Below are 72,089 nucleotides of genomic sequence, written 5' to 3' on the forward strand. Positions count from 1 at the left end.
CAAATTAGATCCCTTCTTGAATTTAAGAAAATATAAATCATGAACATTCGCTGAAATCTTCTCCAGCCATTTTCCTTCCCATTGTTTCAACAGTGAATGTAGTAATTGGAAAGGATACTCTGTTTTTTTTCCTATGTGGTTTCCTACAACTATATTTTCCCATTCATTTATACAGTTTCCTCTAATTCAGTAGGCAATTTAAATTCAAATAGATAATTCAGTACCTCCACTTTTGTCTGTGTATTGCCCAAGTAGATCTTCCCTTTATAAGCATGATCTTCTGACTTTTTTGCATTTTTGTTCTTCCAAACTTCATTAGTTTTCCATGTCGAGTTGCTCTTGATAGTATAAGACATAGATTTGGGAGCCTTCATCAGCTCCTTCATTGTAGCAACTGGCCAATGAACAATTTCTTCATATTGTTCTTTTTTCAGCAGATTCCAGTCTTGAAGATAGTGGATGTTGAGTTGAATTGTAATTTGATGTGATTTCTCATTATTGATGACAATTTTTCCCCTTTTGGCATGTATAAGGAGCTTTATAATCTGATTCTTGAGCCCAAACAAATTAGCTCGTTCATTATAGTGTATCTTCCAAGCTCTCTTTAATTATCCCTGATTTTCCTACATTATTTTTAATTGGAATTTTCCCAGTAGCAGTTGAAACAGATTGCTTACTGATGTTAGTATTATGTTGTTCTTTGATAACTCATCATCAATTCTTTCAATTTTTTGACAATTGCTTCCTTAATTCCTTCCAGCACAAAATTCCTAACTTATTTAGATTTATTATTTTTGTTCATCCCTTCCACATAATGACAGAAACAAAATATAATTGCAAAACCCTAAGAGATGATCACAGATAAACCGTAATCGAGGGAAAAATTCCAGTAACGCTTACAAATGAACAAGAAACCCTAGACTAGAGAAAATTATTGAACGACACAAGAAAATACTGTGTCGCCCGTACTGATCGTGTCGTGCCTTCTGTGCTTATCGTGTCGCCCGTGTCGATCGTGTCGTGCCGCTTATGCTGATCGTGCTTCTTATGATTAGGTGATTTCGGTGACGATTTGATGACTTACTGCGTACAAAAATATCGTGTCGCCCGTGCTGATCGTGTCTTTCTTCCTGTGTCGATTGTGCCGATAAATTTATATATTTATATATGTATCCTCTCTGTATTGGATTTATTTTTAGTATTATCTTCGCTCAGTTCGGTTATGGTGAATTTTTCTTGACACCGTTTATATTTTTTGTGATAATGTTTTTAATATAGTTTAATTTATTAAAAAATTATATTATTATGAAAAAGAAAATTTAAAACTATTATGAATTATAAAAGATAAATAAATATATAGGTGAAGTTTCTTTTTATTTCTTAGTATTCTATAGTGAAAAACAACTATTACGAGAAAAAAATGTTCTAAATGAGGCAATTTTGATAGAAACAAATTATAATTTGATATCATTATTAAAGACCAACACAACCATCAATCCATTTTCTCAAAGATAATAAGGTAACAAACTATTACTCATAACAACTACATAACTACTCATTAAAAAAGAGGATTGAGACATTAGTTATAATGAATAATTTGTTGAGGTGTTTCTTGTCATTGCGGACGGGTTTTTAAATTACGGGTAAATGGGTCAGAGTTTTCTTTTATGAAAACGGTTTAGAGTATAAATACTTTTTTGGGTATTTTTCTCATAACATAGTAAGGTTGAGAGAGAGTGAACACATCTAGGGTTTTCTAGTTTCCTTCTTGTTCTTTAGTTGATCCAGGGAGAAAGATTGGGGGAGATTTTGATTATGGAGTAGTCCAATCATTCCTAGTATAATAACTTCTTTCATTTGAGAGCATGGCATGTAAGTTTCTACTATTGACATTTCTTTGATTTAGTGAAACATATCCCTCCTGTGGACGTAGGTCAATTTTGACTGAACCACGTATATTGTGTTGTCGTTTATTTTGTGATATTTCAGTTCTTGGTTATTATTCGTCATAGACGATTTGGAAACTGATTTGTTACAAGTTTGATTTCTAAGAAGATCAGTAGTTTTACTGTTGCAAAACTCAATAGTGGTATCAGAGCAGTTTTGATTGGTTATCTGTTTTAACATTAAAGCAGAGTGCTCTACTGGTTACTTGATGAAATTTAAAGAGGAGATCAACCGGTTTCTTTGCTAGAGTTTTTGTCAGTTGTTAAGGCAGTAAAAATAGGGAAATCTAGACCTGATATGGTGAGTCTGAATGGTACAAACTACATGCAATGGAAATTGATGATTAGTGATCTGCTAGTTTTAGATGATTTGAATGAAGCAATTGAAAATGAGGGTGTTAGACCTGAGACTACAAAAGAGACTGATTGGAAAAAGATAGATAGAAAGGTTTGTAGCTTTATTCGTTCCTGGGTTAGTGTAAATGTTGTGCACCATGTTGAGGATGAGACTACATCGTATGGTGTGTGGAGCAAACTTGAAGCTCTCTATGCTGGGAGGTCAGCATGAAATAAAGAAGCACCGGTACGAAGGCTGGTGAATCTGAAGTACATTGATAATAAATCAATTGCTGAGCACTTGAATGAATTTCAAAATATTTTGAATCAGCTGAGTAGTATGAAGATAAACTTTTATGATGTGGTGCAAGAACTTTTAGTCCTTGGATATTTTCCTACAAGTTGGGAGAAATTTATTATCACTCTCAGCAACTCAGCACTAAATGGTAAAGCCAACATGGCATTTGTCACTAGTTCTTTACTTGATGAGGAGAATCGATAGGGGGATAAACCCTCTAAGTTTGATATGTTGGTGACTGATAGAGGAAGATCAAAGGATAATAGAAATGGTTCGAGTAGGGGCAAGTTTAGAAGCAAGTATAAAGCTCCAAAGAAGGATGGTGTTTGCCATTACTATGGCAAAATGGATCATTGGAAAAACGAGTGCTAAAAATTTAAAAATGATAAAGCTGTTAGGATTTGTATCTCCCAAATCCGACCTGCTTGAAACGATCTATAAAAAACTCAAGAAAAAAGAACACAAGAAGACACAGATTTATAGTGGTTCACTCAAAATGATCTACGTCCACTTCAGCCGCCACCAGATTTCACTATGAATAAAAAGAAAGAATACAGAGGTTTTTCCTCACACTTTATCTCTCTATAATTATGTCTAACTTCTGTAAACTCTTAATAATCACATATTTATAGGGTAAACATTCAGGTAATAAACCTAAATAATTGTTGGTCAGGCTCAAGCCCAAAACTAAATACAAATCCAATAAACTCTAATTAAGAATGTAGAATTTATTATAAGTGTAGGCTCCATAACTCAACAATCTCCCACTTGGAGACTAACTTCATCATCTCTCGATCGGTAGAGGCTTTCCATCCGGAGTCTTAACGAAGAAGACCAACTTATGTTGCACACAACTTCAGTTTTCATTTGTCACAGCTTTTGTCAACATATCAGCTGGATTCTCACTCCCGGGAATCTTCTCAAGAGCTAATACTCTATCTTCTAAAGTTGACCGGATGAAATGATAACGAACATGTATATGCTTCGTCCTACCATGATAAAAATGATTCTTTGCCAAATGAATGGAACTCTGACTGTTGCATCGCAACACACTTCCCTCGTAGTCTTGATCCAATTCTCGTAAAAAGGGTTGTAACAACATCATCTCCTTAGAAGCCTCTGTCACAACAACATACTCTGCCTCACAGCTAGAAAGAGCAACAATCTTCTGCAATTTTGAAACCCAATTGATTGCAATACCTCTCAGAGTATAAATGTACCCTATTGTTCTCTTCCTACTATCAACATCACTACCATTGTCAGCATCAACATATCCTTCCAAACTCATATTAGACTTTCGAAAACACAAAGCGAGACATGTACTTCCTCTTAAGTATCATAGTATCCACTTTACTGCATCCCAATGTTGTCTACCCGGGTTGCTCATGAAACTGCTAACAACTCTCATTGCATGTGCTATGTCTGGTCTTGTGCAAACTATCGCATACATAATACAACCAATGGCAGAGGCATACAGAACAGTGACCATTTAATTTTTCTCCTCCTCTGTTGAAGGCGACTGATCTTTAGATAGTCTGAAGTGACTACCTAAGGGGGTAGTAACTGGTTTTGCATCATACAAGTTAAACCTCCTAAGAACTTTCTTCACATATTCTTCTTATGAAATCTTGAGAACTTCTTCATCCCTGAAAATTCTCATCCCAAGGATTTATTTTGCATCACCCAAATCCTTCATTGCAAACTTTTCAGACAACTCTTTCTTGAGCTTGTTAATCTCATAAAAACTTGTTTTAGCAATCAACATGTCATCAATGTAGAGGAGTAGAATAATGTACAATTTATCAAACCTCTTGATATAGCATCAATGATCAACTTCACACTTTAGAAAATTGTTACTTTTCATGAAGCTATCGAACTTCTTGTACCATTGCTTTGGAGCCTGTTTCAAACAATACAAACTCTTATGAAGCTTACACACAAGCTCATCTTTTCCTTTGATTTCAAATCCTTCTGTTTGTCGCATATAAATCTCTTCATCTAAATCACCATGAAGAAAAACAGTTTTGACATCCATTTGTTGAAGATGAATGTCTTCTTTCACAACCAAACTCAAAATTGTTCTTATTAACATGATTGTTAATGTGGGGAATGAAGTTACTACCAATTTAAACACGCATATTTTATCACAATAGTTCTGGACTGCATTGAACGGGGTACTTCAACCAATCTGGCCTGGTCATCAAAGCGAGAGTAAACTATCAGCTATGGTAAAAATACTTAACATGAAATCCGAGAACAATTGGTCCGAGTGCGCTATAAATCAAATCTGGACTACATTAGGTCAATATTACCAGAAAATAATTATATGCCGGTTAGTTTTAGGTTGATCGGATTCAAAAGTCATGATTGTTATGTTTTTTAGAAAGGTTATTGCCAATTGCATTCAGGAAAATATTACATAAATTCGTTTGGGGAACCTTGACTGATTTAAGTAATTTCATGCATGACCTTAATTGTTCAGCTTTGATCCAAGACAAAGTGGATAACTTATAAGGTCAAATTCCTGTAATTTCATCCTTTTTTGATTCAATGGAACATCTTTTGATACATTTACCATATGAAGCAAAATAGGAGGTCTAGTACAATATAAATGGATGTATCCCTTTGAGAGGTATGTAAATACATATTTTGTATTATCTTTGTACAAAATAATTAAAGATACTTCATAATTTGTACCCTTTTCAATTTAGGTTTCTAAAGAGTTTGAAGAATAATGTGAAAAACAATACTATAATTGAAACATCCATATGCAATGCCTATATTCTTGAAGAAATATCAACATTTGCTTCGTATTATTTAAATCGAATGTAATTTGCAAGCAAAGACAACCTTGAAGGAACACGGAAGGGTCATTGAACAAAAATCAATAACCAATTTCGATTTTTAATTACCTAGGACGTGGAAGTGGTGGTTCAAAGAGATTCATGACCAGCAAAGAAACATTAGTTGCTCACGCATATGTCCTACTAAATTGTCCGGAGGTGGATCCATATTATAAGTATTGAACGATCATATCATAATTCTTTATTTTGAATTTGAGAACTTATTGTATTTCATTATTTAAGGACTTTTGTGGTATGAATGTTGAAGTAGATCCTTATGAAACGGATTGTCAATTCTCATCATGGTTCTGGTCAAACGTGATTTCATTTTCATTATGACTAAAGATGTCAAGTCTCACTATGGTTCCGATCTAAACATTATAATAATTCACTTTGAAGGTTTTACAAGAACAAAGAAGGGATCAACTTGACAAAGAATTAACGTATTTCATATCATTTGGTCCAAAAACTCTAACAACTAGATATTCAACGTACTTTATTAATGAATATGTTTAGAGAGCTAGTGATTTTTGATTTAATGAATCAATCATAAATAGTGTTATTTGCGTTCATGCAAATTATTCTAATTACATTGGACTTTTGGAGGAGATTATTGAATTAGAATACATTGGTCCATGTTTACATGTGGTTCTATTTAAATATTTGTGGTTTGAACCTATTAGAGGCACTAAAGTTAATGAAACATATAGATTGATTGAAGTGAACATGAGACAGATATACTAAGTATGACCCATTTGTTCTTGCTCAACAAGATATACAAGTTCACTATTCAAACTATCCAACCACAACGAATGATCATGATTCTGGATGGATGGTCGTTTGCAAAACAAAAGCAAGAGGAAAGATAGAGGAAATATGGACAAATTAAGTGGTGTATCAACAAGAGTATCCTACCATAGAATTATATATTCCCCTCATATTCCCTTATATGATGTGAACGATTTGAGTGATCCCAATGTTATTCATGGTGAGTTAGATGGATTTGATGAAACTGAATTGATTCAAAGTGCTTCGAAGGAAAGTGATCATCTACAAACTGATTTGAATAATAGTAAATAGAAGTGATTAAGATTTAAAAGGGGAAGAACAATCAGGAGATGACATATTTTGATTTTGTAGTTTGAAATGTGATGCAGCGTGCGTGGCTAGGATGAATCTTTATCAAGATTCGTTGATTCTTACGAATACCGAAAGTCGATAGATATTGAGGAAACCTCGTTTTCTGATTAAATAATCTTTTCCTAACAAAGTGTTTTAAGATCCTTTAAATACTCAAACCCTAGCTTGCAAAAGAAATAAACAACTTTTAATAAATTGCAAAAAACACCCGAAACTAATAAAAAATGCGATTTTGAGCCCCTAAACGTTTCCGCTCGAAAAACACTAGGCAATCGTCGAAATCTGACACTTGCGAGATATTTTCGGATGCTGCAACTTTCGCATAAACGCCTCTTCGACTCGCACCGCATCATTCCCCCCAGGGTAGAAAAGATTCGTCCTCGAATCTGGAACCGCATCATCCTCATCAGAAGAAGACTCACCCACAAAAGGAACAAGATGATTCACATTGAACACATCAGAGGTACGCACATGGCTGGGAAGGCGTAAACGATAAGCATTGGGGTTGATCTTCTCCACAATCTCAACAGGACCAATCTTCTTAGCAGCAAGCTTGCTATATTCATGAGCTGGAAAACGATCCTTAGTCAGAATAGCCCACACAAAGTCACCAACTTCAAAATCAACAGCACGCCTTCTCGAATCAGCCTTCTCCTTGTACTTGGCAGTAGCAGCAACCAAGCGGTCATGAGTGGTCTGATGAACCTAAGCCAACTGACCAACAAAATCCGCAGCAGTGGAATGAGGACGCACCTTGCTGGGCAGCGCTAACAAATCAAGAGGAGCACGCGGAGACAGCCCGTAAATCACATGGAAAGGACTGAAACCAGTGGAGCGATTAACAGCATGATTGTGAGCAAACTCGGCCTGAGGCAGCTTCAGATCCCAAGCCTTAGGATGATCCCCAATTAAACTGCGCAGAAGGTTCCCCAAAGACCTATTAACAACTTCAGTTTGACCATCAGTTTGCGGGTGATAGGCACTGCTAAAATTCAGCTGAGTATTAACCAAACGCCAAAGACTCCTCCAAAAGTGACTCACAAAGCGAGTGTCTCGATCAGAAACTATGGAGGCAGGAAGTCCATGAAGGCGATACACATCCCTGAAATAAAGCTGTGCAACAGCCACAGCATCAGAGGTTTTCTTGCAGGGAATGAAATGAACCATCTTCGAGAATCGGTCAACCACCACAAAAATCGAATCAGAACCACGCTGGGTACGTGGCAGCCCAAGGACAAAATCCAGTTTGCTAAACACAGAAGCACCACCCAACTGATCCAACAAGTCATCCAACCGGGGAATAGGAAACCGATAACGCACTGTAATCTTGTTGATAGCACGACTATCAATGCACATACGCCAAGACCCATCCTTTTTTGGGGTAAGAAGGGCCGGGACAGCACAGGGACTAAGGCTCTCTCGAATGTGTCCCTTAGCCAGCAAGTCCTCCACCTGTCTACGCAACTCGTCATGTTCTTTGAGACTCATGCGGTAATGAGGACGGTTGGGTAGGGCAGCACCTGGAACCAAGTCAATGTGATGCTGGATATCACGCAAATGAGGCAAGGCACAAGGCAGATTCTCAGGAAAAACATCTGCAAACTCCTGTAACAGCGGCTGCACTGGAATAGGAACCTCAGAACTAGCACCACAGGTAATCAGCGAACAAAATAGAGCAAACACCATGCCAGATTCAACCATGGCGGTCTGAAAAGGACCCTGAGACAACAAGGTGGCAGGGGGGACGCATGATGAGTGGGGGCAGCACCCTTCTTGGGCTGATTTGGCATCAACACAATCTTGACTCAGCCAGGACAGGCGATAAGGCTTGGGGTGAGGTTCAGTGGACAGACCCAGCTTCGAAACTGCAACCTCAGAAATCACATTCTCACAACTCCCAGCATCAATGATGAAGGTGCAAACTTTGCCACCGATGGTACAAGTGGAATGGAACAGATTATTGCGTAACCACTCGTTGTCAGGAGCACGAGGGGTTAAACATGATCGACGAATCACCAAAAGGGGGCCAACATCACCAGAAACATACTCCTCCGCTGCCTCATCATCATAAACATCATACACTGGGGCTGAATCTGAAGGAAGAGCAGAGTCAGGATCATCCACCTCAGTAAAAAGACCACGATTGGTGGACTTTGGGTTGCGACACTCTGCTTGGCGATGGCCAACTTCACCACAATTGAAACAACGCAAGCCACCGGGACGTCCCTGCGGGGGGGCTGTAGTGCCGCGAGGGGGGGCTGGGGTGGGATGGGCCGACTGGGAAGAAGAACCAATGCCACTAGTGGGGACAACCTGTTTTCCAAAGCTACCCGAACCGCGCCTGGCTAGCTGTTTCTCAGCCTGTGAAGCACGCTGATGTGCCTCAGAAACAGTCAAGGGATCAAACATATTCAAAATATCCTGCAACTGGAGGCGAAGGCCACCAATATAGCGAGAAACCAACTGGAGAGGGGACTCAGATAGGTCAACACGAGCCACAAAGGTGTAAAACTCAGTGGAATAGTCATCCACGGAACGAGAACCCTGACGAAGATTCTGGAACCGCTGGTACAGGTTACGTTCGTAATTATATGGTAGAAACGCAGCCCTAATATGCTTCCTGAATTTGTCCCAATTCGTGAGCTTTGCCTTACCATGACGAACACGTGTCTGTTTCAACTGCTGCCACCATGCTTGTGCACGACCATGTAAGCGGATCGTAACAAGGGGTACACGACGATCTGCAGGAACTTCCTTGAAATCCAGAATCTCTTCAACCTGAGAAAGCCAATCAATAAACTCTTCCGGTGATAGACTACCATCGAACTTAGGGATGTCCACCCTGAAAGCCTGCTCCCAGCGATGATTGGGGCGTTCAGGGGATCGATTCCGAAGACCACCGAGAGGGTTTTCATCTGTCATCGTAACATCATCTTCAGGGTGGTGCATGTGCATAGATGCATCCATCCGTTGCGTCAACCATTCAACCTGCCGCCTCAAATCGTCGTTATCACGGCGAAACTCAGCGTTTTCACGTCGCAACTCAGCAAGGTCACCATCATCAGCACCAGGGGTAGGGTTGCGCGGCTGTCTTCGGGGCGGCATACCTCAGGGTCGACTGGAAACTGATACCAACTGATGCAGCGTGCGTGGCTAGGATGAATCTTTATCAAGATTCGTTGATTCTTACGAATACCGAAAGTCGATAGATATTGAGGAAACCTCGTTTTCTGATTAAATAATCTTTTCCTAACAAAGTGTTTTAAGATCCTTTAAATACTCAAACCCTAGCTTGCAAAAGAAATAAACAACTTTTAATAAATTGCAAAAAAACACCCGAAACTAATAAAAAATGCGATTTTGAGCCCCTAAACGTTTCCGCTCGAAAAACACTAGGCAATCGTCGAAATCTGACACTTGCGAGATATTTTCGGATGCTGCAACTTTCGCATAAACGCCTCTTCGACTCGCACCGCATCAAAATGTTATTGCTCACTTAATTACAGATAATTTTTCTTAATATATTTTGTTAAATTATGCAATATTCTAACTATATGAAATGAAAATAAGTCTTTGAACCTCGCATGTTTTATTGCTCGTGAATAAAAAGAATAATTACTAAAAATTACATTGGATCTGCATTAAAAACGGCATTGGTTTTCAATATGCAGTTGAGCGCTAAATGAAGATTAATGCATTGATAGTTTCTATCTAAATATGAATTTGTTACCCGAGAGTTGAAAAATAATGACCAAATATGTCATTGGATCTGCATTAAAACGTCATTGACCTTCAATATATATTATTGTTGTACATATTATATATAGTTCAGCACTATATTCCAGTTTAATGCATACGTTGTTGTAGAACTCTTTAGTTCAAAATTAATTCACGATATGTATTGTTTAATGCAAAAATTATTGTAGTTACCTTCAGTCGAAATTTTTTAATATACCGCGTAAATATTTTATTTGCGCCAAAACTATCCCCAAACGACAAACACTCCCTCTCGATTTTATCATTTCTCCCATTTCATTCTCTCTCCAAACTTGCTTTTCCCTCGTTCCTAAACCCTAGCCTCCCAAAATCCTAGACAAACCCCGCCACCTCTCATCGCCACCCACAACGCTGATTCTCTAATACCCCGCTAGATGTTGCAGTATTTGTTAAATACACTTTTAATAAATAGATGCAAATTTTATTGCTTCATTTTCATTATTTGTTATATTGACTATTGAAAAGCATATTACACTTCATAATTTTATACGTTATTACTGTTTATGTTGAATATATATTTTTATTATTAAATAAACTCATTTTAATAGAATTTCTATTGCAAAACATTAAATTTATTAATAAAAGATATATTATAAATCTTATCAAAAAAATATATATTAACGATGGTTAGTTACAGTTTTAGAAAAAAAGTGAATTTTATGCAATAAATTGGATTTAGTGGAAATTATGTTAAAACAGTTAATGTAAACACCAATGCAAATTTGCAACCAGCGATTTGCAATGTTTAGCGGTATTTAGCGATTTGCAATGTTTAGAGGTATTTGCAAATGTGGTTGAAATTCCAAAATAATGTTAAAACAAATGTTAAAGACCGTTTTTAATGCATAGATTGTTGCGGGCCATCGGTTACAAATGAGCAGTTTTTTTTAGTTACCTTAATTGGATTTGATTCAATTAAGAAATAAGCTTTGATAGAAAAAAAAAACAATATTCAAAACAAAAAGTAAAATACTTAGAGATCATAATTCCTTAATATCAAGCTTCATTATTAGTGAAATATTGAAAAGAATCAAACTATCCAACTCTTTTCACCTTTCATTTTTTATTTTTTATTTTCGTTACATATATTCTTCAACATAAACGTTGTATCATTGACATGTTGAAGAAAATCCCGGACCTCCATATAAGATAAATGTTTGTAACGAGGATCCCGGCCTGTTTTTTGTAAGTGTTAAGTCATAGCATGCTGGTTTCGATATTGTTTTTACCAAGTATCCTGGATCTCTTGGAATTAAACCATGATCAAGCACTTTTAAGGAACGAATGTAACATGATTTACCATAGCCTTTATTTGGGAATTCACCACTACCCATTTGAGTAGTTGTGTGGTGGCCATAATTTCTTTGATTCACAATCTCCCCACCCCATTGGACAAGATTAGCCTTGTTTCTTAAGTCGGTAAAGATAACCGTAGGCCAATACCCTAATATAATACCCTGCACTTGAAGCCACCATTTATCTCCTTCCTACAATAAATTTCATATTTTACTCTACACACATGCTAAAAGTTCGAAGAAGTTTGAAATCATGGGTCATACCTTGAATACGTTAATTGATATCACCCTTAATGCACCATGTATCGAAACTCGTGATATTGGCAAGTCTAATGAATATTTTCTATTTGTTTGGACGAAACCTTGGCAATTAAGATTGTAGCAACCTTTGGTTTTATACCCATCGCTCTAATTTCAAACAATAGAAAAGTCAGCAATTGTAAATTTGAGATTGAATTTAAATTAAATGAACTACACACTTCATTTAGTACTTGAGCTTTCTTATATTATATAAAAATAAATTAATATAATGTTGATAGAAGTAAGTAACTTACCGTCCAATATATGAAGAGTCTTGTTTTTCTATCATTGTAAATTGGACTGACCTTGAATATATTTGAAAAATTAAGGAAAGATAAAGTCAAAATCTACATTTATTTGCTTAATAAAACTTCACAAATCACATTTATTTCTTACCATCCATCCCACTTCAATGCTGTTCATGTTTTTGTAAAAATCTTGTTGATCATAACTTGTAATAATCCACATTTGAGATAAGCTTATCTCGTTATTTTCTATCCTAGGGTTCCATAAATTAAATACCCCACTGGCTCCATAGTAAGATGATCCGTGATCACTTACTATAGCATACTTGAAAAAAGAAAGAAGAATAAACATTATTAAAATTAGGGTTGAAACAAAGCAAAAGCCAATCCAATTCAAACTCAACTAAATAAAAACTTAACTTATTAATTTTGACCTTCTAAAAGTTTAAGTTGAGTTGGGTTCTATATATACATACCTCGTGTCCGTTATCTTGGTTAAGACTTTGATTAATTTGGTGCCGCATAATGAAAGAAGACTTCTTCGGGTAAAAATTGTCGGAGCTTTTATTTCTTCTTATAGGGATGGTGCCTTCGGGACATTCCCCATTTTTGTGCCAATCTTGAAGCATATCTAATGTTAAATTTGAATCCAATTTCTTTGCAAAAGGATAGTAACTAGGTTCCATCTATCATAGTCACACAATTAATTTCAAATGACTAATTACTAAACATTTAATCAATTATATTTAAATTTGTTGATTATATATGACAAACATAAACTACCTGTAAATCTTTGATTAGAGGATGGTCAAATGCTGGTTGTTTATAAATATCAACACAGTCAATTGTTTCATCATCAATCTGCAAATAAAATTTTGATCAATTATCAGAAAAAGTTATATATATATATATATATATATATATATATATTGAATTGATTATGCAAATTAAATCATATCTAACCTTTATTGTTTTTATAGTCCCTTTTGACTTCAAATCCAATGATCCTTCGGTTGAGTTGTGGCTAGAAACATGATATATGAATTGAAATGCAACAAATAGAACTGATAACATTGGCCACTTACTTTCATTTTTCTTAAAAGCCATTAGAAAATTGTCTGCAAAGTACTAATTCTTTGAGTTTAAAGTTATATATATTTTGTAACTCCTTTTGTTGATAAACATTAAGTACATTAAGTATCTTCTTAATTAATATAACTCCTTTAATTAATAAAAATTAATTCCTTATAAAAATAAAATCAAATAAGAAAATGTATATATATGTTAAGACCACATTTATTACTTATTCTAAATTAATTAAGTATACTGTCTAAAAAGATTTCTTTATGGATTATATCAATTAAATAGTTACTTAATATTTTCTTTATATATCAGAAATCTTTACTAGTATATTATAACAGAGATTCAGGGTATATTCTACACTAATTAATGTCAATAAATAAACTAGCAGGTTACTTAACAAAATATTATTTATATATAAATATTTTAAATAAAAATAATATTTGAATTAGCTTTAATTTTATTAAATTAAATCCAAATTTAATGTTTATTTATAATTTTAAATTCATTATATAAAGTTTGAAAAAAATTAAAATTTATTTTTAACAAACAATTTTTTGTTTTTTTATTTCAGTCTTTTTAATTAATAATATATTAAATATATATATATATATTGATATTTTTATTTTTATATTTTTCGTCATTTCTAAAATATTATTTCAAGTATATAATGTCTTATTTTATTTTTTATAATAATAATAATAATAATCGATCACTTTAAAAACTTAAACTATTTAGTTAAATATATTTTTTATAATTTTATATATATATATAAAGATAAGAATTCCCTAGAAGAAACTAAAACCATTTTTTAAATGTAAGATCAAATCTCAATTTAAGACATTTTTGTAGTGATAATATATTATTTTTAGTCCATATTTATTACTTGTTCTAAATTAATTAAATTTAATTCTATTCTTACTTTCTAAAAATATTTCTTTATTAATGATATCAATTAAAAAGTAATGTAATATTTTCCTTTGAAATTCAAAAATAAAAAATGTTCCTAATTCAGACACTAAATATATTTTTTATATATTAGAAATCTTTAATAATATATTATACATATGAGGGAATCCATGTCTATATATACTACACAAATTGATGTCACTAAATAAATTATGGAAAACTTCATCTTTATAAATTTGCAAAATAATTCATATATATACACACAAGGTAAACATTAATTGACAGACATATATATATATATTGAGATCAAATTATTATTTGTTGCAAATTGACTAAATATTTGTCTATATTTACTTTCCAAAATATACAAATTAACTACATATTTTTTTAGAAGTTCTAATAAATAATAAAAAATGTTCCTATTTGAGACACTAAAAATTTTCTTCGTTAGATATTAAAAATATTTATTAATAAATAAGATATAATTCCCATTAGAGAATCAATATAATAATTATTTCTAATTAATAAATGGGACAACTTCAAATAGAATATTTGAAACGGAATTAGAATTTACCGTTTACTGAAATAATTAGAAATAAAAACATTGTAACCAGATAGTTCATTTACGTTTTACTTTTATTTAGAATGATACGACTTCAAAATCATTTTAGGTATGTCTAGAATAATCTCTTAAAATCGCGGATTTTTCCTGTTATTGGAAAATTTTAATAAAATGATGCTGAGTCATTTTTCCAAAATAAATAAATAAATAAATGTGACAACTTTGTCTTCTAAATATATTTAAGAGTTCTTATTAACGTTTTGCTGTTTTTTTAAAGGATAAAGGATGAGTATTTCTTTATGTATATTATAAGTTGATTATTTTATTGTAAAAATAATTACAAAATAAATCTGGATTAAATAATTACGTACATGATCAATATTTATTATGTAATTAGTTTTCATAATAAAAATAATCAACCTTATGATCAAAATCAAGAAATCCTCATCCTTTATCTTATTTTACATTTGATAGATTAATTAGTTAATACACTATAATTGTTAATCATAATTCTGGGGTCAAACTTATTAATATTGTAAGGTAGTTGCATATAACTTTTAAATTTAATTTTCTTAAACAATCTTTTTTTTTGTAAAGAGTTTTGTATTCATGATAGAACAAATTAATGATATTATAATTTTATTTTATTTTTAAAATTTTTGTTATAAAAGGTCCATTCAAAGATATTTATAGAATGTATAAACTCAATAAAAATGAATGAATATTGATTGTCAATATGCAGGTAGTCAAAAATATATTTAAGGGCTCGATTCTCTTATGGTATTTATTGATAAATAAGACAATAATTATGAGTTAGAATATGAAGAAAGAGGGGACAATGGTGATAATTATGGTGATAATTATATGAAAAACTTTATAAATGACTTTATATCCGAATTGTGTCGATGTTTGAATTTACGGTAATACTAGTGAAAGATGTTAAAAAAAAAAATTATACTTTAAAATATGTTTTCTTGTTGAATAATTCGAGAGAACCTTTGTATTAAACATAAAAAAAAAAAACTTTCAAATTGACAATGCTACTAAGATATGAATGTTCGAACAACTTTTAGAAATTAATTTTTGTTTTTAATTCAGAAAGTGATCTCACCCATAGTTAAAATTTAACTTCAATTTAAAACGTTATAAATTAAAATATATGTGATATTTGGTCTCTAAATCTTAAAGTACACCGACTTCAGTAAATTCAACTTCTCTATTAAGTTTAAGTTTTAGACAAACATTAGCCTTTATACTCACTAATCATTTACCATTATACAAGAGTGACACTAGCTAATTACAACAAGATTAGTCAAAAGAATCTTAAAATTTTAAAAACAATATCGAAAAAGTAGAAGGTCAAAAGTCGGAAGGAAAAATATAATATTGAACAAATTCTATAAAGGCCTAACGGGAGCATCAAGATCTGTGTTGAGGTCGACTCAATCGGGTTTTGAGTGATTTATAAACCATTGCTTCCCTTTGAGATTTATCAATGGATTATTTTTAATTTTTTTCTGATTTTATTATTGGTTCAAAATTTATGACAAATCTTATTATAGCTTATAAGGTTCTTGTTTTTGTTTGATTGTTTTCATCATAATTTCACAAAAAATATAAATTGATGAAAAAGTATCATAATTAAAAAATAAAAGTAAATGTTTTCCAACATAAGCCAATATTATTAAGAATATATATATATATATTAGATTTGAATAAATCGGATTATATTTATATATATTTCATGAAGATTGATATATCTTTATATTAGATTATATAATGTTATCATGAGATTAAAGATTGATGCGAAAGAGAAGTTATATATCTTTATATTAGATTGAATAATATATAATATATAATATATATTATAAATTAAAGAGAATTAAGGAATAATGTTTAAGGTTATATATATATAAATATATATATATATATATAAATCAATATATAATAAAATTTTAATTATATCCTTTATTTTAGGATTAAAAGATTAAGGTTAATGATTATTAATAAATTAATTAATAATTGAATTTAGGTCATAAAAATATTTAAAATTTGTTCAAATAAATCTTGAAGATTTATTAATTAATTTAATTAATATGAGATATTATAAATTTTAAATTCAAGAAGTAAGATTTAGCCTAAATATAATTTTATTTTTTATAATAAAATAAATTATATATTTTTTTGGAAAACCATATATTATTGATTTGGTTATACAATAATATAACATTTAAATTCAAATTAATGATATTATTGTTCATTATTTGGATTGTATTGATTGATACAAATAATCACCAAAGTGACAATGTTTGTTGAAATTAATTGAAGACAATTTTGAATGGTAATATTGTGTAATTCATGTGATTATATTATTTAGCCCAAAGGTTGACAGAATTGCATTAATACTTGTGATGATAAATATGTAATAATTATATAGTTTTATTTATGTGAATGATTAATCAATCCAAAGATAGATTGATTATTTGACATTTCTTATTATTAATGTTTGATCATTACACCAAAATACTATTAGCAATTAATATTACTGTCCAAAGACTTGATATTAATGTTGCATTAAGTATTTTTAGATGGGATAAATCATTATTTGAATTTAGTTGTTACTTAAGTTTATAAATGTGAGAAACTATTTTATTGAATATTCTAAGTGATTAAGTGCAATAATTTTTATTATGTCAAGTTAAAGATAGTTTTTTTTAGACGAGCCCGCAATATTTTTTTTTTTGAGGATATTGAGTTTGAGGGGAGAAATGATTTTGTCTTAAAAATGATTTAGATCAATAATTCCTATTGTGGAATATTTGATTTATATCTCAAGTGTTTTTGACATTGATAAAAATTTTATTGATATTGATGATAATGTTCAAAAATTAAGAGTAACAAGACAATATTGATTAAATTCATTAAGTACAAACTCAACAACCTCAAAATCAAGTGTCTTTATGACAATCTAGTTTAATTTATTTACTTTTAAGGACAATTTATGGTACTCATTGCATATTTTGATATGAAGCTTCACCATAATAGATGTTAAGGGGTTTTTCAATAGAGACATTGAAAAACGATTTGGTGCAATGAGAAAATTTTGTGTCGAGAGACCGAATTAATATAGTTTGCAAATTAAAGAAATTCATCTATAGACTTAAAGAAGCATCTCGTTAGTGATACCATAAATTCTACAAAATAACAATTATCTCTTTTGGTTTTGAGGTGAATTTAATTGATTATTTGTGTATCACAAGTTCAGTGGGAGTAAACGTCTATATATGGTTTTATATATGGGTGACATTTTGTTTGTTACAAATTTTGTTTGACATTAAGTAGCTAATACTCACGAGATATTTGAAAAGAACTAAGAATTAAATGCTCACATATAGAAAGTCGGAAAGTCTTGAGATCATTGAGTATTCTGACTTAGATCTTACGGGATGCCAAAACAGTATGAAATCTATTTCGGGTTATATTTTTCTCTAGTTGGTTTTGTCGTTTCTTGAAAAAGTGTCAAACAAACACTTAAGGCATCATCCAATATTGTAGCGGAATTTGTGACATGTTACTAGGCATCAACTTATGTGATATTGACATCAAGTTTATTGATATGAAAGAAATGATACAAAGTGGATAAATTTCTATAAAATATTTATGTACAAACTCTATGGTTATGAACCTCTTGGCAATAGGTTTATCATCTAATGTCTTTCATGAGGATATTGCTCGTATGTGTGTCGTAGAGATCAACGATCTCTAACTTCTGTGGGAGTTTGTAATTTTGACATCTTCCAGTTTAATTATTTTATAGATATTTATTAAGTTTTTATTCTAATTAGAAATTAAGTATTATTCAGTTCATTACACTTTGTATAATTATGTTTAAAGTATGATCTCACTAAAGTCAAGTAGGACCTGTTGAAAATTGACTTGAAAAGGTCACCTTGCATTGAATTTTCATTCCTCACATTCATGATATGATTTGTCAATTAATTGTATTGATTTATGTAATCATTGTTGGGTCTAGTTGTGCTTAAATACAACGACGAGCTCTTTGGTCCTATATTGATATAATTAATTGATAAAATTGTTTATACAACATATGATTGAATTGACATTAAACTTCAGGCGCATTATGGTTGATACATTTATTTTTGTACATACGTGACCCAGTGGGAGATTGTTAGAATTTTTAGGGTCATTAGTATAATAAATAATTGTGCAAATGTCATATTTAATATAAACCAAAATAATGTGATCTAATGTGATTAAGTTTATGACTTATTGCTGTATTTGTCATGAATATAAAGTGAGGATACCTAAGTGACATTTCTAATTTTATGAAGAGGCTAAATTAGAAATGACATAACTATATTAACTAACTTATTGTTGGTTATATGTAACGGTAATGGTCCCCATTTGATGTACGTCAATTCTCCTTTGTGTCCCCCATCAAAAGAGAGAGAAACATATTGACTTACTCATCAAATGGAAAAACCATTCCACATAAGGAAAGTTAAAGGAAAGAGAGATCAAAGAATCATTCAATCCATGAAGATTCATGATTTATCAAATTAAAGTACGCTTCCACCATTTAGATTTTAATTTCTCACACATTAAATTAGGATTTAATTAGAATAATTGTAACACCCACCCCATTCGACAAGATTAACATTGTTCTTTAAATCTGTAAATATACTTACAGGCCAATACCCTATTATTGAACCTTGCAGTTGCAGCCACCATTTATCTCCTGTTTTGTCCTACAATAATTTGATATCCTCATTATTAACCATTTTATACTACACCCATAATCTAAAAATATGATTGTTACAAATTCGATGATGTATGATCATCGATCATACCTTGAATATATTAATTGATAGCTGCATCGATTGTCCACCATATATGGACATCCGTGATAAGGGCATGCCAAAGGAAAACTATCTATTCGTTTGGATAAAACCTTTGCAATTAAGATCATAGCAACCAGTTGTTTTGTATCCATTTCTCTAATTCAAAACAATAAAGAATTCAACAATCAATTGTAAATTTGAGATTGAATTTAAAGTGAACTATTTTTCTCCTAATCACTCTTCTTCTCCAGTACTTAGCTCAATAGTATTATATAAAATATTAATTCAAATAAATTAATATAGTGTTTATAAGTAAGGAATCTTACCATTCTTCAAAAGAATTTTCATCCATTTTCGTTCATATGGCATAACCTTCAATAACATAATTCATTGTTTAAGTTATCAACAATAGTAGTAACTGTCATTGTTCAAGTTATCAACAATAGTAGTAACTGTATTTTTACATGTTTAAGTAATGTATAATGTTTCAATTTTTTGAATTTAAGTAACAACTATTTCTCCTTTAGTCATCTTCCACGAACTGTTTCCACAACTAATTGTGACATTTGTAATCAAGTTGTGTAACAGAAATCAGATTGCGCATTAAACCTATAATGCGTCTCACCTTATTAATTTTTCGAATAAAATCGTTTGTCATCTTCAATTTGATGTTTCTCATGCCAACAATATTTAGTGGCTCACCATCTACGAGAAAAACTTTCTCATAGTTTCCAATCACATACTTCTCCATTAAATCTTTATCGGAAGTGGTGTGGAAAAATGCTCTCGACTCCAAAATCCATGAGTCTATCGGGCAATCAACTGATTGAAGCAACACATCAATGATAGTTTTGTAACTGTGTTTGGCTGCATCATTTTTATAATCATGATTCTTCTTAGGTGTTTTACAGTTCCTTTTTAAGTGACCATCACTAGTAAAAATGTAATATTTAAAGACGGTTTTAACCGCCATTAAAAGATAGTTTTCCGTAGTTAAAGCCTATTAACTGCAGTTTAAATACCGTAGTCAACCGCCGTTAAAAGTTCCGCCGTTAAAAAAAAATAATCAATAAGGGCGGGAAAAATACTGCAGTTAATAGTTTACAACGGTAATAAACCGCAGTTAATAGTCTCTAACTGCGGTTTTAAAAACCGTAGTTAAAGATATGTTTGTCAATAAGACTTTTAACTGCAGTTTTTATATACCGTAGTTAAAAATAAGACTATTAACTATAGTTTTATATACTGCAGTTAAAAGTAAGATATTAATTGCGGTTTTATATACCGTAGTTACATGTAAGGTATTAACTACGATTTTATATACCGCCGTTAAATTTTGCCACTAATAACACATTTTTTACTAGTGCATGTTTACCATTCCAGCAATCAAATGTTCACACACTCTTGGACTGACTCCTCCCATTACTCGATATAGATTTACTCTTACCTCGATTGAAATTTTTATCATTATTATCTCTCCAATATTTTCAACATTCAGTGCAGAATATTTAAACATTTTCCAAAAAATTAAATTTACGAACCTATTTAGCCAAAATAGGATCTCTAACTTCAATAAATCTCAATTTAAAATTTCCAATAGTGTTACGAAACCTCATAAATTCTCAACTATTTGGTAGATATGCTAACAAAATCAAGGCACTAACTCTATCACAAAATCAATCTCAACATATAGCAACTGATTCATTATTGTATTAAATTTGTTCAAATGAGTAGTGAGTATCATTAATCATTCTTAAGTTAAAAATCATTTTCATTAAATGTACATTGTTGTTAGCATATAGTTTCTCATACATATCAGAGAGAGTTTTCATCAGACGCATTATATTTTTCTTTTATTTTATGGTGTGAGCAATAGTCTTGCTATGGTCAATCGAGCAACTCTCAAAACATGTCTATCAAATAGTTTTCATTAGACTTTATCCATCATTTCTGGTTTCTCACTCAAAGGAACATTAAGCTTTTTTCGTAGATGTAATCTTCAATCTGCATCCTCTAGAACGCATAATTTATTCCATCGAATCTTCTAATTCCATGTCATATAATGTTCTCGTCTTCCATCATTTTAAATGATCTGGTCTATCCTAGAAGCTCTAATACCAATTGTTAGGATTTGGATCCCCCAAATCTGACTTACTTGAAATGATATATAAAAATGCAAGAAAAAAATAATACAAGAAGACACAAATTTTTAGTTTCCTCAAATTGAGGTACGTCCACTTCAGTCGCCACCTAATTTCACTATGAAGAAGAAGGAATAAATAGTTTTGCATCACACTATTTATCTCTCTAAAATTATATCTCCTCCTGTTAAACTCTTTACAATAACATATTTATAGAGTAATTATTTAGGGAATAAAACATAAATAACTCTTGGTCAAGTTCAAATCCAAACTCAAACTTAATAAATTCTAATTAACTTTTTAATGTTTATTATAATTGTTGGCTCTACAACTCAACAAAAGTTTATGGGAAAGTAAATTATTTTTCAAGAGTATTAGTTTGTTTATAGGCTTATTATCATTGTACATAAACTTACTATCCATCCTGCCTTGACAATACAGAAGTTTGGACCATGTTTTGATACAACCCACATTTGAGATGAGCTTAATTCATCTTCCTCCGCATTTTGGGATTCCACCCTAGAAAGCTCTACATGTCCCCATGGTAAACTCTTTCTTTAGTCTTAACTTGGACAAACTAAAGCGACACAAATCAAATTATTTCAATTAACTAAATGGGTTCATTTAGATCTAGATAAAATATTTCTGTAAAAAAAAAATACATAAAGATGTTTTTATTATTGTAGCAAAATATATTTTGTAATTACACATAACAGACTATTAATAGGCAATTAAGAATTAGTTGTTAGACACAAACCTTTCAGCTTCCTATCTATTGAGCTTATCTATGAGTTGACTAATAAATATAAACTCATATATTACATATTTCTAACACTCCCCCTCAAGTTAGGAGTAAAGAGATTGATTACTCCTAACTTGTCGATGATGCTATCAAAATTTCTTTTATTTAGAGCCTTCGTGAAAATATTAGCAAGTTGATCTTTGCTAGGTACAAAAGGGGTTTCAATCTCACCCGATTGAACCTTCTCACGAATAAAGTGATAATCAACTTCAATGTGCTTGGTGCGCTCATGCAATATTGTATTTGATACAATATATCTAGCAGCATTATTGTTGTAATACATTTTTATGGTTTTGAGCTCAACTCCCAAGTCTTTAAGAATATATTTAATCCAAATGAGTTCTCCGATAGTAGCCGCCATAGCACAATATTCAGCTTCGACGCTTGAACGGGAAACAATATTTTGCTTCTTACTTCTCCACGTAACTAGATTTCCTCCAACAAATGTACAAAAGCCAGTAGTGAACTTTCTATCAAAGTTGCCTACCCAATCAACATCAGTATAACCAATGACGTCAATGCGGTTGTTTCGCTTCATCCATATGCCTACTCTAGGAGTAGGCTTTAAAATAATGTAGAATCTTATAAACAGCAGAAAGGTGTGAAGTTCTTGGAGCATGCATGAATTGACTTACATTGCTAACTGCAAAGGTTATATCGGGACGAGTAACTGTTAAGTAGATAAGTTTACCTATAAGTCTTTGATACATACGAATGTCATGAAGAGGTGTACCTTCTTCAATGTTTAATTTAGCAGTTGTTTCAATGGGAGTCTTTGCGGGTTTTGCAGCAAGCTTACCAGTTTCTTTTAATAAGTCCAAGACATATTTTCTTTGAGAAAGAACAAACCTTTTTAGAATGAGCAATTTCTGTCCCAAGGAAATACTTGAGAGTTCCAAGGTCTTTAATAACAAACTGCTCCTGTAGATACTTTTTAACCTTGAGGATATCACTTGAGTTATTACCTATTACTATAATATCATCCACATACACAAGTACAATAATAGTAGTATTGACAGTAGTTTTAATAAAAAGAGAAGAATCAACAGAGCTTTTTCGAAAGTTTTGATGAACAAGGGCGCTACTAAGTTTAGAATACCATGCCCTTGGAGATTGTTTGAGTCCATAAATAGATTTATTCAACTTAAAAATAAATTTTGAGTTAAGATTTTCATTATATCCTTGTGGGATAAACATATATATACTCTTCTTGCCGATCACCTTGAAGAAAAGCATATTTTACATCCATTTGATGTAAATCCCAATTTTAATTTGCAGCAATAGATAATATCCTTACCGTGTTCATTTTTGCTACGGGTGCAAAGGTTTCCTCATAGTCTAATCCATAAGTTTGGGTGTATCCTTTGGCAACAAGTCGGGATTTATATCTTTCAATTTTTCCTAAGCTATCATACTTGATTTTGTATATTCATTTACAACTAACCACTTTCTTACCTTTAGGAAGAGGGACAAGTGTCTATGTATTATTCTTTTCTAGAGGCTCTAATTCGTTATGCATTGCAACACACCAAGTAGGGTTGGACATGGCTTCTTGAAATGTTTTGGGCTCTATTTTATCAACAGATGTGATAAAAGTATGATATTCATTAGAGACATTTTCATATGATAAGTATTTTTGAATATGATACATTACCAAATAAAGATGATAATCTTTAAGTTTTTTCGATGTTTGAACAACTCTTGAGGACCTTCGAACATTGTCATCCCTTGTAGTTGTTTCTAAAATGTCTCCGGAGATAGATCCATTGTTATTTTCTCCCCTTGAAGGTGTACTTAATGTCTCATGAATAGTGTCTGAAATGTCACTTTGAGTTTTATAGTCATTATTTGTAACTGAATCATTGTGACTTTCTTTTTGTGGGATATCACATGGTGTCCCTTTTTCTGCCTCTTTATTTTGAGAAGTATTTGAATTTCTATCAGAAAATATATTTCTGCAAGAACAATTCATATCCATGGGCAATACATGATCTTTCTATCCAAACTCATTGATATCATCACTATTATCCTCCTTATTTTTTTAGTAAAATTCATCTTCATTAAAGATGACATTACGAGAAATATAGAGTTTTTTAGAAATATGATCATAACATTTATATCCCTTTTGGGTAGTAGAATAATCAAGAAAAATAGCTTTAACTGATTGAGTACTTAATGTATCAGTATGGTTTATATGCACATTACATACACAACCAAAGACGCGTAGATGATTAAGATCACTTTTCTTGTTTATTAATTTTTCTAAAGGACTCAAATTACTAAGAACGCTGCTAAGAATATGATTAATGAGGTGAGTAGAAGTAAGTAAAGCATCGGACCAAAATCTTTTTGGAACATTAGATTGAAATAATATAGAGCGAGTAACCTCAAGAAGATGACAATTTTTCCTTTCCGTTGTACCATTTTGGGTTGGGGTATGAACACAAGAGGTTTGATGCATTATACCTTTTGTTTTGAGAAAAGAGGAAAAAAATTTATTGACATATTCAGTACCGTTGTCAGTTCTAAATAATTTTATTGAAGCTTGAAATTGGTTTTCAATAAAAGAAACGAACTCTAAAAATTTTGAAAATACTTCTAATTTATCGTGTAGTAAAAAAATCCATGTGCCTCTTGAAAAATTATCTATGAATGAAACATAATATTTAAAATTATTATAAGAAGTAGTAGGTGCTTGACCCCAAACATCATAATGAATTAACTCAAAATGAGCTTTAGATATACTATTTGAATTGTGAAATGAAATTCAGGCTTGTTTAGCAAAATGACATACATCGCAGTCTAAAAAATCAAACTTCGATTGAAATAATTTTCTAAGTACATACTTTGATGGATGTCCTAAACGACGATGCCATAGAAAATCATAATTATTCTTGAAATGTAAAGCATAACTAGAAAGTTTAATATTGTAAAGGTTATTTTCAAGTCTTCTTCTACCAATCGTGATCCCGATCGACATTTCTTGAAAAACAACATCAACGTTAGAAAAATGCGCAAAAAGGAATTGAAATTAGAAGAATGCGCAAAACTACATGGGTCCACTTGATTAGTGGACTTCTCTTGTCGGGTTTTCATGAAATTAGAGAATTGGAGAAAGAGCTTTAAGTTGTCTGGATCCACATCATGTATTTTATTATGATTAGGCTTTGGAGTATTCATTTCTGCTTGGGTCTGCTTGTTTAAAGGGAGAGCCCAATCTGAGGAACTCTCCACCTTAAAGACGTTAGAGGCCTTGTCTTCATTTGACCCAACCAAATTCCAGTCTCTCACTATACTGCATTTCCCATTTCCATGGGTGAGAAATCCTTTTTGACCATTTCCGGTGGTCATTGCTGGTCCTCTCCAAATCGATGAAAAGGAGAAAAAAAGATTCAGATAGCCACTAGGGCTTGGAGAAAATAGAAGAAATAATTTGAGAATAATAAATGAGACAGTGATAAAGAGAATCTGAGTCTCGAGAGATTATATTGTCATTCTTCGCCAATCCGATGAAGAAAGTGGAAAACAAAAGATTTAGAGAGCCACTTGGGCTTGGTGAAAATAGAAGATTTAAGGTCGGAGTTTCAAGAGATTAGATTGAGTTGGATCAATCGTGCTCTGATACCATGTAAAAAAAGAAAATACAGAAAGATCTTTTTATTATTGTAGCAAAATATATTTTTTGTATTTACACATAAGAGACTATTAATAGGCAATTAAGAATTAACCGTTAAACACAAACTTTTCAGCTTCTTATTTATTAAGCTTGTTACGAATTGACTAATAAATATAAACTCGTATATTACATATTTTTAACATTTTCGATAAAACTTTAAATCCTATATGGATCTAAAAGTTGGATTCGTATATGTTTATATATACATTTTGAAAATCATTGTTAGTATAATGTTTGAGTGATTTTGATAGAAGGACAAAATGATTTTTGTTTTTTATTCTATCTTCTTATGGGAACCTTTTCTTATGGACCTCCTCTATTTTTACGCCTTTGAAAAATTGAGTCTCGTGTGTGTTTGTCATTTTCAAACCTTTCTGGTACGAGCTTGGCTCCATCTTACAATGAACACATGATTGTTATTAACATAGTATAGGGATAGAAAAATGATTTTGTATTTTTATAATTTATTTAAAATCGATTAATTTCAGAACAAGAATACCCGCAATGTTTTGAGAAGAGTAATTAAAATTCTACTAATATAAACATAATAAAGAATAAAAGATAACTCATCAAGTGGTTTAATTTGCTAAAGAGACTTGCTTAAAGATTAAAATATATCTTAGATTTGATTCAATTAAGAAATAAGCTTTGATAGAAAAAAAAAATATATATTCAAAACAAAAAGTAAAAACCTTAGAGCATCATAATTCCAAAATATCAAGGTCTCCACTATTAGTGAAATAATGAAAAGGATCAAACTATCCAGCTCTTTTCACATTTCATTTTTTATTTTTTATTTTCGTTACATACATTCTTCAACATAAACGTTGTATCATTGACATGTTGAAGAAAATCCCGGACCTCCATACAAGATAAATGTTTGAAGCGAGGATCCCGGCCTGTTTTTTGTAAATGTTAAGTCATAGCATGCTGGTTTCGATATTGTTTTTACCAAGTATCCTGGATCTCTTGGAATTAAACCATGATCAAGAACTTTTAAGGAACGAATGTAACATGATTTACCAAAGCCTTTATTTGGGAATTCACCACTACCCATTTGAGTAGTTGTGTGGTGGCCATAATTTCTTTGATTCACAATCTCCCCACCCCATTGGACAAGATTAGCATTGTTTCTTAAGTCGGTAAAGATAACCGTAGGCCAATACCCTAATATAATACCCTGCACTTGAAGCCACCATTTATCTCCGTCCTACAATAAATTTCATATTTTACACAAAACCCATGCTAAAAGTTCGAAGAAGTTTGAAATCACGGGTCATACCTTGAATACGTTAATTGATATCTCCCTCAATTTTCCACCATGTATCGAAATTCGTGATATTGGCAAGTCTAATGAATATTTTCTATTTGTTTGGACGAATCCTTGGCAATTAAGATTGTAGCAACCTTTGGTTTTATACCCATCGCTCTAATTTAAAACAATAGAAAAGTCAGCAATCGTAAATTTGAGCTTGAATTTAAATTAAATGAACTACACACTTCATTTAGTACTTGAGCTTTCTTATATTATATAAAAATAAATTAATATAATGTTGATAGAAGTAAGTAACTTACCGTCCAATATATGAAGAGTCTTGTTTTTCTATCATTGTAAATTGGACTGACCTTGAATATATATGAAAAATTAAGGAAAGATAAAGTCAAACTCTACATTTATTTGTTTAATAAAACTTCACAAATCACATTTATTTCTTACCATCCATCCCACTTCAATGCTGTTCATGTTTTTGTAAAAATCTTGTTGATCATAACTTGTAATAATCCACATTTGAGATAAGCTTATCTCGTTATTTTCTATCCTAGGGTTCCATAAATTAAATACCCCACTGGCTCCATAGTAAGAAGATCCTTGATCACTTACTATAGCATACTTGAAAAAAGAAAGAAGAATAAACATTATTAAAATTAGGGTTGAAACAAAGCAAAAGCCAATCCAATTCAAACTCAACTAAATAAAAACTTAACTTATTAATTTTGACCTTCTAAAAGTTTAAGTTGAGTTGGGTTCTATATATACATAATACATACCTCGTGTCCGTTATCTTGGTTAAGACTTTGATTAATTTGGTGCCGCGTAATGAAAGAAGACTTCTTTGGGTAAATATTGTCGGAGCTTTTATTTCTTCTTATAGGGATGGTGCCTTGGGGACATTCCCCATTTTTGTGCCAATCTTGAAGCATATCTAATGTTAAATTTGAATCCAATTTCTTTCCAAAAGGATAGTAACTAGGTTCCATCTATCATTGTCACACAATTAATTTCAAATGACTAATTACAAAACATTTAATCAATTATATCTAAATTTGTTGATTATATACTACAAACATAAACTACCTGTAAATCTTTGATTAGGGGATGGTCAAATGCTGGTTGTTTATAAATATCAACACAGTCAATTGTTTCATCATCATCAATCTGCAAATAACATTTCCATCAATTATCAGAAAAAGTTATATATATATATATATATATATATATATATATATATATATATAAATATATTGAATTGATTATGCAAATTAAATCATATCTAACCTTTATTGTTTTTATAGTCCCTTTTGGCTTCAAATCCAATGATCCTTCGGTTGAGTTGTGGCTAGAAACATGATATATGAATTGAAATGCAACAAATAGAACTGATAACATTGGCCACTTACTTTCATTTTTCTTTAAAGCCATTCGAAAATTGTTTGAAAAGAACTAATTCTTTTAGTGAAAGTTATATATGGTAGGAAAAAATCTATCATCCGAGTAGCAATGGTTAATTATTTTTTAAAAATTTAATATTTATTGATTAAATATTTATTTTTTCTCTCTTCTTTTTTTTATTAATTAATTAATATATGTTTTTTTTCTTTTCTTTTGTCTATTTTTTTATTAATTAATTAATTTATTTATTTCTTTTTATTATTTTGCTTTTATTATTTTATTAGTTTTTATTATTTTTTTCTTTAATTTTGTTTCTTTTTATATCAACTTAAATTATTTTAAAATTAGGTGGAGACTAATACATGAATATTGTAATGTATAAAGTAGTTCAATGTTTTAATACTCTAATATTTTTATATTTTACTTAAGTATTTTTATTAAATAATTACTTGAACAATCTATTTTCAAGAAATTTTATTTGTAGTGCAAACTATTTTTCACAAGTTGAACACATATTATGTATTAGTCATATTTATAAAAATTAGAGTAAAAATCAAAGGTGATGACAAATGAATATATTGTTCTATAAACTAACTAATTAAATAGTATAGTAAATATTTAACTAATTTATACATCACAATATTCAAGTATTAATCTCTAAAAGAGATTAAATAATTTTAAAATAATCTAGGTTGATACAGTAAGAAACAATGTAGTAGAAAAAATAAAAATAAAAATAAAATAATCAAAAAACAAAAGAAGATAGTAAAAGGAGATAAATGAATTTATTAATTATTTAGTAAAAAACAAAGAATAAACAAAAGAAAATAGTAAAAAGAGATAAATCGATTAATTAATTAATATAAAAAAAAAAGAAAAAAAAATATTAAATTATTAAATATTATTTTAAAAAAAATAAACATATTTAATAATAGAGATTAAATGAGCTAATTTTTAATAGTATTTGATTTAAATGATCTTTTATTAGTTCATAAATTTAACTAAGTTAAGTTAGTATAGATCTACATATTACATATCTATAAATATAGATGAGCATATTGTAACTCTTTTTTGTTGATAAATATTAAGTACTTAATTAATATAACTTTTTTAATTAATAAAAATTAATTTCTTATAAAAATAAAATCAAATAAGAAAATGTATATATGTTAACACCACATTTATTACTTATTCTAAATTAATTAAGTATAATTCTATTTCTAAAAGATTTCTTTACGGATGATATCAATTAAATAGTTACCTAACATTTTCTTTTATATATCAGAAATCTTTATTAATATATTATTCCTATTAGAGATTATTGTATATTCTATACTAAATAAACTAGTATTCATTCCGTTCTGTGTACAGATAAAAATATAAACAAAATATTATATATATATATATATATATATATATATATATATATATATATATATATATATATATAATATTTTAAATAAAAATAATATTTGAACTGTTTTTAATTTGTATTAAATTCAATTCAAATTTAATGTTTATTTATAATTTTAAATTCATTATATAAAGTTTAAAAAATATCTAAAATATAATTTTAATAAACATTTTTTTATTTCAGTCTTTTTAATTAATAAAATATAATATATTTGATTTTTTTTTTTAAATTTGCATCAATTCTAAAATATTATTTCAAGTATATAATTTCGAGAAATGATTAGGTGAGAGAATTTGGTGAGGGAATGACTTGGCATAATCTTATAAGCTGAAAAAATCAAATAATTTCTCTCTTTTCTCTCTTTCCTCCCACTTTTACATTTTCCAACAATGAATGTGATGTTAGTCATTCCCTCACCAAATTCCCTCTCTCTATCACTCCTTTATAATTTCTTATTTTGATTTTATAATAATAATAATAATAATATATCACTTTCAAAACTTAACATTTAGTTAAATTTATAATTTTAATACTAAAAAAATGCATAAGTCCTCCATTTACCAATGTTCTTGCACCCACATAATAAAGGATTTGGTCTTAATTATGAAATGTTAACACTTTAACTACTAAACCAACTTATGATTGTTGAAATAATTTTATAATTTTGTATATAAGACACATTGAGTACATATTTTAAAATTATTGTAAATTTTTTGTTGTTGGTTTTATCTTGTTTTTTATGTTTTCCATGTGTATCACAACATTCCCAACCTTCAATATATATAACATTTTTAATTTTATTTTAACCATTTCAAGTTTATGAGCGGGTCAACCCACGATCCGACCAAAGTATATACATTTACTTTCACATATATATCCAAATTAACCACAGCTCTCGATCCGGCATATATGTGAGAGTAAATGGATACTTAGATCGGAATGTGTGTTGACCCGTCCATAAACTTAAAATGGTTAAAAATAAAATTAAAAATTTTATATTTATGTTTCAAACTTGCAACCTAAAAAAACAAGTATAACCCTTTAACCAACTAAGCTAACAACACTTTATATTTCAAATTCAATACCAAATTTGATGAACGCTGAACATTTTAATAATATAATTTCAACTTTGTAATTAATTAATCTAAATATAATGAGGCTTAATTTTAAAGGTGTTCAGATTGTCGAATCAAGAGTTGTGGTTAATTTAGATGTATATGTGAGAGTAAATGGATATTTGGGTCGGATTGTGGGTTGACCCGCCCCATAAACTTAAAACGGTTAAAAATAAAATAAAATAAATTATATATGTATGCTTTAAACTTGCAACATAACAAAATATGTACAACTCTTTAACCAAGTGTGATTGGGATGTGATTTATATAGGGATAATAGGTCGGTATCAATTGAAAGTGGTTAAACAAATATAAATCAAATATTTGATTAACCAAAGTGTGAGGTCACGATGCTATATTAAAAAATATGAATCAAATATTTGATTGACAAAGTGAAAGTGTAAGGTCACGAGATGAGAGGTTCATTCGGAAAAAATATGTGAGAAGATAAATTGTTTTACCGAATTGAATAAAATGTGGAATGAGAGCGTTCTATTTTTTATTATAATATATTATTCGTGATTTATTAAGAATTTTAAACATTGAACACACATTATTAAGGTTATCTAAATTTATTTTGTTTTTATTTTTATCTGTTTACATTAGGTCACTTGTGTAAATGTGAACACTTTAACCATTAGGCCACTTGTGATTTTTGAATTTAATTTAAAATTTTATGTATATATAAATATTTAATCCTTGTTAATTAATATAATAGATAAAATATATAATGAATAAAAGAAAATTAATTAATTAATTATATAAATAATAAATATACATAGAATAATATGAAAAAAAAAATTTATATAAAATTAATGATAAAATATATTATATATAGATTTTAAGAGTGAGAAACTTAATATTAATTTGTAATCCTTATTAATTAATAATAGATAAAATATATAATAAATAAAAGAAAATTAATTAATTAATTATATATATAAATAATAAATATGCATAAAAGGATAATATGAAAAAAGTATTTATATAAAATTAATGATAAAATATACTATATATAGATTTTAGGAGTGAGAAACGCTTAATATTAATTTTTAAATAAATTAATAATTTAATAATTTTTATTTTATTAAAAAATATATAAACTTTTGTGTAAGAAAATATGAAATATATATATATATATGGGAAAATAAATAATTATTAGTGTTACAAAACTTAAATTAATTAGTAAAGATATATTATAAATATGAGAGATATTATAAATATAAGAGAGAAATGAATATAAAAGAGAAATTTATAATTTTATTTTAAGTTTAATAAATCATTTAAACGTTATTATATATTATATATAATATTATTATGTATATTATAAATATATATATATATAATATTAAATATAAGTTTATATAAAATTATTGAAGAAAAATAATATATAATTAAGAAAGAAAATTAGTAAAATAAAATAAAAATTAATAAGAAAAAGATAAATTAATAATTATGGTATGAGATATAAATTAGTAATTATGAATATGAATTATGATAATAGAGAGAAATTATTATAAAATATAATAAGAATGTATGAGGTGTGGTGAGACCTACATTTTATTTATTAAGTATCATTAAATATATATATATATATATATATATATAAATAATCAAACAATATCAACTCTTTTCACCTCTCATCTTCTATTTTTTTATTTATTTCGTAGTTCATCTACATGTTGGCGAAAATCCTGGACCTCCATAGAAGATATGTGTTTCAAATGATGATCCCTTGTTCTTCGTAAGTGTTAAGTCATAGCAGGTAGGTTTCGATAATTTTTTTATCAAGTATCCTGGATCTCTCGGAATAAAACCAGCATCGAGAACTTTTAAGTTACTAATGAAACATGATTTACCAAATCCTTTATTTGGGAATTCACCACTACCCATTTGAGTAGTCGTATGGTGACCATTTTTTCTTTGATTCACGATCTCCCCACCCCAATCGACAATATTAGCATTGTTCTTTAAATCCGTAAATATATTTACCGGCCAGTACCCTATTATTGAACCTTGCAGTTGCAACCACCATTTATTTCCTGTTTTGTCCTACAATAATTTCATATCCTCATTATTAACCATTTTATACGACACCCATATTCTAAAAATATGATTGTTACAAATTCGAAAATGCATGAAATCATCGATCATACCTTGAATATATTAATTGATAGCTGCATCGATTGTCCACCATATATGGACATTGGTGATAAGGGCATGCCAAAGGAAAACTTTCTATTTGTTTGGACAAAACCCTTGCAATTAAGATCATAGCAACCAGTTGTTTTGTATGCATCTCTCTAATTTAAAACAATAGAAAATTCAACAATTAATTGTAAATTTCATTGAGTCCTTGAGCTTTCTTATATTATATAAAAATAAATTAATATAATGTTGATAGAAGTAAGGAACTTACCGTCCAATATATGAAGATTCTTGTATGCTTATCATGGTAATTAATTGGATTGACCTTGAATATATATGAAAAAGGAAAGATAAGTCACAAACTACATTTATTGGTTTAATAAAACTTCACAAATTACATCACATATACATTCTTACCATCCATCCAACTTCAATAGTATTGAGATTTTTGTAATAGTCTTTATAACTTGTGACAACCCATATTTGGGACAAGCTAAACTCGTTATCTTCTGTCTTAGGATTCCATACATTAAATATTCCACTGGCTCCGTGGTAAGAAGATCCTCCGTTACTTACTACAGCATACTGGAAGAAGAAATAATTAAAATATTTATTAGAAACTCAACCTAAATACAAACTATAATGATTTGAATAAAGTATATCCATTAAAAATAAGCGGTTCCAGTAAAAGTTTGTTTCACGGATACAAAATTAAGTTATATATATAACGCAAATTTAACTATCAATTAAAAAATTGCATTAAAAGTTAAGTTGAGTTCTACATATACATACCTCATGTTTCATTCCATTCAAATGACTTTGATTGATTTGTCGCCGCATGATGGAAGAAGGTTTTTTGGGGTAAAGATGATCAAAATTTGTATTTCTTCTTATGGGTATTGTAGCTTCTGGACAATCTCCATTTTTGTGCCAATCTTGAAGCATTTCTATTGTCAAATTTGAATTGAAATTGTTTCCAAAAGGATAGTCACTAGGTTCCATCTATCATAGACTCATAGTAACACAATATATAAACAAAACTAATTTGAAAAGACTAAATTATAAGTCGTCACTGTATAAGAGAAATATAAAATACCTGTAAATCATTGATTAGAGAATTGACAAGTGATGGTTGTTTTTGTATTTCAACACAGTCGATTATTTCACCATTATCCGTCTGCGAATAAAATTAAGATCAATTGTTAGAAAAAAAAAATTAGACATATATATATAATATATATGTTGAATTGTTATTCAAATCATAACTAACCTCTATTGTTTTGATAATCCCTTCTTGCTTCAAGTCCCGTGATCCTTTGGTTGCCTCCTGGCTAGAAACATGATATATGAATTGAAATACTATCAAGAGAACTAATAACCAATTACTTTCATGTTTCTTAAAAGCCATTAAAAAAATTATCCTGTAATATTGAACTACTATTTCTTTAGTGAAATAGTATATATATATATATATATATATATATATATATATATATATATATATATATATATATATATATATATATATATATATATATATATATATATATATATATATATATATATATATATATATATATATATATATATATATATATATATATATATATATATATATATATATATGGTATATGGATCTAGATTCAGATGTTAAATGTTCAGACCAAATTTATTATATACTTTTTCTAAATTAACTAATTATTTCTATTTTCACATTCTAAAAAAGATTAACTAAATATTTTCCTTGAAATTTTAAATGAAAAATGTTCATATTTTGGTAACTAAATATTTTCTTTGAAACTTTAAAGTAAAAAATAAATATAATTTCTTTATATATTAAATATCTTTATTAGTTTATTATTCTCTATTCATAATATATATATATATATGATTTTTTTTAACATAAGAAGTTAGATTACATATGTTGAAATCTTATTATATTGGTTGTAGATTTCACTAGTAACGACAACAGAAATTGTTGACAACAGTTGTAACATCACTCATCGTTGCTAAAAACGTCATCCCTAAGAGTTATTGAGTATCAACGACGGCGCAGTGCCGTCGCTGCTAGTTAATAATATCAGCAACGGCAGATTCCCATTCGTCGTCACTAATATTGTTAACTATTAGTTACGGAAAATCTTCATTCGCCGTCGCTGATATTGTTAATTACCATTGACGACATATCTCCATTCGTTGTCGCTAATAGTTAACAATATCAGCAACGATTGATCCTCATTCGCCGTCATTGATAATACTTGCTTTCTTGGGATTTTGGCACATTTTTGACCGAGAGAAACATGTTTCATATCTTGTTCAATTACGATTAACAAAAAGATCATTTTTAAATAAAACCAATTCGTATTAATACAAAAATCTCAAATCATATTAATACAAAAATGTCAATCAATGTATATACTACTACTGATCTAGAGGGGCATCCTAGACATAATCATAGCGATCTACGCCTATAGAACATCTTATTTTGTAGAATCTCTTCCATCACATGTTTAGATGACTCGCGCATCTGCTCCACCTGATCCCGCAATGTCCTATTCTCCTCGCACAATGCTTGTGTCTCTTCACGGTGTGATACCCGTGAATACTTGCTGACACTCGAGAAAAAGCATCACGTTGAACCACTCGGAATGTCGTTGGATGTACTATAGATCCCACCCCGATCACCCTCCAATGTCCTTGTACTCTAAAAGCAGCCTCAAACATTTCAAAAAATGTCATCTCAGGGTTTTCTAGAAGTCGCTCGCGCATAAGAGCCTACAACCCTTTACAACACTATTAGAAATTTTAAACTTAGACATGCAAACTAAAACGATAGAAAGAATTAGAACTTACCACTTTATCCTGAACTTCCGGAAAAAACACGGGAGTTAGATCCTCGGCAGTTCCACTCTTTCTATGAGTCTCTAGAAAGAGATCTGCATAACTAGGGGTGTCCAGTAGCCCTCTCCTATATTAATAACATAGATAGTAAGTTAGATATTATAAAATTTTAATAATCTAATTAAAGTGCTAAAATATATATACCATACGTCGCTCCACTTGTGTAAATGGTATGTTGTCGGCGTTGTGGGTGTATTTGACATTGGCTCTGTTGCAGACATTGGTTGCACTCTTCATCTATAATTATAAGTTAGTTGTTAGTTGTTAGTTAATAGTCGATTAAACGTATAATGAATTAAAAATGACTATTATACCTTAAATTCATTTGTGAAGTAGTGATGGTTCAGCAGAAAATTCCAATCTAAGTGGTTAAATTCACTAAGAGGGTTTACTCGGATTAGCTAGTCGTTTCTCCGATGCGGCATGATGCAATCATTGTGGTTCTTTCATCTCCACCTATCCAGGGCCGACCCCAAGAGTTGGGAGGCCCCATGCAAATTCAAATTTTGTGGCTCCATAAAATTAAAATAAGTTTAATAATTGTATATTTTATAAAAAAAAATATTAAATATACAAATTAAATATATAACAATATTAACTAACTAGTGTAAAAAAAATTCAAAATGTATATAAAAAATATTAATATTAATATATGTCAATTAACTAGTATTAGATTCAACAAAAATACTCCTTACATTTTTTGAGGCAAAATTTTCAATTAAGTCATTATGCTCAAACTTTCTAAACACTCTTTTTCGGATGATATCATAACTAATACATTTATCATATATTGTGGTGTATGATGTCTCTATAATGAAAAAAATATAATAAATATTTTAAAATAAGGAGAGATTATGGAGATAAACATAAGAATAAGAACAAATAAAAAAAATTAATTTAAGAGCATTAAAATATAACCTCAAAGATTATTTTCACAATTATGGATTTATGATAAAAAAAATTAAATTATTAAAGATAGAAAACTTCTAAAATATAAACAATATAATTATGGTTAATGATATAAAAGGGCAACAATAAGAATAAATAAAAATTAGCCTAATATTAAGGATAAAAAATAATAAAATATTTACTAGAGAGAAAAAATTAATATATTATTATATTAGATATAATATGGAGAGAGAGAAAATTATTATATTATATATAATAGAGAGAGAAATAAGTCATATATATATTATACAATTATTGTATGGAGAGAAAAGAAATATATTATTATATATAATATGGGGAGAAAAAATTAACATATTATAAGGAAATAAATATAAAATAAATAAATAAATATAAAAGATTATAATATTATATGTGTAAAATATATATTTTATAATATATAATTAATAATAGAAAAAACAATATTATAAACTAAAAATTTGGGAAATTTGGGGCCCTATGGATTGCCCTCTGGTCAGGCTTGCACCTATCACATATTTACTTCACATGTGACATCGATCTAGCTCGGTAGGTGTCAATGAGATGGGACACGACCTCGAATGAATCCTAAAAAATAACATGTTTTAGGATTATAAAATCTTCTAATTATAGGATAACACGTTAAATATTATCAAACTCACGGTGATCGACTGTCATATATGATTTAATTAGGCATGTGATAAATCATATCAATGTACTAGACAATATGGCACCACCATCGGATCCCTAATAATGGTGCTAATATGCCTAGATTAGTAGGTGGTGTCATCACAATTTGGTTTTCCATCCACTTCTCTAAACTCTAATCGCATCTTCTCTCAGTTGGTAGTTTCCTAATAGTAGTATTTTTATTCTTCCCCAGTCATTTCCTCCTCAATAAAGACCTTGCAGAATAACAATGAAACAAAATTTGTTAAAATTTATATAATCATTTAAATATCACGTATAAATTGTAATTAACTACTTCTCTTGGTCTCCTTTGTGTTGGCTTCTACGTACTCCTTGGGAATGGTGGAATATGGATCCTCTAGTCCCTAATTGTTCGGAAGTGATCCCATAAAGGCTAGAGGATCATCGTATAGTACATCATCGTTACGAGCTTGAAGCTTATATATTTGTCTTGATAGGTCTCATAGTGTACCCATCCCTTAGGTGCCATGATATCTGTTACAAAAATAAAGTTAAAATTTAATAGAGATGATCATATTCTATTTGACCCAATTAACCTTGGATGCTCGAATAATGGAGATTTATCTTTGTGACAATTTTCCATCAAGGTCTAGATATCATATACATAGCGTAAAAAACCTACTTGACTTTCCATTACAAACGGATCATGAATCCGAGTTCTCAATGCCATATTCACATTTAAATTTACAAACTCATGCTTATCTACTTTTATACCACGGTCCTTGGAATGTACATCGAATCTTCTATACTTGAAAAGATGTACTTAGTTACCACTAAAATACTGAACTTCTATGGTATTTGTGAGTACTCTATAGTAATTTATCATATCGGCTTCATTATTGCCAATTACTAAGACAACACTATTTTGCGTGGTTAACCCTTTGTCATGCTTCTCGGTGTTAAACTTGTACACATTTATTTTATAAGAGTTATACTTTTTAGCATAAATTGTTGGGCCACTCCCAAGAATCTTTAGACTCAAAATTTGATCAGATTCATAATTCAATTACCCCACTTTCGTCTTGAAAAACTTATGTGAAGTTTATCGCGTTCAAGATTAGAAATATTGAGTCTCGCTGCGTAGGTCAACTCTTGCGTAAATTCGCTGTATATAATGAAATTAATTGTAATTACTTAATTACAAAATTCACACTTAGTCATAATTAGCTTTTGAACTCTTACTTATAATATTGTTCGGCTTCGAGATAATTTTTCAAAATATATACGTGAGCACGCTCTCGATCACCCGGTTTTATGTGTAAAGTGTTTCAAACGATAAATCTTCTATTGTCAAGAATATAGTTAAAGTTGGTTGTTTCAATGTCTCTATTGACTTGCGATCTTCTAAATATTGAGCACATAAACTTATACACTGGTGTAAAAGGTAACTCTCACTAATTGACCCTTCCGAAAAGTTTTCGTTCCAAAGGTATTTTTTCAAGGTACTCGTATATTTTTTAATTGGATACATCCATCGATATTGGACAAGCCCCCTAGAAAAGCCTCAAAGATCAAGTGCACAGATAAATATACCATTATATCACAGAATGAAGGTGGAAATATCTTTTTCAATTTACAAATGATCAAAATAATGTCATCATATAACTCTTCCAATTCATCTCGGTTTAAGGATTTTTGGCACTAGAACATAACACATATCATCCGGAAGTATAACACGTGTGGCAAGTGGAATCAAATACTGTAATAGGATGTGAAAATTGTGGCTCTTCAATCCAGAAAGTTTCTTATCATTTACGTGTACACACCTTCCAATATTGGAGTAGAACCCTTCAGGCATTTTTACATCTTTAAGAAATAGACATAATCGTTTCTTCTAGTTCGAGGAAAGTGCGTATGTGGCTGTCGGACATTGAAGAAGATTATCGACCTTAACGGGATGCAATGAATGATTTATGTTCAATAATTCCAAATCTTTACGAGCTTTGAGTCCATCCTTCGTTTTTTAAATCCATTATAGTGTCCAACACGCTATCACAAATGTTTTTCTCAATATGCATCACATCCAAATTATGCCTCAACAACATTTTCCAGTATGGTAGTTCGAAAATATGCTAAGTTTATTCCAATGATCACCCTAAGATTGATTGGAAATCTTACTCTTTTTGGGATGGTATATTCAAACAGATGTCTTTCAAATATCTTGTCTGCAATAATATTTCGATTCTAGATAAAAGATCAGGTATCGGTCTTAACTTAGTATTACCGTCAAAAAAATTATTTCCCCATGCCAACAATATTAGATGGAAGAAACCGTTGATGACTCATATAGCACTCTTTCTAGTAGTGTACCAATTTGAGTGAAGTTGTATTCTTATTACAACACGGACATCTAAGTTTTCCATTCGTACTCTATCTAGATAAATTTGCATATGTCATAAAATTATTAATTGTCCATTACATAGTTGTCTACATATTGAAATATTCTTTACGGCTCGCGTCGTATGTCATCACGCTAGTAGGCCACAACTCCTTTAACTCGTCAATCAATGGCTAGAGAAATACGTCAATCGAATCCCTAAGACTTTTTGACTTGGGGATTAACATTGAAAGAATAAAATTAACTTTATCCATACAAATTTTAGGAGGAACGTGGTAAGGGATAATAATAAAAAGCCAAATGCTATAAGATGTATTTCCATTTACAAAGGGTTGGAACCCATCACTTTCGAGAGAAAGTCTTATATTCTGAGGCTCGGAAGAAAAGTCTTTAAACTTTTAATCAAAGTCATCTGAGGAGCGGTTTTGGAGCACATGTACAACCTTTGTAACCTCGGTGCAAGTGAGAAATACCGTAACACCTTATTTGGAATTAACTTCTCATTCACATGTTTCCGAAGAGTAACACTTGATTGGTTGATCTTCCATCTAGACATACCACAAACTTTACACTCTTCCAAAATCTTCATATTTTATGGAAAAGCATACAATCATTCTTACAAGCATCAATTATATCATACGTTAACCTGATGCCTGTAATAAATTTCTTAAACTCATAGTATAAACTAGGCAACTCATAATTATCTAGTAATATTTCATCTTTGAGCAACTTTAACAACAAGTCAAATGACGTGTTGGTCCATTGACCAAAATTTTTTATGTGAATTAATTGAAGTAAGGTTGAGGCTTTTGAAATTCGGGATCTTCGTAAAATGGAAGTTTCGAATCATCCAACAACTGGTAGAATGCCTTAGAATCGTCCATAGGGCATTCATTATTTGAGACGTCAACGGTTTGATACAAATCATTGATAATATCTTCCATAAATTGATTATCTTAATTAATTTCTACATTCATTTCAACATTAACTTCATTCTCTCCTACACTTGATTTTCATTTGTAATGTCTTCTAATTCATCATCATCATCATGAGTACCTACATTAATATTGTCCCTTTCATTTGAATATCTCGTTTCCCCATGAATATACCAAAAATTTTAATTTTGACGGATCCCATATACAATTAGACAATCTATGACTATTGTTCTAGTCTCATAAGTTTGATTTATACACTTCACACACGGACAAACAATCAAATCTCTATTAGGAGACTTAATCGCAAAGTCTATAAAAATTTCAACTTCTTGAATATAATTTGGATCATTTTGGCGTAGAATCATCCAACTTTTATCGGGGATCTCCATTTTAACTAGAAATTAACAACAAGTAATGAAATTAACATCTACCTATTTAACTATCAATATATAACCAATTAATCAATATACTAACAAATTAATGAAGTCAATACCTATTATACATATCAACTAACACCAAAACACAATGGAAAACCTAACATATTAATTCAAAGTAAGTCATTTCTCTAAAATATGCAACCTTAATAATCCAAGTAAATCATTTCACTAAAACATGCAACCTTAATAATTCAAATAAATCATTTCTCTATAATATAAAACCCTAATAATAAAGAACTTAGGCAAATTTTAGAATTTACCAAATGGAGAATGCCAACAAAGAGTAAATCTCGAATACTTGATTTCGACCAGTAAAACTGAAAATAAAAAATAACGAATTGAAGTAAACAACAAAATAAGAAAAATAATCAAAACAAATTTCGATTTCATTACTTATGGATGGAGCGAGCGGTGGAGCGGAGGGAAGAAAGAAAGGAAAAGAGAGAAGAAAAAAAAGGAAACTCATTGGGTTAATTAAAGACTATTAGTGATGGTATTGTTGTGTGTCGTCGTTGAAATGATTATCAGTGATGGCACATGACAATGTTGTCACTGATATTATTTCTTATCAGCTACCACAATAGCTTAGTATCATCATTGATAATCGTTCTAAGATGCGAAAAAAAACTTGAATATCAGCAACAACAAACGAGAATGTTATCGATGATATTATTTCTTATCAGCGACAACAATAGCATAATGTCATCACTGATAATCTATATTTTTTGCAACAACATTTATAAAGAAAACCTTCGCTGATAAAAAAAATATCAGCGGCGGCGGTGTTGCTGATAAAAAATTATCAGCGACGGTTCATTGATCGTCGTCAATGATAAAAATATCAGCGACGAAAAATCAACGTTGTCGCTGATATTGGTCGCTAATGACCCTTTTTCACTAGTGAATGACTATACATGAATGACTATACATGTCTATATTTATTTTTTATAAATTAAAAATTAACTAAATATTTATTTAAAAATTATAAAGTAAAAAAAATGTTCTTATTTGAGATATTAAAGATTACATTTTAAATATTAAAAATCTTTATTAATAAATAAGATATTATTTTTATTAAATAATCAATATATATACACATAAAGTAAAATTGATATTAAAAATTCAAATAATAAGTATTGCCTATAATATATTTGTGCAATATAATAAAATGTATATATATATACAAAACTAATTTTCTACACGGTGATTTGGATAAAGAGATTTAAATGCGACTACCAAAAAGTTTTAATATAAAAAAAAAAAGTTTGTGTAAGCTTTAAAAGAGTCTGTATTGTTTGAAACAGGCTTCAAGACAATGATACAAAAATGATAGCTTCATAAAAAGTAACAATGTTATAAGGTCATAAACTGATAACTTGTATAATAATAAAAGATTTGATAAATCATATATTATTCTACTTTCTACATTGATGATAGGTTGATTGTTGGACAAGTTTTTATGAGATTAACAAGTTAATAAAAGAGTGATTTAAGAAGTTTGCAATGAATGATTTGGGTGTTGTAAACAAATCATTGGGATGAGGATCTTTAAGGATAAACAAATTCTCAAACTTCATAAGAAGAATATATATGAAGAAAGTTCTCAACAGATTCAACTTGTACAATACCAAACTATTTACTACTCTCTTAACTAGTCACTTTAGACTATCTAAAGATCAATCACCTTCAACGGTGAATGAAAAAATTACATGGCTAATGTTCTGTATGCATCTACTATTGTTTGTATTATATATGCGATGATTTTCACACGACCAGACATTGCACATGTAGTGGAAGTTGTTATCAGATTTATGAGCAACTTGGGTAGACATCATTAAAAAGTAGTAAATTGGATACTACAATACTTATGAGAAAGTATGAGTCTCGCTTTTTGTTTTCGAAAGTTTAACATGGGTTTGAAAGGATACGTTGATTTTGAAAATGGTGATTATATTGATAGTAGGAAGAGCACAACAAAGTACATCTATAATGTACTACAATTAATTGGGTATCAAAATTGCATAAGATTGTTGTTTTTTCTAGTTGTGAGGTAGAGTATGTTAGATTATGTTAAATAAAGAAAAATTAAAACTAATTAAAAGATAAATAATTAGTTAAGAAAAAATGTCTTAATAAACTTAGGTGAATAAGTTTAATTCATTACGACATAATTTTAATGACGTGGTCTTAACAAAACTAAGTTGTGTAAATTGTCTATGCGCAAGTACAGTTCAAGAAATTTATGTCTTCAGATGTATTCTGAAACAAGCACGAGCAGATGTCTAACTTCATCAAACGTGAAGTCTAAAGAAGTGCGCAGTAGACGTCTAACTTCATCAGACATGAAGTATGAAGAAGTGCGCAAGCAGACGTCTAACTTCATCGGACACAAAATCTAAAGAAGTGCGTAAGCAGACGTCTAATTTCATTAGATGTGAAGTCTGAAGAAGTGCGCGAGCAGGCGTCTAACTTCATCAGACATGTAGTCTGAAGAAGTGCGCGAATAGACGTCTAACTTCATTAGATGTGTAGTCTGAAGAAGTGCACGAACAGACGCCTAACTTCATCATACGTGTAGTTTGAAGAAGTGCACGAACAGACGTCTAACTTCATCAGACGCTCTAGTCTCAAGAAGTGTAAGTAGATGCCTTACTTCAGCAATCGTCTGAAAAAGTGTCTGCTTATCTACTCAGCTCATCAGCTTAGCAATCAACAGTGCTCGTTATCACCCATCTTTTAAGACAGCTTAACATGCTATAACTATTTATCTGCCACATATTCAAATATTCCGTCAGCCCACGTCTTGTATTGTCCCGTACACCATGTTCCAGCGAATACTCTCTAGTACAATCTGTTACGCCACGATCCAAAGAATATATTATTATGTACGATATTTTACACCTGGCGTACGTCCAACGGAAAGTTGACACGTATCCAAGAGGAAGATTCGACTATTTCCAATCTCCCTATAAATAGAAAGTAGAGTACAACGGCGAATCCCTCTCTCCGTCTCTTGACTCTTCCGCATTATGAATTATGAACTGTTAAGTGTTGTGAGCATTAAGTCTACTCTGTAATTCACCTATTGTTCTTTCTGTGTGAAATTTCAGTGTTATAAGTTGAATAGGGTTTGTCTGTTCAATAGAGTTCTAGTTAGAAGTTCAGAAACAAACAGTTGTTAAGTCATGTGTATCTGACTGGGTTTGTGTAGTGTATATACGAATCAAAGCCTTCTAGTGAAAAAAACCTTCTGGAAATAGAAGAATGGGTGACGTAGGAGTTTTATCTACGAACATTCATAAAATTTTGTATGTTATTTATTTTCCTTATTGTTTAATCGTTTATCTACCACTTCAAATCGAGCAAGCATTTCTGCACTTGAAGTCGTGCAAGAGCTTGCGAAGATTTGTGAAGAATATAAACAGATTCATAATCTCTAACAAGATTAAAATAGAATTGAAAATGTTAAGTTATCAATTATACTCAGAACCCCCCCCCCCCCTCTATAGTTGACACCGATCCTAATAGAGTATATTGTTGTAACAAAGGTTGTTAATGATATGATGTGTTTGCAACCCTTTTTGTTAGAATTAGAACAAAACTACTAGGTAAGTGTGTTGCAATGTGATACTCATAGTTTCATTCATTTGAAAAAAAAATTTGGTTTATCATGGAAAGACAAAGCATATACAAATTCCTTATCTTTTCATCTAATCAGCTTTAAAAGATGGAGTGTTAGCTCTTTAGAAGATTCTTATAAGTAAGAATATAGTTGATATGCTAACGAAAGTTGTGACAAATAAGAAACGAAGTCGTGTGCAACTTCAGTTCACCTTCTTCATTAAGACACTGCATGGAGAGCCGCTACCGATTGAAAGAATATGAAGTTAGTCTCCAAGTGAGAGATTGTTGAGCTATGGAGCTTACACTTATAATAAATTCAAAGAAATTAATTAGAGATTATTGGGTTTGTGTTTGAGTTTGAGCTTGCGCAAATTCTAGAGAAATATATAGTATGAGACAAAACTATGTATTCCTTCTTCTTTAGAGTGAAATCAAGTGATGGTTGAAAGTGAAAATAACTCATTTTGAGTGAACCCACTATTAATTTATGTCTTCTTGTATTTTTATTTTTTACGTTTTTGTATATCATTTAAAACATGTCAGATTTATGGGATCCAAATCCTAACACTATATAATGATCCAACAAAAGATAAAAGGGATAGGGGCCCAACGGCTTTGACCAACCGAGTTCACTTTCTCTAATAAAAGGAAGCTCAATAAATATAACAAATAACCCAACATCAAACCAGCTCTAGTTATCCATATTGTTTAGTGCATAATTATTAATCCGTGTTTAACTTATTTTAATAGTTGGTCATTTGAGTAACAATCTTCCAAGACATATATAATCTAATTATTTCACAACCTCTATTAAACCTCATTTATTAATGGATCAAATAATTATAAAAATGGCTTTTAAATATATATTATGCAACAATCTATTAATCTCAAACACAAATCCAATAAACCCTAATTAACTTCTTAGAGTTTATTATAAGTGTAGACTTCATAACTCAATAATCTCTCACTTGAGACTAACTTCATCTTCTCTTAATCGGTAGTGACTCCATTTGGTGTCTTAACGAAGAAAATCAACTGAAGTTGCGCACAACTTATATTTCTTATTTGTCACAGTTTTCATCAGCATATCAATTGAATTCGTACTCCCATGAATCTTCTCAAGAGCTAACACTCCATCTCTTAAAGTTGATCGTATGAAATGATAACGAACATGTATATGCTTCATCCTACCATGATAAACCAGATTTTTTTGCCAAATGAATGGTATTCTAATTGTCGCATCGCAAAACACTTCTCTCATAATCTTGACCCAATTCTCACAAAAAGAGTTGCAGCCACATCATCTCTGTCACAACAACATACTTTGCTTTGCAAGTAGAATGAGCAACAATTTTTTGTAATTTTAAAACCCAACTGATTGTAGTACCTCTCATAGTATAGATGTACAATGTTGTTCTCTTCTTACTACCAACTTCACCACCATTGTTCGCATGAATATATTCTTCCAAACTCAAGTTAGACTTTCAAAAACACAAAAAGAGACTCTTCTTTGGATTGTTAATTTAATAATGATCTTTTTAAAATTAATTAGAGGCTAGTTAATGGGCTCGTGAGCATATTAATTTAATACTCATTTATGTACTCACAAACATATTTGTTTAGCTGGTAAAAAATATGTGAAGTTTTACACTAACATGAAACATTCGCATCAGTTTCAACTTGGCACAACTTATTTATAAGTCAAAGAATGAATATATTGTAGTGGAATGTATAGTGTGGATTATCATGTCTCGTTCTACTTTTAGGATTTTGTTTTTATTATTATTTCTGTTTTGTTTGATCTTAGTGAATTTTGTGTAACATTGTTTAGACTATATTTTTTTTTAAAAATTCTATGATAAATTTTTTATATAGTTAAATTTGTTAAAAAATTATATTATTACTAAGAAATATATCTAAAACTCTTTAAATATGAAAGATAAATAAATAAATATATTGTGAAATTATATATTTATTTATAATTATTAGTATTCGATGCGTGAAAAACAAATAACATCTCTTGCATGCATTCGTTATATTACATGTCAAAATAACGGGAACAACTTATTCTAAATGATACAATTTGAATAAAAAGTGGTGAATGAATTATAATTGACATCATTATCAAAGACAACATCACACCCCGTCCATTTTCTTAAAGATAAGAAAGTAACAAACTATTCATATTGTACTATTTCTTTAGTATATGATCTAGATTATAGATACACATATTATATATTAACTAAATTTATTATATATTTGTTCTAAATTAACTAAATATTTCTATTTTTACTTTCTAAAAAAAGATTAACTAAATATTTCTATTTTTACTTACTTAATGGACTCGCGAATGTGTTCGTTCAGACTCTCATTTATAATATTAATTAATATTTATTAATTTATTAATATTTAATAACCCTAAAATAATGTGATGTTTTTTACCTAACATGAAGACTTCTTTTAGGTTCTAAATAAACTTGAAAAACTCGTGAGCCCAACTAAATTAATACTAGTCGAGCTTGAGCTCTAGGATAAAAGCTCGAACCGAGGGCTCAAAAATATATGTTAAACGATTAAACTATGGATGAATCCAATAATTTGAGTTAAAGTGAGCTTAGAAAAAAATCATGGTGTGCTTAAGAAAATAACGAAAAATTATGGATGAAGCGAGGAAATAGTGTAGGTTTTGCTCATTTTTTACCAATTAGATAAGAAAATAGTAAATTAAATTAAAAACTTTTAAACAATTTGAAGTTAATGTCACATTTGTATTGTAAAAAGAAATTGGATGGGGCTTCAGCCTACCCTAGTCTAACATAAATTGGGTCTCTGCCTAGAACTATTTGTCTTTGCTAGGGTCATTTACAACCTTAAGAAAGACAATGTGGTGGAGGATTGAGGTGTTGGGTGGATTATAATATGTCTAGTTCTATTTTTTAGAATTTTGTTTTTATAATTATTTATGTTTAGTTTGATTTTTTTGAATTTTTGTGTGACTGTTTATATTATATTTATAAAAAAAAAGTATGATAAAACTTTAATATAGTTAAATTTGTTAAAATTTTATATTATTACAAAAAAATAATCTAAAACTCTTCTAAAATATAAAATAGTAAAGATAAATAAATATAATTTGTGTTTAGTTATTAGTATTAGGGTGCTTGAAAAACAAATAACACCTTACTCTATTCCTATTAACTAAATGTCAAAACACAAGAACAAATTGTTCTAAATGAGACAATTCAAATCGAAAAACCAGGAATGAATTATAATTGACATCATTATCAAAGACCAACACCACACCCAGTCATTCTCATACAGATAAGAAAATAACCAATTATTACTTAAAAAACACAAGTACACATAATAGTTCATATTGTATTTTACCACTCAATTATGAGTATTCACTTCACTCCACCATAGGATTCATAGGACGGGTTGGATTCATAGGAGGGCGGTCTTATATACGATATCAAATGCTGTTTCCATGCAAGCCTTGTACTTTTGAGAATTAATATGGTTTCCCTTGGTTCCCACGGCAATCCTCATCTTCCCCATGTAACTTATCATTGTTATGGTAAGGTTCTGCGATTATTCGTAAAATTTAATCATAAATGTAATTCGATAAATCAATTATATCTCATCTAAAAAGAAAGAAATGCTATAACCTGAGGAGTACCGACCACCATGAAGTACATCCCGGGACATGGGTGATTCGCCAAGCTACATTGTTCAACCGGTCCGATCAAGTTGGAGATTGACATGGTCGAATTATTGATCGTCTTGTAAAGGTAACTTGCCGCCACCTCTGTCCCCCTATATTTCCTCAATAGTTCTAGAAATTTACCCGAGAGCAAAACAACCGCCGAGCTTCTCTTCCTCTTGATAATCCTGTGAGCCTCGAACACATATTCGAGAGGGTTGGAAGAGGTTAAGTGAGGAAGAGACACGTGCAAGAAACCAAAATGGTTTCCCCATTTAGTGTTGTTGTCCTTGTCGGGATTCACCATTTCCTCAACCGAGCTATAACTATTAATGTTCCTGGTGTTGAGCAACAATAGTGCGGTGGAGCTGTCTTTACCGCGATTTTCTCCAATTTCTTTCATGTATAGACTCGTGCCGAGGAAAATTATGCCCATGATCACATCATTCATCGTCTACTTAATCATTAATATATAATCATTAGAGTTACAAACTAGCTTTATCAATTAATTAATTTATTCCAAAAACAATACAATATTTATTTATGTTTGTAGAAGTGTCAAATTAATATACTTAACTACTATTATAAATATTTTATTTATAGATATAAACTTAGTTATATCATATTTATTTAGTTAATGAAAAAACTAATAACAGTCTTAAATTTTGATATGCACAAGGCAAGTCAAGAAAAAAAAGTTGGTGACAAACTGACCGTCTCAATAGGTAAGTCCAATAATTTCTTTTTTAGTTATTTCTATAGATATAACACATTTGATGAAATTTGTATGAAAAAAAATAAAATATTTTCCCTAATAAATATCTTGATAAATATGATATTCTTCATATTTCAATCCAAATAAATATTTTCAAAACTTACCACTTGAAGGTTGGCCTTGATTTGTTTGAGTTGATCAAGACCGAAAATGATAGTACAAATGTCGATAGGTTGGAACTCAACGCCAGAGTCTCCCGACCTCAACGAAGTCCGACCATCATCGACCAAACTACTCTTCACAAGCCCAAATCCAAAGTCAATGATTGTATTATAAACTAGAGAAAAACCCTTACCCATCCCACTAAAAATCCCTTGTTTATGGTCATGAAAATCGGGTTTCGCCTCTCCACGAATGCTTGGAAAGGTGAGAGGCAAATTAGGGTTATCAGCTCTTTTGAAACAAGAAAGAAGAACACCCATTAAAGAGAATCCATCACCAAGTGAATGATGAAGCTTGAAGACCACATTACCGGCTACACTCCTTGTTGGATACATGATTATATGAAGTTCCCATAATGGCCTTTCACGCGGTAACTCCTCTAAGGATATCTTCGATAAGTATTTGTTGAACTCGCCCTCGTAGAACTCCAGCGACTCTCCAGCTCGAAACATAGGGATGGTTACGTGGTCCATGATGTTGATTTTCACTTTCTTCCATTCTTTTACACCATTATTGCCCGTCACCTTTTTTGTGTTTTTAATAAGAAGTGAATTAACATAAATGATTTAAATAACCAGATTTTGAACAAGCTAGGATTTAATTCGCCTATTAATTTACCATTATTATTTTAAGAATTAGAGACAATACCATAACCGATGTGAAGCGTGGATTGGTTGGCAGGATGCCTTCGACGTGCTTAACTATGGCGTCTACATCATGAATCGGGACTTGTGATTCTATGACCGCTACAATCGATATGGATATTGATTTGCTGTTAACGAATTGCCCCATCGGACTCACTGGCATTGCTTCTTCTTCTTCTTGTTCCACATCTCTAGTTGAAGTCTTCGATAACCTCTTCAAGTTTGTCAACTCATTGAGCATATTTGGATTCTCCATATATATAACTAAAGCATATACAAATAGCTAGTTATGCCTACAACAATTGTTCGGTCGATATATTCTCTTATATAGTGAATGGAAACCTTTTATTTTTCTTGGCCAAAGATTAATACCAACCTAATTTCTCTTTTTCTTGAATTATTTTTATAGAATGTTTAAATAGTAATATAATATTAAAGACATAATCCTCACTCTCCCAACCAATCCTGCACCCCACCATACAACCACATTCAATGTCGCTTCCACTCTTTATCTAGGAATAGTTTTGTTAAATAATTGCCATTAGTTATTTAATTAAAATATTTTTGTTATAGAATATTTATATCTTGAGTGCATATTCGTTGGGTCTTTCAAAATGAGACTACTATATTAGAATATTTTAATCATATTTAATTTAATTCTTTAATATATGAATTGTGATAAATAGTTGCAATGGTAGTTGTGATAAAGATGTATTCATATTTATTACTTGAATTATCTTTTCAATAAATTAATATAAAAAAAGTATTTCTTATTTGAGATCAATAAATGCAGAATATTATCTAGAATTGCAATGACATGATACTTGTTGATTTAAGAAAGAATACAATTTGATGATCTTAGTAAGTATAAAAACTTGATAAGATGAAATATTTGTTTTAGATTTCTTTTTAGGGTATAAGTTGTTCGATTAGATTGGTTTGTTCATTGAAATGCACAACTAAATTGTTAGTCTATTTGAGAAAATCTCAAAATGTCGGTTCAGTTGATTTACTAGTTCCAATCATTTTCTTTCGGTTGGTAGTTTGATCACTACTAAACTGACCAACCGATCCATTAAATTTTGTTTACTAGTTTCATAAATTGTTGGGTTATCGGTTTTGTCGATTCGGTCTATGAAATTTTGTCTATTTTAACTTCACCTTACTTTCCTTTATCAAGATTTTGTAATTTGGTAATACATTTATTTTTCTTTAATTTGCAGGCTTAATTTATTGTTAATTTGTTATTCTTCAATCTTTTACTGCTAATTTGATCATATTTAATTTTTTGAGTTTTTTCTTACTAGAAAAATAATCCAATATATTATAATCATTCAATTTATTGATAAATTTATTCAAATATTTTTATTTTATAAAATTAAAATTTTAAATATATAAAATATTATATTAATTCAACAAATTAAAATTTCAAATAACTTACTTTTTCATCCAATAATAATTAAAAGAAAAGAAGAGCTCAATAAAAATAGCAAATAACCCAACATCAAACAAGCTCTAGTTATCCGTATTGTTTAGTGCATAATTATTAATCCTTGTTTATCTTATTTCAATAGTTGGTCATTTAAGTCAACAATCTTCCGAGTAAAAAAATAGTATAATCTAATTATTTCACAACCTCTATCAAACCTCATTTATTAATGGATCCAATTACAATATATATATATATATATATATATATATATAACGCAAGAAGGAATAGATAGATGTGAAGGTATAAGCGACTGAGTTCGGTCGATTGCACACTGAATTTACAATCAAACCGTTAAAAATAGTTTGAAAAAATCTCAAAATGTCAGGTTCTGATTTATTGGTTGGTTAAAAAATCGATTCAGTCAATTTAGTTTGTTCGATTGGTTTGGTAAGGATTGTTGTTAATTACTATAAATATACATTTGGCTCGAAATGAACCGCAACATGTTCAAATATTGCATTTAATCTGTGTGTTTACACCATATCGCTATTATGTCTATAATAGGAGAGGTCTCTTCTAAAACTCTTTAGAAACATCGGTGGAGCCGGTAAGTGAACTCATTGATCTTTATCAAAGATCTTTGATATTGTTAACGCTAGATTTATGTTATGTTTGTTCGTTGGTAAATATTTTTTGCTTATATTTTTCGTTGATGTTCCTCAAATGGTTAATTTCTTTGTGTTTCGGGTGTATTTTGTGACACTTTGAATACTCGTGTTTTTGTAATATTTTTGTCGTTATGCTTAATTAAGCGACTCTCATTTTATCATATTCCAGGGACATTTTAAAAAAATATACCTAAATTTTATTTTAGAAAATAAACATCAATCTACCTTGTTTTTAAAAATAAATAATAATAATAATATATATATATATATTAAAGTTTAAGATTAAAAATTTAATTATTAACAAAATGTTTAGGTATATTTTCCAAAATTTTAACTATAATTTATTTGGCAGTTGGATCTTCAGTAAACCGACTAACCGAAACAGGATTAGTTACATGTTTCATAAACCGTCACACTATCTCGGAATGGGCAGCGAGGAAGCTCTCGTACGTTGGTCGGATTGAATTGGTTAAGAGTGTCGTTATGGGGTTATCGAATATTGGTCTCAACAACTGGTTCTTCCGAAAAAGATTATGAAAGAGTGGGTAAGAAAGTCAAGTGGACAGCTTTGTGTAAGCCGGAAGAAGAGGGTTGTATCGTCTTAAAGAGTTGCATCGAGTGAAACAAAGCGCTCACGTTTAAGCATTTGTGGGCGATATAACGGAAGCAAGATTCTCTTTTGGTTAAATGAGTTCACTCACGGTTTATGAAGTGGGAAACGAGCATTTGGACAAGCAAGATCAAATTAAGATGGAATGGGTTGGTCGTTAAAAAGGATTTTAAAACTCAAGGACAATGCTACACCACTATTTGACATTCGGTTAAAAGACGGTCGAGGCACATTATTTTGGCACAATTCTTGGTTTGAAAATCAGCCCATTTTTCTTAAAGAGGAGTTTTGAGGTGTTCGTATAAGAAGAAATTGTTTGGCTGTCACGATAAGAGACATTAGAGATGGGCAATAGAGTTCGCTTCTAAGGCGTATACCGGAAGGGCAGCGGGTTCTCGAACAGCTCAATAGTATTCACTTTCACGATAGAGTTGATTCACATTCATGGGAGGCCGGAGAAGATGGGAGACTAATTTTAGCAAAGTATGGAACGTAATTCGTGAAAGGGGGTAGGTTGTTGAGTGTGCTCCATTAGTTTGGTCTTTGAAGGTCATTCTGAGACCATAATTTATACTTTGGTTAGTTTTTCGAGGAATGTTGAATACAAGAGATCGGATTAAGAGATACATGGACATATCGGACACTAGCGGCCTATTATGCGAGAGAAACGAGGAGTCAATTGATCACCTATTAGGCGGTTGCTCGTTTAATAGCTCGATATGGGGTATGTTTGTCATGGCTATGGGATTGTTTATATTTTCGAGGGAATGGGGTGAGATCAAAGAGGTTGCCCTAAGTAAAGCAAAGAGAAAGAAATTTCCAGCAAGCGTGTTTAGATGCGGTTTTGCCTCGATCGTCTACCATACATGGGGCAAAAGAAATGCAAGAGTGTATGGAAGAGCTCGAAGATGCATAGAGAAAGTGTGGAGAGACGTTATAATTGATTGTCGAGCTCTTATTAGTACATGGAGATGAGTTCCCAAGGACGAAAGAAATTGGGCTATTTGCGATAAGTTTGTGAGGAATACAATACTCGGAAGTCACAAAGCTTAGCGATTTTAAGGCGAAATAGATAGCTTATTTTGATTACTTTGTAATAATGTAATAGACATGTGTATTTTGTACGTTGTCCATTTACTCCGAACATGTGTTATCATTTTAGGTTATTAGAATGATACAAATATATTATGTCTGATTTTTCCGGTTATGGGATTTCTTTAATAAAATGACAATAAGTCATTCCCAAACCCAAAAAAAGAAAAAAAGAAAAAAAGAAAAAAAGAAATAAAGAAAAAAAAGAAAGAAAGAAAGAAAAAGGCACTCATACAGTATGACCGATTGAGTTGTTTTTTAGTTTAGTTCGGTTTAAAAGTCCAATCAATTTTAACTACCGTGGTAATTTAGTATATATATATATATATATATGAGTAATGATATATACAGCACCCTTGTACAACACTTTTATACAGCACTTACCTTATTTGGCAAGAAATATAAAATATTTTTATCTTTCTTGTATTTTTTTCAAGATATATTTTCTCTTTTTTCTCAAATGAGATAGATAAAAAGTGTTGTACAACGGTGCTATATATTTTTATCTATCATTACTCTCTATCTATATAATATTTAATAATCCATCAAACATGTCAATGTTTGACAAGATTAGTATCCACTTCTCCGGCCCATATATGAATGTCTGCTTAAAAAAAAAAAAAATAGGAAAAAGGCTCTAGAGGATAAATATTAATATGAATTTTAACATTTGTTCAAATTTGTAATAAGATATTAGAAAACTACTCAAACATCAATTAAATTAAAATTATCATTTAACATTCTTGATTATAAAAAAAAAAAAAAAACTCCACACATCAATAAAACATCGGCTAAAAAAGGTGATAATTTTCAAAAACAAAATATTATGTGTATATTCTAGTCGTTAATGAAGTGATAATTTAATAGTGAGATGTCATTTTAGAGAGCCAACAAAAAACCATACATTTATTGCTTGAAATAGTTATTTACATACATATGTTTGAAAATATGTATTATCATGTGGATCTAGCCTGGATTTATCAGTTTTCATTGATCAATGATATATGAAATATTTATGGTTCAATGAATGCACACACTGCGCGCATCAGTATAGGATGTTTCAATTTTGTTTCAAAATTAGTTCATTATTTGAAAATTCAATAAGATTTGATGATGAGACTTTTTCTTTTGAAAAGAGGATTTCTTTTCAAAAATATTGTTTTTTTAAATGGTTTATAAAAAAACAAAATGATTTTAGAACACAACGATAAAAGTACGATAAAAATAAATAAAAATAAATAAAAACAGATAAAAGTATGATAAAAATAAATAAAAACAGAGAAAAACAAATAAATTGATAAACTTAACTAAAAATACAAAATTACTGAGCACGGAAATTTTTTAAGAAAATAATAAGATCACACGTCGAGTACAAAGTTTTTATCGAAATTCACCTCAAACAATATTACGATGGTTAAGGAAGACTTTAGCCTGTTAGAAAGAAAAAAAATCTCAACAAAAGCAATCTCAACTGAATTTTGGTTTTTCTGAAGTTTGAAATATCTTGGGATTTTAGTTTATGATGTTCGTGATCGAATGACATGCATTGCATGTCTTATTTTTATGGATTAAAATGTTCATTTATTTATTTTTATTTTTATTAATGATTTATGATAAATTATATCATAATTTAAACTATATTTTCTTTTTCATGAATTTTCACTCTTTTTTGGGGAACTCTAAGAAAACATGGAATAATGAAAATTATTTTACTTTCTAACTTAATTCTATGATATCCTATTTTAATTTATCTTTGAAATTGGCATTGAACATGGTATGAACATGGTATGATGGATAAGTTTACTTTCATGTAATGTTTAATCAGGGTCAACATCACTATCTAGGGTATTCGATTTACTAAACATATAATATATTTAGTTAAAATATATTATATTTTTAAATATAAAATATTATAGCATAATAGTTTAAGATAAAAAAAATTAAGATTTTTTTGTTTAGTTATTAATTTAAATTTAATAAAAATAATATTTTTTTATCAATTATTTAAACTATACCTAGAGGGAAAAAATAGTCCACATTTATTTCTAACTGGGTAGCTCAAAATGCGGGACCAGCACTTTAATTAATACTAAACATAAATAATTGATGACTTATTTAAAATATTATATTACTATAATTTTGAAAAATTGATGTATTTTTTTTTTTTTTTTTTTTTGTTAAGCAGACTGATTTAAAATGTATTGATAAATATAATAATAAAATAAATTATTTTTTAAAATAAAAGGTATTTAAGTATTTTAATTAATGAATTAAGTAATTTGATTAATGAGAAAAATGTGAAATCGTGTTTGATTATGTTATAATTATTTAAATAATCTGAATCTAACATATCTTGTAAGAGTTTATTAGGTTGATTTTCTTATTAAAAAATCAAATTAAATTCAAACATCATCTTATCAATTATATTACTCAATTCATTAATAAAAATATTAAAATATTCTTTATTTTATCATTATATATTAATATATTTTCAATATTTTTACTAAAAATATTTATCTTTTCAAAATCACCCCAATCAATTTTTTTTACAAAGACAGGGTTTATTTAATGTCATGTTTGATTCTACATTTAAAAGTCGCGTTTAACGTTTGCTACAATAATTTTGCGTAATAAACTAACGAAAAAAAAATTATAATCAAACACATTTTACGTTTAAACTAAATTTTCTTTCTTCCTCCCTTATTAGCATTTTAACTTATAATCTAACATTTTTCTCTTTTATCACTTTTTAATATTTTATTTTCATTCTCTTTTATCTAATCCATCTATTTCTAAACATTTTTTTCATTTTCCCTTATCTAATATATCTTATTTTAATCCTTTTATTAATTATCACATATCTATTTTTCATTTTTATATATTAATATAAAATTATTATAATAAAGATAAATTCAAATATATCCATCTCACTTCTTTATTTTTGAACATAAATATAAGTTCACATGATAAATTTATTATTAGAGATGGTGTTATAAAATTTAATTATTGACAGCTTTTTAAATAACTGGTAAAATATTTTTATAATATATAATTTTATTATATATATTTAAATTTTACCCTCTAAAATGAATATAAATAAATTATAATAATTTATATATAAATATATATATATATCTTCTTAAATTATATTCATATTAAATATTTTTTTAAATTATATTAATTAAAAAATAATATTGTAACCCCGGAAAAGGTCCATGTCTATAGTTTAGCACGTGTCATGAACATGTGAAATACGAGGGATCGCAGGGTATCTCGAGGTTCGATGTGTTTCAATCTTGATTTACGTGTCAAACATCTTTTTAAAATAAAACATTATTTTAAAAGATTTTGACAGGCGACTATTTAAAATTAATTATATAAAACTAATTAATTTTAATTCAAATTTTAATAATCTAGAGATCAAATAACAATTTGATTGAAGCCAAGTTTAAATTAACCAAACATAATTAACTTAAAAAATTATTTATTGAAAAACAAAGTCTTTCAAATAATTTTAGAAAAATAAGTAAAAGAGTACGTGTATAAACGTACTTTATACCATAGTTTCCATAAGGGATTCGTTTTTATGTTACGATCGGGAAAGGCTTTTGCGTCATGTCCACCGGGCCCTTCAAAGGACGTTTTTAGTTTTAAAGTATAAGTCTTGATATCAAAAGTTTTATTTATAACATTTATTTTCTTTAATTAGTAGTTTGGGAGTTCTAAACAAATATAGGTTTAGATTTTGTAAATAATTGTACAAAATTATTTAAAAGGGCATACATGCGATTGTGCTGATAGAAGATTGAGTAAAACCCCTGAAAAAATATCAAAAAAAGTGTTAGAATTTAAAAATAAATTCCATACGGGGCTTAGTCAAAATATTTGTTAGTGAAATTTCCCGAAAATATTTGCAAATCGTTTTCTAACCTTTCGAGATTATTTGAAAATGGATTGGGGTTCCAAAATTATAAAAATAATTTTGTTCAAAAATTAGTCGCTGGAGAATTTTTACAAAAATTAGTCGCGGAGTTCATTTGAATTCTTCGAATTAAGCTGTAATTTGTGATGATTGTTTGATGGATTGAAAGAACACTACCTAGAGACTATTTAGACTAACCTAGGTCGGTTATCATAATCGAATTCAACTTCGATTTTACTTTCGAAGTTGTTCTTCAAAGTTTATGTTTTTTCCTTAGCAGCCTAGGTCTAGCTTAGGATTTGACTTCTAAACCTATGAGAAATGATGGCGAGGAGAAGACGTGCACATTGGTGAAAGAATAGAGGGATAAGGTTAAGAAACGGGGAAGATAAGCCTTCTAAAAGGCCGACGGCATCGAGCGTGGCCTCTGGCGTTCGCGAAGAAAAAGAACAAAACGGAGACGTTTTATTTAAACAAAATATGGTGTTGTGTTCCGTTGGCGCTGGAGCGTTTGGGCTAACGGGGTTAACATCCCCGTTAGTTGTTCTGGTGTGGACCAGGGCGCGTACTACTTCTGTTACAACTGAATGCGTGTCGTGTTTCTGGGCGCTAGATGAAAATCCAGCGTTGATTCGATGGCTAGAATTCATGCTGCAATATTTAAACATAATTTATGTTACACATGATCATCATTTTTTATTTTTAATAAAAGGATTATTTGAAATCGAATTTTTAATCCTTTCTTGCATTTTATTTTCTTCACCAAATTAATACACAAAAATATTATTGACAACATAATAAAAATTATGTTCATTTATTTTATTTTTAGGTATTTTAGGTATTTATTTAATTATTTTAAGTCATAAATTATTAAAATCATAATTAAATCATTTCAATCAATTTTTTTTTAATTTGGGTAAAATAAATACAATATTTTAACCTATAACTATTTTTTAATTTTTATTTAATTTTTCTAATTAGAATTCAATTATCACAATAATTAACCCTAATTTAATTTTTAATCTTTTTTTAATTATTTTAAATTTAAATTCAAAATATTATTTTAATATTATTATAAATTAATAATATTATTATAAAATTAAGGTAGGCTATATTTTCATATTTACAAATATATTCATATAATTTAATTTCAAATATTTTTTTAATTTAAATAATTTATTAAAATTTGAAATTATATGTTAATAAAAAATTATATATTCATATAATTTATTTTAAAATATATTATTTTTTAATATAAATAATTTATTAATATTTAAAATTAAATTAATAAATATATATATAACATTACATCTATAATATTAATTATTAAATAATATTATAAGTATATAAAAATAAATAAACTTGACGTATATAAGCTTGATCAAACTTACCTGCGATTAAATAAGTTGAATCATATTAATCATACATGTGAATAAGATGGCGTCATAATATATGAGAATAAGTTGAATCAAATTAACTCTAAATAAACACCAATCGTTTGACTCAACTTTAAGAGCTTTTTCGGTTTAGATTTATTTAAATAAATATTATTTATTTAAAAAATGTTGATAGGATGTGATTTAAAGAAAATAAATTTTTATTTTATTTTAGTGAATTAAATTGTATGATTGACTAAGAAGATAACCTGTTTCATTATGATTGACTGACATTAAAAAGACACTTAATTAGAATGAGAGGGAAAAGAAATATATGAGTAAATATATTGATCTAATATAAAATAAACTTCCTGAGTCATCTGATTTAATTAATTTGCTAAATTTGTGGCTAAATATAATATTGGAAATGGATAGTTTATAATGGGAATTGGAAATGGATAGTTTATAATGGGATGAACATATATATATTAGGATGGATTTTTATCTCAATAATTGATTAAAATCCGATCCATTGTCAAACAGTACCTAGTTTTCGGACCAGTAAATTTCAACACACAAAAGCTAACATTGATATATATTTAAGTTTCATCTATTATTAGTAATGTTATTGAATGACTTTTTTGGAATTCATTCGAAAAAATTGTGAATACGGTCTTAGAACTAATCGTATTCATTTAGATATACGAGCTCAATAATTTGTTGGGCGATTTGCGACTTTTTTATTTGTTTTCTCTAATGCCATATTTGTTTTTTGGGTTTAAACAACTCTTATCATTTTTCAATATACATATATTATTTTTAAAAAATTAAAAAAAAAAATATAATCCAGAACAACTTTGACCAAGCCCCACTTTAACTTAAAAAGTTTATAGTGAAAGGTATATCTTTATTTTGACGTCGATTATATTTGTGTCGTCGTGTTTATACTACTTTTTTATGTTTGTGTCGTGTTTACGTGTGTTTGGAAGTTAAAGTGATGAACTCTTTATTATCCACTTTCAACTATTCAATTTCTTAAGCACCTTTAAGTGGTTTTGTTAGTGGTCTTTGAATTTTTTTTTAAGTATGCCTAGTTTATTTAAAGCCGTTGTAATACTTTGTTTTAATCAGATCAAGTTTTTAACGTTGTAAGTCTTTTCTCTGCATGGTATCAGAAGTCTAGGTGTTCGTGAGAAAAGTCAATACACTTTGTGATATGGAAGGTGGTGTTCGTGTAGCTAGACTCGGTTTAGAGTTGTTAAACTAGTCAAACTACTAAATATGAAAGACTTGTCTGGAATCGTACCTGGTCGGGGAAGACTTGTGGGATGTTGTCGTAGACGACAATGCTCTTGAGGATGTCACTGAAAATGCGGAAGCATCGAAAAAGTTGAAGCAACTCAATATGAAGGCATAATTTATGTTAAAGAGGTCAATCTCCCAAAATTTATTCGAGCACATCATCTGATTTGGATCTGCTCATGAGATCTGACAAATGCTTGATCGTCTTTTCAACAAGAAGAATGAGGCTTGTCTGCATATGCTTGAGAACGAGTTGGCAGTCGCAAAGAAAATCAGAACTGTCTCGAAGTTCTTTCTTAAGGTAAGAACATATGCTCAGAATTTTTTTACTAAACCCAAATGAAAATTTTTCAGAGGCTCAAACAAAGAGGTATATTGTTCGAGAACTTCGACCCGAGTATACGTCATTCAACACCTCGATTCAAGGATGGGAACAACAACCTTCACTCGAAGAGTTCGAAAATCTCTTATCATCTTAAGAGTCATTGGTCGCACAAATGGATGAAACGAGTATAAAGGAGAAATCGAATAATGCATTGTTCGTGAAAAAATCGAGCTGGAAAAAGGGAAAGTCGAAGAAAGAATAAATAGGTTAGGATTCTTCAAATATTTCTAAGAAGCCCCTTAAGTGTTTCAGGTGTGAAAAGACTAGACACTTCAAGAAAAATTGTCGAGTGAATTTGGATAGAAATTTTGCTAGTTCAAGTCTCAGAGAAAAGACTAACTAACGCATTGAGGAGGAATAGAACAAAGATTTTCATGTTGATGTGATGATTTGAAGGAAAAGAGAACATAGACATCTCATGGTAAATATGAAATAGATCAAAGGTGGATCGTCGATTCAGGGTGCGGACATCACGTTACTAGAGATGTTTATGTGTTCTCGTCTAGTGGAGTGCATAATGGAGGTGGTGGAATTATGATGAAAGATAATTTAATTCACAAAGTTAAAAATGCAGGATCGGTTGTTATTGACAGGGATGAAGGAGAATCTATCACTCTGAAGAATGTCTACCACGTTCTAGGATTTTGGAAGAATCTCTTCTCGGTAGAAAATAATGTAGACGTTGGAAATCTTGTGTTGTTCGTTCCACATGATGTGAAGTTTTTGAGGATTTTAAAGGAAATCAAGTCGCATGTGATTCACATTGGAACTCAGGTAAAAGATATCTTTGTCCTTTCAGCCTCAAATTCGTACATAGAGAAGGTGGACGACAACAATACCTCCTTTATATGGCATGCAAGAATTGGGAATCTCAATATGACTAAGCTTAGTGTTATGTATTGAAAGAATTTGTCAAAGGACTATCAGAAGATCTAAGGATCAAGGAGGGTAGTGTTTATGGAGGAAGTCAATATGGGAAGGCCCATCGACTTCCATTCGACAACTCTGTATCAAGAAGAAAGGGTCATTTGGATCGAGTTCATAGTGACTTGATGGGACCAACTCACACTACATCATACTCGGGAATTAAATGTGTTGTTGTTTGTGGATAATTTTTCTCGATTCACTTGGGTGTACTTCATGAAAGACAAGTCCGAAGTGTTTTCTAAATTTCTTGAGTTCAAGGATACGATAGAAAAAGAACAAGATGGAAAAATTTGAGTACAATGGATAGACAATGGTGGGGAATTTTGATCAAAAGAGTTTGAATTGTTTTTTTTTAGGAAAATATTGCATAAAAATAGAACTCTCCTGTTTAGAAATCCGGCAACGGAATGGGATTGTCGAAAGTAAGATTCGACACCTTATAGAGACTTGTAAGTCATGGTTGTATATGAAGAATATACCAAAGCAGCTATGGGCGGAAGGCATGAGTCGTTTTGCACATATCATCAATTGAGTTCCTCTTAGCCCAAAAAAGTTTAAATCTCCATTCGAGATGCTCTATAGTTTTAAGACAAGTGTTAAATATTTTCGAGTGTTTTAATCTACTTGTTATGTCCATATTCCAGACTTGAGAATGAGTAAATTGAATGCAAAGACAGTCAAGTGTGTTTGTTAGTTATGACGAAAGAAGGAAATGTGGTGGTGTATGGATCCATCATCCCACAAATGCACTATGTCGAGAGATGTGGTTTTCAAGGATGTTGAGGAAAATGTTCAGACTAACCTTCCCATATCCATGACTATGGGAATCTCTTTTAGTAGAGATTATGGTGACAAAGGGAGCCTTGACTTATCTTGGGATACTTCTCGATGAAAGAGCAAAGAATCAAAGTTTGCAAGGAAATCCACATCAAGAAGAATTTAGTGTACAACAGAATGAGAAACCCAGACAAAAAGGAACATTGTAAGACCATGTCGATTTAGGGATGATAAAACGTAGTAGACGACGAGGAACCTGCTTCTTATAATGAAGCAAAGTGTGTCAAGGAATGAGTGGCATCAATGGAGGAGGAAATGCATGTTCTCGAGAAGAATGAGATAGTGGACGTCGTTCTAAAGCCTCTTGGTACTCAAGAAGATACATGTAAGTGGATGTATCAAATCAAGAAAATGGATGATCGAAATATAGATAGATACAAGACTAGATTGGTCACTCGAGGATTCTCGTAGAAGTATGGAGAAAAATACGAGGAGACGTTCAGTTTAGTTGTAAAGATGACATTAATTTGCATTGTGTTAGCCTTAGCAACATGTTCTCAATGGAAGTTGTGGCAATTGAACGTCAAGAATGCATTTCTCTACGGAGAACTCGGTCGCCCGATTTATATGGAACAACCACCTGGATTAGAAATAAACTAGTGACCAAGTCCAACATGCTTGGTATGGGAAGATTACGAAATATCCTCAGTTTTGTGGGTACACAGTTTCAGAATCCAAATCAAGTCTATTTATAAAAAAACATCAAGGATAGATGATGGTGGTCCTTTTATATGTGGATGAAATAATCTTGACGGGTAGTAATTATGGTGGTGCTCGAATACAAGATGAGCTCTTGCTTTGCATTGAGATGAAGAAGCTTAGGGAACTTGGAACTTTCCTTGGTCTACAAATCGAAAATTTCGAGAAAGGTTTGTTTGCATCGTAAATCAACTACACAAAAAAGTTGGTAGATAAATTTGGTATGATATAAAAATAGTTATACTCCTCTCGACGTAAATCCAAAACTCTATCGAGATGAAGGACATGTCTACCAAATCTTCGTATGTATCGTGCTCTTGTGGAAAGTCAGATTTATCTGACTATAACAAGGCCCGACATTTCTTATGTAGTTGGGGTGGTGAGTCGATAATGAAGGAGCCAAGAAAATCACATCTCGAGAAAGTAAAGAAAACTATGAAATAAAATAACACCTCATTAGATGTAGGTCTATTCTATAGAAAAGGTGCAAAAATTTTCCTACAAGGATTTGTGGATGCTGACTTCGCTGAAAATCGAGACGATCGAAGGTCCACATTTGTGTTTGTTTTTCTTTGTTGAAACACTAGCATATCTTGGAGTAGCATGAAGAAAGGCTTTGTTTCCTTGTATATGACATAAGATGAATGCAAAGAATCAGCTCACACAGCACATGAGTGCATATGGATTCGTAGACTCTTGGAGGATCTCCATGTCAAGTTTGATCAGTCGGTTCCTATTGTCACAGCCCAATCTTCATGTTCCAGGAAGAGGAGGCTTAAGGAGAATGTCACGACCCAATCCTCCTGGCCCAAGAAGAGGAGGAGGCTTGAGCCCTTTTAAGCCCAACCCAAGGAAGATTCTAGACTGGAAGGAAGCTGGAAGGAAGGTCCTTGATTAGCGCACCTAATTGAGAGTTAAAAGGAATTCCTTGATTAGTGCATCACTAATTGACATATAAAAGGAATGTCCTTAATAAGGAATGTCCTTGATTGATAATTATAAGGAATCCCTAAATTAGTGCACAATCAATGTAACAGCTAGAATTAGTCCTATAAATACCTGTGAAGTATTACATTGTAAATCACCAAGTATTCGAGTAATATATTATTCTTTGTAAGAGTTACTCTCTCTCTCTAGAATTCTTGTGTCAATTATATTAAACGCCGAGTGTTGCGTCGAGTAAGGCTGACTAGTTACTCGTTCTTGTGAAGATCGTAACTAGTGCCGCACGGATCGTCAGTGAAAAGACTGAGCCCGTGACAATTGGTATCAGAGCTGAAATGACGAGGAGATCGGAAGAAACTTCAAAGGTCGTGGACGAAGTAGAGAATCTTCCCCACGGGACCGGAGAAGATGGTAAGAACTCTCGCAAAGTTCAGGCGGGAGGAACCAAAGCTACCAAAGAAAGAGAAAGATCAAGAGATGCTATCGTTGACATTATCGCCAGGTTGGAGAAGGTAGAACTCACTGTGGCGTACGGACAAGATAATGACGGGGACCTAGAGGAACGCATTGCCGAGCTTGAGAAGGAGAGAGACGAGCTCCGAGGAGGAATGCAAGGTGCCCTGAATGAAGGCTTGTCCAAGTGTCAAGAGCAAGCTCAGATCGTGGAGCAGACCCTCCTTGGTGAAATCAGGACCTTGACTGAGAAACTCGAGGTAATGATTTCTAAGTTACAAACTACCGAAGAGGATGTAGTGTTACTCAAGAAGGCGGTTGCGCAAGAGTGCGGACGCGCGCCTGTAGGAGTCCCCAATCCGATAAGGATAGACATTCCAAGGCCTAAAGCGTATTTAGGCGAGAGGAATGCGAAAGAGATCGACAACTTCCTATGGAGTTTGGATCAGTATTTCAAAGCACTCGGCCTAGTAGAAGAGGCGAGAAAGATAGATACTGCCACGACATACCTGGAAGACACCGCGATGCTATGGTGGAGGCGAAGGAGTAGCGACATTGAAAAAGGTACGTGTTCTATCAATACCTGGGGTGAATTCAAGGAGGAACTCAAGAGACAGTTCTATCCTGAAAACTCTATTCGAGAAGCAAGGGCCAAGTTGCGGCGGCTCTCACAAAGAGGGAGTATCAAGGAGTATGTCAAGGAGTTCATCGCTACTCTCCTTGAGATCCCTAACTACTCAGACGACGAAGCCTTGTTTGCCTTCACTGACGGTCTACAAATGTGGGCGAAGTTGGAATTGGAACGACGTAGTGTCCAAGATCTAAGCTCCGCAATTGCCGTGGCTGAATCTCTTGTCGAGATGAGAAGGCAAGAGAAACCAAAGTCGACCTATGAGAGGAATGACAATGGGGAAAATGGTGGAGACCATCTCCATAACAATGAAGACCCAGTTAAGTTTATCAAATCAAATGGTAAAGGAGATCGGGACGAGAAACGTGGAGAGAAACCCCGGATAAAGTGTTTCTTTTGTGAAGGGCCGCACAAAGCGAGAGAGTGCCCAATGATGAGCAAACTATCAGCATTGATGGAGGAGCAAGAACGCCTTCACGATGAAGCTCGATTGGGGTCGTTAAACCTACTTAGTGCCGTTACAGCAAAGTTTGATAAGTCAAAGTCCGCGAAGAAAGGACGATTATTTGTGGAAACTAGAGTAAGAAACCACATGGTTAAAGCTTTGTTGGATACGGGAGCCAACAACAATTTTCTAGAGGTAAAGGAGGCGAGAAGACTAGGGATTAAGTACACTAAAGAGAAAGGGTGGCTTAAAGCAGTCAACTCGGCACCAAGTGCGACTTATGGAGTTGCTTGTAATGTAAAGATCAACTTGGGGGAGTGGACCGGCCTTCTAGATTTCTCCATTATCGACATGGATGACTACAAAATGGTTCTCGGCATAGAGTTCCTAGACAAGGTAAATGCCATCCTACTCCCTTCTACCAATATGATGTACATTCTAGAGCAAGGTAATACTCGCACAATACCTCTAACAAGAGAAGGCAGGAGAGAAACTAGGCACTTATCTGCCATGCAACTCTCAAAAGGTGCGGAAAACACCTACCCATCATCTTTTGTCATTGTGAAAAAAGATGAGAAGACTGCGTCTAAAGAGAAGATACATCCAGAAGTTACAACTGTACTAGAGAAAGGTCAGGATGTAATGCCCGCTGGAGTATCAGAGAAACTCCACCATAAGAGAGAGGTGGATATCAGAGAAGAGTTAGTCAAATGTACTAAACCATCGGCAACGGTTCTTTATCGCATTAAACCTCCCAAATTGGAGGATTTGAAGAGGCAACCAGAGGAGTTTCCATTCAAGAAAGAGAAGTGCGAAATAGCCAAGACCCCCAAAAGAATGAAGAAATGGGAAGAAAAGAAGAGAAGACACTTGGAATTCAGAGGAAACCGAGTGATAGTAAAACTTCTCCTCTATCAAGAGAGACAATTTTCCAAAATTCATAAGGGGCTTGTGAGGCAATACGAAGGCCCTTTCTTAGAGAAGAAACGGGTTAGAAAGCCAGCACGTCGCTCAAAACTTTTATCTCATGTGGAGACATCATCCAGGCCTACAAGGAGGAAGCGACGAGGACGTCGCCAGATTGAGTGGGGGAGAATGTCACAGCCCAATCTTCATGTTCCAGGAAGAGGAGGCTTAAGGAGAATGTCACGACCCAATCCTCCTGGCCCAAGAAGAGGAGGAGGCTTGAGCCCTTTTAAGCCCAACCCAAGGAAGATTCTAGACTGGAAGGAAGCTGGAAGGAAGGTCCTTGATTAGCGCACCTAATTGAGAGTTAAAAGGAATTCCTTGATTAGTGCATCACTAATTGACATATAAAAGGAATGTCCTTAATAAGGAATGTCCTTGATTGATAATTATAAGGAATCCCTAAATTAGTGCACAATCAATGTAACAGCTAGAATTAGTCCTATAAATACCTGTGAAGTATTACATTGTAAATCACCAAGTATTCGAGTAATATATTATTCTTTGTAAGAGTTACTCTCTCTCTCTAGAATTCTTGTGTCAATTATATTAAACGCCGAGTGTTGCGTCGAGTAAGGCTGACTAGTTACTCGTTCTTGCGAAGATCGTAACTAGTGCCGCACGGATCGTCAGTGAAAAGACTGAGCCCGTGACACTATGCATGGAGATAATTTGAGTACTATTAAATTGACTTCAAATCATGTGTTTCATGCGAGGAGAAAATGCATTGAGTTGAAGGATCACCTTATTCATGAGAAAGTATTTAAGGGGATCATTGAGATGGTTGTCGTAAGGATTGAAGACAATGCTAGTGATATTGTTAGATTAATAGAGAAATTGTATTGAATTATATTAAATGATGAATATTAGAGTTACATAGGTTATGTCTAATTTATAGACATTAGATTAAAGTTATAAAAAAAATTTAATATAATATTAATATTATCACAAATTATCATATTGTGATAATATCTTAAAGAATTAAACTTATAAGGAAACTAATATAATAATATAATATAATATTCATATTATCACATTTTATCATATTGTGATAATATCTTACAGATATATTATATTATATTTTAACATTAGATGACCTATACAATCTAATCTAACACCCTCCCTCAAGTTGAAGCATGCAAATTACAAATGCTCAACTTGAACAATATAGGATCAAACTGCTACTTCCTTAATGGTTTAGTGAAAATATCAGCTAACTGAGCAGAGGTAGCAACATGGGAAGCAGTAATAGTTCCATCAATAATAGCATCTCGAATAAAATGACAATCAATCTCGATATTCTTCGAGCGCTCGTGAAACACATGATTATGAGCTAAGTGTAACGCAGATTGACGGTCATAATAGACCTATATAGTAGTGGAATGTGATACTCACAAAAACTTAAATAACCACTTTAACTCACAAGTCAAAGTAGCAAGTACACGGTACTCAACTTAAGCAGAGGATCTGGATACAGTAGCCTGCTTCTTGGTCTTCCAAGAAATAGGAGAATCTCCAAGAAAAACAAGACAACCAGTAGTAGAACGTCTGGTGGTAGGACAACTTGTCCAATTAGAATCACACCAACCAGTCAACTTCAGATTCCCATCGGCGCGCAAAAGAATACCTTGACTAGGAGAATTCTTCAAATATCGAACCACTCAAAGGGCTGTATCCCGATGAGCCTGACGTGGTTCTTGTAAAAACTAAGAAAGAATGTGTACAGCATATGCCAATTCAGGTCGAGTGAAAGAAAAATAAATCAAACATCCTACTAGACGCCTATTGGGCTCAGCATCTGTGAACACCGAACTATTTGAGACACCCAGTTTATGGTTCGGCTCAAGTGGGAACCCCGCTGGTTTAGCACCAATAATCCACACTCTGTTATGATATATAGTGCATACTTTTTTGACATAAGGCTATCCCTTTATCACTTTGGGCCACTTCTACGCCAAGAAAGTACTTCAATACTCCTAAATCTTTCATATGAAAGCAAGTGCTGAGATAAGTTATAAAAGTAGCCAGTTGGGATTCATCTTGAAACAATTAAATCATCAACATATACAAGCACAAATAAAGATATTACATCCTTTGATAAGAGAATAAAGAATAGTCAGAGTATGACCGGAGAAAACCATAATCAAGTAGTGTTGATGTAAGTTTAGCAAACCAACATCGTGATGCCTATTTAAAACCAGTGACTTACGTAGACGACACACTTTGGCAGGCTCACTATGTTCAAATCCAGGGGAAGCTTCATATACACCTCCTCTGCTAAATCATTGTAAAATAAAGCATTATGAACATCCATCTAATGTAATATACACCCCTTCATAGATGCAGCTACTAAGAATGTACAAATAGTGTCTGAATAGTCAATACCTTCCACCTGATGATTGCCAAAGACTATCAATCTTACCTTGAGGCATTCAATGGTATTATTGGAGTGATACTTGATTTTAAACAGCCATCTACTGCCCAAAGCCTTCTTGCCATATGGCAATGTCTCATTACTATAAGTATCATTAGCCTCCAATGCACGTATCTCTGAAAGCATATAGCTTCATGCCAGCCTGGATCCCGTAAAGCATGACGATAGGAGGTAGGCTCAGTACCTGCAGTAACAACTGCAAGAAAACCCCGATAGCCAACATAAAAATTATCATAACTCAATAATGTGCGTGCAATAGGATAACGAGTACTTGAGATAATATCGAAGCCAAGTGAGTGAGATTGGAGAGGGGGTGGATTGGAGTGGCAAATCACATTAGTAACATGATCTCGAAGTAGAGTAGAAGGAACCCGAGTGCGTTTACCCCAGCCTAAGATTTCATCTTGCACCTCTAAATCATCAACACAGAACTCCAGGGAAGAACCGGAAGATGTGAAAGTATCGGAGGAGCAGGAGGGGTCTGCGGTAGGAGCCAGGGTAGAGATTTCAGCGGGCTCCCACTCAGAATCCTATCCCTCTGGCTCGACTCGCACTAGCTTGGCTTGCACAACACCCCTATCACCCTCGGTACATCCCGACACCAAAACTAGAATTAAGTATAATAGACTCCTGAAGGTCATCCACCATACTCGTATCACTAACACCCCAAGGAAACTCAGTTTCATAAAACTTAACATCTCGACTCACAAAAAACTCATTCGACTCCAAATCATAAAGCTTCCATCCCTTCTTATCTAATGGATATCCAACAAACATACATCTACGACTCCGACTCGCAAATTTGTCTTTCCTAGAATGTAAATCATAGGCATAACACAAGCATCCAAACACTCGAATATTATCGTAAAAAGGGGTTCACCAAATAATAATAATATTTGGTAGAGTGTCTTAAAGTCTAACACTTGAGATGATGTCCTATTAATTAAGTAATAGGCAGTAAAAACACATTCACCCCAAAAATGAATAAGCAATTTATCCTAAAACAATAAGGCACTAGCAACATTCAAAATATGACGATACACGTTTAACCCTCCCATTCTGTTGTGCTGTACCAACACAAGAGGTCTGAAAAATGTGTGTCATTATCACTATGAATACACTTAATCTAAGAGTTAAACTAACGTTGCACCATAGTAATAAACTTCATAAATGCATAATAAATAACAGTCTTATCTGTCAATAAAATAACTCACACAGCCCTTGAATAGTCATCAACGAAAATAAAAAAATAGTGTGCTTGACTACTACTATCAATAAATATATCTCTTGTCTATTTGGCCTGATGACATACATTACATGCATTATTCAAATGACTTGAACTAATAAAAGACAAAAGACTTGAGTACTTGCTCAAATGGATGCCCCAATCTACTATGCTATAACTTCCCTTCTACATTCTGAACTATCAAAGTTGAACCCGATGCTGCTAGAATGTCACAAAAGTAGTAGAGTTCACCCCTCTTTTCACCTACCTCAATCATTATATTGGTGTCTCGGTCCTGGAAAATGCACACATCATAAATAAAAATAATATCACAACGCATATCAGCAAGCAATTGTAAAATAGAAAGTAAACTACAGTTTAGAGTCGGAACATAGAAAATATTTCGTAGTACTACAGCATCAGATAACCGAATAGAAATAGTAGCTTGTATAGTGGTGCCATCAGGTAAAATAATCGAGCTAACATACCCCTCAACAGGATCATAAATACAATGCAAAGACCCTATCACATGAACAGAAGCCCCAGAGTCGATAATCCAATGCGAAAAATCAGACTTACCCATCACCTAAGTGGGATCAGACGTACCAAGAATACCCAATAGATGATCATACTATGTAGGAGTCAGAATACCCCCCCGGTTGTGCGAGAGGGAGATGCCAATCATGGCACTATTCATGGATCCCCCCCCCCCCCCGCTGAAGATGTCGAGCAGTCGAGAAAGTAGGAGTCGCGCCACCTACTGGCATGGACTAGAGTCGAGAAGCCTATCGTTGTTTATATTTCGCACCCCACTCACTATCCGGATATCCATGCTTCAGAAAGTACGTGGCATATCATGGTCTGACTTACGACAATGGGTACACATCAATTTGGAACGATCCACTCGAGGAGTACTTGTATTGGGGGAAACTCGAAGGCTATAAGTCGACAAATCTGCCCTCTGTTGCTCCTGCAACGTTTTCAACCTCAAATCTTCTTCATCACGAATCCTGCTGTAAGCAATAT

General features: G+C 31.1%; 4 protein-coding genes across 4 annotated transcripts; all 4 read right to left on the minus strand.

Moving 5' to 3' along the window:
* Positions 1–11,449: 11,449 nt before the first annotated feature.
* LOC124944975 lies at positions 11,450–13,287 on the minus strand. Its single transcript, XM_047485329.1, has 7 exons — positions 13,144–13,287; positions 12,964–13,041; positions 12,657–12,866; positions 12,332–12,505; positions 12,190–12,240; positions 11,900–12,043; positions 11,450–11,827 (listed from the first exon to the last, which is right to left on the minus strand). Exons 1-7 carry the CDS (start codon positions 13,285–13,287, stop codon positions 11,450–11,452), a joined length of 1,179 nt encoding a protein of 392 aa, XP_047341285.1.
* A 13,757-nt stretch (positions 13,288–27,044) lies between these two features.
* Positions 27,045–28,913, minus strand: LOC124944980. Its single transcript, XM_047485333.1, has 6 exons — positions 28,770–28,913; positions 28,569–28,649; positions 28,262–28,471; positions 27,930–28,103; positions 27,495–27,641; positions 27,045–27,422 (listed from the first exon to the last, which is right to left on the minus strand). The coding sequence occupies exons 1-6, from the start codon at positions 28,911–28,913 to the stop codon at positions 27,045–27,047; spliced, it is 1,134 nt and encodes a 377-aa protein (XP_047341289.1).
* Positions 28,914–33,083: 4,170 nt separating this feature from the next.
* Positions 33,084–36,682, minus strand: LOC124944983. The gene is made up of 10 exons (XM_047485338.1): positions 36,606–36,682; positions 36,414–36,528; positions 36,097–36,335; positions 34,831–34,891; positions 34,657–34,737; positions 34,353–34,562; positions 33,978–34,145; positions 33,832–33,885; positions 33,569–33,715; positions 33,084–33,464 (listed from the first exon to the last, which is right to left on the minus strand). Exons 1-10 carry the CDS (start codon positions 36,680–36,682, stop codon positions 33,084–33,086), a joined length of 1,533 nt encoding a protein of 510 aa, XP_047341294.1.
* A 12,192-nt stretch (positions 36,683–48,874) lies between these two features.
* On the minus strand, positions 48,875–50,970 carry LOC124944984 (wax ester synthase/diacylglycerol acyltransferase 11-like). Its single transcript, XM_047485339.1, has 4 exons — positions 50,719–50,970; positions 50,013–50,594; positions 49,099–49,587; positions 48,875–49,015 (listed from the first exon to the last, which is right to left on the minus strand). The coding sequence occupies exons 1-4, from the start codon at positions 50,968–50,970 to the stop codon at positions 48,875–48,877; spliced, it is 1,464 nt and encodes a 487-aa protein (XP_047341295.1).
* Between the last annotated feature and the right edge of the window lie 21,119 nt (positions 50,971–72,089).

The sequence above is a fragment of the Impatiens glandulifera genome, chromosome 7, assembly GCF_907164915.1.
Source record: "Impatiens glandulifera chromosome 7, dImpGla2.1, whole genome shotgun sequence".
Lineage (NCBI taxonomy): Eukaryota > Viridiplantae > Streptophyta > Magnoliopsida > Ericales > Balsaminaceae > Impatiens > Impatiens glandulifera.

Coding starts and splice junctions, on each gene's coding strand:
- LOC124944975 (XM_047485329.1), bottom strand. CDS start 13,287: ATGGCTTTTAAGAAAAATGAAAGTAAGTGGCCAATGTTATCAGTTCTA. Junction 12,506..12,656: donor ACCAAGATAACGGACACGAG/GTATGTATATAT, acceptor TCTTTTTTCAAG/TATGCTATAGTAAGTGATCA. Junction 11,828..11,899: donor TATCAATTAACGTATTCAAG/GTATGACCCATG, acceptor AATTTATTGTAG/GAAGGAGATAAATGGTGGCT.
- LOC124944980 (XM_047485333.1), bottom strand. CDS start 28,913: ATGGCTTTAAAGAAAAATGAAAGTAAGTGGCCAATGTTATCAGTTCTA. Junction 28,650..28,769: donor GGACTATAAAAACAATAAAG/GTTAGATATGAT, acceptor TGTTATTTGCAG/ATTGATGATGATGAAACAAT. Junction 27,642..27,929: donor GCATTGAAGTGGGATGGATG/GTAAGAAATAAA, acceptor GTTTTAAATTAG/AGCGATGGGTATAAAACCAA.
- LOC124944983 (XM_047485338.1), bottom strand. CDS start 36,682: ATGTCTGCAACAGAGCCAATGTCAAATACACCCACAACGCCGACAACA. Junction 34,892..36,096: donor ATAGGACATTGCGGGATCAG/GTGGAGCAGATG, acceptor TCATGTTTCTAG/CCAGGAGGCAACCAAAGGAT. Junction 34,146..34,352: donor TGAATGGAATGAAACATGAG/GTATGTATATGT, acceptor TTCTTCTTCCAG/TATGCTGTAGTAAGTAACGG.
- LOC124944984 (XM_047485339.1), bottom strand. CDS start 50,970: ATGGAGAATCCAAATATGCTCAATGAGTTGACAAACTTGAAGAGGTTA. Junction 50,595..50,718: donor CACGCTTCACATCGGTTATG/GTATTGTCTCTA, acceptor AACACAAAAAAG/GTGACGGGCAATAATGGTGT. Junction 49,588..50,012: donor TCAAGGCCAACCTTCAAGTG/GTAAGTTTTGAA, acceptor ATGATTAAGTAG/ACGATGAATGATGTGATCAT.